Genomic DNA, 67,619 nt, shown 5'->3' on the forward strand with positions numbered 1-67,619 from the left:
CAGCTGTATTGTTGATAATGCGAATGTAGACACTAAGGTCGTATATCATCACTCTGCTTGTCTGGAACTATGGACAACTCGATATCCTGCGAAGGATCAGCTACTCCTGCTGCAAAGCTGCTCTATACGAGGTATGTCAAGGTATCTCTTATGCTACAGTAGGACTGAAGTTAGTAAACAACATTTGACATTTGACAAATATTGGGAAGTAACTCAAATTCATATTTGAATATATGTTTTAGGAATATGAGAATTGTCGACTGCTTGCTCAAGACAAATCAAGTATTCTTTTTTTCTAACCCTATAGCAAACAAGATGAGCGGGCGTTTGCAAATGTACAGAACACATTAGCAGTAAGATACAATTTTTTTTACCAAGGATGCGAATAGCTACAATGACCATTGCTATGTGTAGATTTGGGCTTGTCACCAGACCACATTACAACACAAAGACCAGGCGAAAAACAGTAAACAGAAGAAATTTATTTCATAAATAAATCGTAGCAAATGTAAAGAGTAAGTACTGTAAATACGCACTGAGGTACTATTGACTTATTGATTGTACATTATGTGATAGTAAACGAGTCCGACATAGCCATAATGCTCCGACATAGCCAGGTCATTAAGGCATATAGTTGGCTGGTACAATGGGATCGGCGTATGCACAGCGGGTCTCTATGGCCAAGTTGTAGGAGTTTCCTTGACCGCTCTTGAAGGCACTGGTCACGAGTTGAAACCAGCCACTCTCCCCCTGCAACAATGTTACATTTTACCTTGACATCATCATACTCAACAATTTATCTAACACAGTGAAATAGCCATATTATTAAGTTTCGGGGGAATAGGGAATTTTGGAAATTCACAATTGAATTCAATCATTTTAAAATTTAACTGCAGCCCAAAATAACCAAGTACCAAAGTTTGTATATTAGATTTTTGAAAACAGGACTCGATGGACGCTCGCATCAGCGTCCGAAACTGATTCTGCCCACTATGTACTCACCGCTGCTACCCATTTCCACATTGGACGATTTGAACATATGTATCTAGATACGAGTAAGTAAATGGCACATTCAGTTAAGTATCAGGAATCTGGAATAGCGGATCCAGATAGCATTTGTAGTAATTCGCTGTGAATATTCACGTTGTAACGAGTATCTGTATTGCTGATTTAATTACATGGTTAAAGGTTCATGATTTGTGCAGAGATGTACATAAAGAACGGCCTGACATCCTGGGAGACGCCATGACGTCACAGCTAGTGAAACCTAACACTGTCTAATGAATAGACGACGAAACAAGAGATATATTTTGTCAATCAAGGCGGGATGCATTATATGCTGTAGAAGGATCACTCGGGGAACATTATTATGCGTCCCGCGTTTTTGACATGTTTCAATTTAACATTGTAAAAGAATTAATACAAAATCAAAATTGATAGAAAACAGCTGTACGATTGACCCATAACAAATAATGTCAATTTCAATCATTAATCTCTGTAACAAACTAAATAACATCTATGATCAATGTGCAGTTTGATGGGGTTTTTTTAAAATGTAATTTTGATACATCCCGTTTGCAGATTATGGTTTACATCAAACTGCTCTATGAGGTCGAGTCATACTGCTCGTGCCCATTCGACACCACTCGCCCCTTTCCGTAATGTGTCGTGGAATGGGACGAATGTTGCCGATTGTGTCAGTACCCACCCAGGGCTGTCCCCAGGAGTTCCGGACGATCCAGTACTCGGTGCCAGTCGCGTTCACTCCCCACCCGACCACCGAGATGACGTGGTTGATCTGGAACACAAGGTGACTGATGAATGACATCACTGTATACAATGGCATGAGAATATATTAATACTGGGTGTAAACATATAGACATCATGTTTCTGACAGGTGAGGTGAAATGAGGTTTAACGTGGAGTTCAAGACTGTTGCACTTATATAGCGACGTACATGACTCCGAGACGACCAATCCTTGTTTTAGCATCTTAATGCTGAACGCCAGGCAAGGTAACAACAAGTTCCATCTTTTAAGTAAACCTTTTTTGGGTATGACGCGGCCGGGTATCGAACCTCAACCTTCCGCTCTCCGGGCAGAGGCTCTATCCACTAGACCACGGAGGCGGTCTGTTTCTGACAGTACGACAAGTGGTGACATAAGTGATCCCCTCATACGTTATCAAATACAGCAAGAAACAGACCCAGGGAGGTCAGTCGAGCGAGTGAATTGTCTGTTGTCGCTGTCGACAAGATCACCTTTCAGTCTGTAGGATAATGTAATGTAAAGTCTTCAATGCCAGTCAGTACTTTCGCGGTTCGATTCTAACAAGGTTAGCCTTTTCCGGTGTCGCCCCAGACGAAGGGGCCAAAAGGCCTCATCTTCCAACTTACCGATGGTGTAGCTTTATACTCTGCATACACCCCGCCACGGTACTTCTCCAGGCCTGGAGTTGCTTCTATACCACAACTGGCAGAACAAAGTACAAAGATACTGACGTAATTATAATGAATTAAAATATTATATGTATATGTGAATATACTGATTAGCTCACATGTTTACATCGTTATCAAATTACCATTTACTCAATATATCTCAAAATAACGTCAGAACAAAGTTCAAAGATACTAACGTAGTTATAAATGAATTATATATATGTGAATATACTGATAAACCTAGATGCTTCCACCGTTATCGAATTACCAGTTATACAAAAATCTCACGATGACGTCAGAACAAGAAAGTTATAAGTTGTCTTCATAATTTGTAATGGGACGGAAAACCATTACCTGTGTTTCAAATGATATACATGTTTTTGAGTAAATAACAAATTAAACATGTGGACAGCTGGATTGCGGAAAGGCAGAAAAATGTCACGAGAGAACGACTGGATGAACGAAATAATGACCGCAAAAAAGACCTGATTGGTCCGTTGGTGTATATCTCTGCCATCATGTCCTCCCTGCCCTTGACGTAGCCATAGTCCCCCACCTTCCACAGGGTGAAGTTGTTCAACTGCTTGCACTCGCCGAACGTTGTGCACGTGCCACACGAGTTGAAGGGGTCGCAATCTTTGGACAAAGTCAATACACTTAGCTTTAAGTTAAATATATGTAGCTCAAAGAAGTACCATGCTTCACATTCAGTTGACAATGTCCAGTGTCAGTCCATAAATTGTAATTATGACCGCGTGTTAAACTCACATTGTCGCTGTGTATAGAGAACAATTTAGACTTATACGCATGCATTTTTAGACATATCGTACATACTGTTTTAGACGTATCGGTCAATGTACATACTGTTTTAGTCGCATCGGTCAGTGTACATACTGTTTTAGACGTACTGGTCAATGTACATACTGCTTTAGACATATCGGTCATTGTACATACTGTTTTAGACGTACCGGTCATTGTACATATTGTTTTAGACGTATCGGTCAATGTACATATTATTATTATTTTTTGGACGTACCGGTTAATGTACATACTGCTTTAGACGTATCGGTCAATGTACATATTGTTTTAGACGTACCGGTCAAAGTAGCTATTGCTTTAGTTTGGTTGGTTTGTTGTTTTAAGCCCCACTCAGCAAAATTCCAGCTACATGACGGCGGTCTGTAAATAATCCAGTCTGGACCAGACAATCCAGTGATTGATATCATGAGCATCGATCCACGCCATTGGGACTGATGACATGCATCAACCAAGTCAGCGAGCCTGACCACCCAATCCCGTAAGTCGGCTTTTACAACAAGCATAGTCACCTTTTACGGAAAGCATGGGTTGCTGAAGACCTATTCTACCCCGAAATCTTCACGGGTCAGATATTGTATTAGACGTATCGGTCAATGTACATATTGTTTTAGACGTACCGGTCATTGTACATACTGTTTGAGATGTACCGGTCAATGTACATACTGTTTGAGACGTACTGGTCAATGCACATAGTGTTTTAGATGTATCGGTCAATGTACATACTGTTTTAGACGTACCGGGCAAGGTAGATATTGTATTAGACGTATCGGTCAATATACATACTGTTTTAGACGTATCGGTCAATGTACATACTGTTTTAGCCGTATCGGTCATTGTACATATTGTTTTAGATGTACCGGTCAATGTACATACTGTTTTAGACGTACCGGTCATTGTACACACTATTTTAGACGTACCGGTCAATGTACATACTGTTTTAGACGTAACCTGTAAGTACATATCCTGTGTAGAACAGTCTCCCTCTATTGTGGGAATCTCAGTTGCCGCAGTTGTATGAAACCAAGAACATACCACTTTATCTCGCTTTAATTAAGATACCAGCTTCTGATGAGTTAAGAGTGGGCGATTATTTTCCATGTAGCCCCCTCGTGTGGTCCACTGAGAAATCAATCGTAACACACCTTAGGTTACTTGCTTACCTCGCATAAGTATCGTTGCGCTGAAGTGAACTGATGCTTATCCGAATGCGGCATCAATGTTAACCATTGATATTTCATTTCGTTATCGATAAACAATAAGTAGTTCAATCTGTCGATCAACTATGAGTGATAATATAGCTGTCCTTATGTGCTCGAAACATGGACACCTCAACAACGTTTTGGGCAAGTTTCAAACCTTTTACTGTTGTGCACCTGTCCGCGATATCTGTTGCTAATCCAGTCAGTAGGGGCGATGGGATAGCCTAGTGGTTAAAGCTTTGAAGACCCGGGTTCGATTCACACATGAGTACAAAGTGTGAAGCCCATTTCTTGTGTCCCCGTCGCGATGTTGCTGGAATACTGCTAAAAGCGGCGTAAAACCATACTCACTCACTCATTGTCAGTCACCAGTTGGTAAACGGAAATGTAGACTCCGTCTACTTATGTATCGATGTGTCAAGGGATGAACGGATCTAGGTCACTCGATGATGGGTTTGTCCCAAAGGATGTCTTTTTTCACGTGATTATCGTATGGAGCTGAAAATACACTATTAACTCGTAATGATATTTATTTCGGTCTCATAGCCAAGTCACCTTCCCTTTCCATTTCATGGTGAATGAGCATATTGCAGGTTTGTTCTTCGTTATTTGTATGCTTTATCGTAAGAGGCGACTAGCAGGATCTGGTGATCAGGCTCGCTGACTTTGTTGTGATGTTTTTCACTGTGTAGATGCTCATGATGTCAATCACTGGAATGCCTGGTGCAGACTCGATTATTTACAGACCGCCGACATGTAGCTGGACTATTGCTGAGTGCGGCACAACAAACAAACAAATATGCAAGCTTTATTGTCATGATTGAGAATATGTAAATATAACCGACTGGGATGCAACTCCGAACATGCATCTCCCCTCTCACCACTTCTCTGACACGGGGTGATAATGAAAAGACGCATGGGAAACCAGAATGTTCTATGGAATGTGAATGTGAATAGTTCTTCAGCAACGCATGCTTGTCATAAGAGGCGACTAGCGGAATCGGGTGGTCAGGCTCGCTGACTTGGTTAATGTAGGCCATCGTATCCTAGTTATGCTGGTGCTAGTATGCTCATGGTGTCAATCACTGGATTGGCTGGTCCAACCTCGATTAGTAACAGACAGTCGTCATACAGCTGGAATATCGGAGTGCGGCGTTAAACAACACACAAACAAATGCATCGTATGGACACTTCGAAATGTAAAGTACAATACGTCCGTCCCATCTCATACTACACCCTACGTACCTTGGTTCTTGGCTTGGTAGTTGTTGCAGGTCTCATCAGGGATACCGTGGCTGTGGGCGTACTCGTATACTTTGTAGTCGCTTCCTCCTTGACAGCTGCCGGCGTTGCCGCAGTCGATGATATGCTGCACAGACAGGTATGCGGACGGCCACGCCCCTCCCCTCTTAATGTTTATCCGGTCTGCGATAGAGCTGGTTGCACCCATAGCCCAGCAGGACCCACAGTCTGTGACAGTAATATTTAGAACAATCACGCGTGCCGGTAGATTTCTGCTTCTGCTGGGCCGGGATGGTTAAATCGCCCAAATGTTTAATGGTTCTAAACATGAAACCAGAGTTTCCGAGAGCGACGAAGTCAGTGAGTATAGAATTATAAAGACAATCGGCTTTGTCGGTGGGATAGCCTAGTGCCTCGTTCGTCACAGATTAGGGTTCGACACCCCCCGCATAAATTCTTGTCTTACTATGACTTAAATAAAAGGGGCACAACTCTCACTCGCTCGACAGACGTGACTTAAATGCCAATCGAAAAGCCATTATTACAACTTGATGGAGGACTTCGAATAGAGGGGAATGAATGAATGGCATTTATCTTGTATTTAATGTATCATCCAGAATAGAAACCACACTGACAAGTGTAAATAATATTATTCAAAATGAAAAATCTAAAAAGATTTCTTGGTACCTCGACGAATTTCCTGAATTAAACCAACTGACCTGTGACAACCGCTAAGCATTCATAGGGAGTAAATATTTTCTGGTTACAGCTTTTAAACATGCACTCCTTTTCTCTGATAGGACAATTATATTTTTATCAAAACACAATATTTTCAGGTCAGCCCATATCCAGGTAACCATTATGAAAAATCGGAGGCAAAAATTTTCGATTCCAGTATTTACTGGAAGAAATGATATTGTCCCTGGCAACAGTTTACAATTGGCCACACTTACACTGCGGAATATGTTGGTTGCGAGTGGTACCACAGTAGTTAGTTCCGTTCACATTACGCCAATCCCACGATTTGGGCACTGCTGTCAAAGGCTGCTCAAAGGCTCTTGGGTAGGTTCTGAAATGATGTGCATTAATCATATCGCGCAACGAATGTGTGGAGCTACGAAGAAATTAGAATGATGTCGTTAAATAATAAGACTTAAAACACTAAAACTGACCAGTTGACAAACACACACACACACGCGCACGCACGCACGCACCAACACAAAATTACATGCACAATGAATATTCATAATGCAAAGTAAAGCCAAATTTTTCCATCGGGCAAAACGTAGATTGTTGATAGTCACGAATAAAAGAAAATATGTGAGAAATATTAGCTTGCAGAAGGTTCAAGACCAAATATTTTGGCCAGATATTGTAATTGATCACATGCTGTAGAGAACCAGGGGCCGGTCTCCAAGGAAACACGGAAGGCTAAGGAGGAGGTTCATGAACGCAGAACTTCATTGATATCTACATCCGTGCCACTGGAGGGGGACACGGGTGGCCAAGTCGTCTAAGGCGCCGCAATTCGCTGTGCAGAGTTGCGTCCCTTGGGCACGCCAGAAACCTATGATTGTGGGTTCGAATCCCGGTTCGCCCCGATTATGTTTCTAGGTTTGTCAGCACCATACCCGTGCTCGTGTGTTTCACCGAAGTGGTAAACGTCTGAGACCTGCATCTTTTCGGGCTTTCCTCCCACATTAAGTTGACACGCCGCGATATAACTGGAATACTGTTAAAAGCGGCGTTAAACCCAACTCACTCACTCACTCACCGTGCCACTGGATATGCGTGAAAAAATGTAAAACATTCTGAAATTCCGCAAATACATTCAGACGATTACATTATTCAGTGTTTGGTTCATGGGTGAACTATCTCAAGGACATAGGACCTTGTCCCGTAAACCATTCCAAACTATTCCAGATATATATTATTTAGCTGACTAAAGTGCTAGATGTTCCACTGAACGTATTGGTGTAGTCTCAATATGTCGCGTGATATGAACATGTGAAGTGTAGTCTAATAGTTGATTTTCGTCGGTGTTGTACTCACTTGACCTCTGGCCTCCCCTCTCCCTCGGGTTGGAAGCAGTATGGCTTCCCATTATACTTATTGTCTCTGCCGTAAGCAACGGCAACTAACAATGAAAAAAACACGGCTTTGAGCAACATGATTGCGGCTCGTTGTGTCGCGTTAGGAGAATATCAACTGCCTGTCACATGATATAGTTCATGTGACGTGGCTACAATCTGATATATCTGATAAACACCGCATGGTCATAGCACATGTGCGTGTATATATATCTAGGTCAGCTGATAGCCGTGTTATCCTGTCATGAGGGGCTCATAAGTGAATGTTATATTACGCCGTACTATTATTTCAAATAGTTCACGGCGGCCTGTAAATATTTGAGTCTGGACCAGGGCCACTAGTGACACAAAAAGATTGGGGATTGTTTTTGGAAAAAAGATTTCGCGACGGGGGTGCATTTAGCATGAAACATGCTAGATGAATGGAAACAAATTTGTTTTAGGAAGACGTGTTATTTTTGCTGCAAATATAACACAACGTATATATACGATATGGAGATATGCTTAACATGCTAACGTATAGATATACGTTAGCATGTTGAGTTTGTGTAGGTTACAGGGAGGGAGTGAGGACCCCTGCAGCACCCAACCCCCTTGGAACTAGGGATGACGTACCTACCGTAGCTGTGATACGCTACTATGTCTACGGTGGATTCGTCCAAAATGTTTTGGACCAGTGCCTCGAGCAATGCTTTAATACGTAGTCGATAACTAAATGACCGTCAGTACTGAGGCCAAATTCGTCTGTAAGGATAGATGAACGGATAGGAATTACATTGATATCCTTGTACATTCATCCCACATTGTGTTGTGTAAACAAATCATGATATATATAGGAAATAGTGGATGTAACTGGCCGATTATGTTCAAAGTGACATTATCTGTATTCATCTGTATAGTCGCTATTGTAAGAATAGCTTATCAGACATGACACACATCTATGCTTGACACACTACTCACTCTACCCCTTTGAAGATTCCGGTGCTGAATAGGTTCCCGCGATCACGTGTGTGTCACCAGCGTTGTTCTCTGAGCATCTATGATAACAATGTGGGATCTTGCTGATTGTGTGTCCATGTTCCTCGATGACGTTGATCGTTGCTCATGCTGTAAATCTCTGGTTCGCTTGGCCCAGATTCGAATCTTTCCAGGTCGCCTTGATAAAGCTGGGATAATGCTGATTGCAGATTAAAACTCAGCTTCTCACTCACTCACTCACTCTCTCACTCACTTACTCACTCACTCAGTCACTCACTCACTCACTCTAGTGCTTCCTGGTGCCTTGTATTGAAATGGAATATATGTGGATCTCGGCCAGGGCGTTTAAGAGTTTGTTTACAAGAGTTTGTTTACAAGAGTTAGTTTACAAGGGCTAGTTGTCAAGAGCCTGACATGTGCAGCACAGTCGGAGTCCTCGGCATCTCTACTGCAGACGATGTGACGGTAGGTCTCCAGTTTGTTCATTATTTAAACTGCTATGCATAGCCTGGGTTCTACTCTCGTAACTATAGTTACACAATCGAAAACGATAAGGGACTATCACATGGCGACAATATGTTTTCCTTATTATGCAAAGGCTTTCTGAAATTGTAGACAGAGCGTCTGCCCTGAAAGCAGGAGGTCGGTGATTCGAACACCTGGCCGCATGATACCAAACTAAGTTAAAACGTGGTACTTGTTGTTCGCCTGCCTTGGTGCTCGCATTAATAAGATAAAGGACTGGTCGGATCGCAGTTTTTCTGTGTCTAAGTGGGGTATCCATGTTAAACTGCAGGATGGTATCTGGCCAGCACTTTAAATCCGGCATTTGTCTGCACGTGTACAAATAGGGGTGGGGTGGCTGTGATTTTGTAGAGATTAGATATCTTTTCGGCTACAGCTGCAAAACCAGATATTTGTTTCATTAAAACTTTGAGTCTAGATATACTTTTTGAACGTCTTGCAGCAATTTATTTTTGGTGGCTGACAATATCTCTTTTTTAACAGTCTCAAGCATAATTATATTTTTCTAGCATTTTTCTGGGACAATTTATTTTATTCGATAAAATACCAGGACTCACCCAGATTATCCAAAGGTCGGTCCCTCATAAAGTTATGTCCGTTCTGGCTATGACTGTTGTGAAAAAGGAGGCCGGTTGAACTACACTGAGGGCCAAAAGAAACGTTACCGACATTAACTGATTTGCCAATTCGAAACAAAGATGCCAACCTGTTCAAAAACAGTAAAGAACACATCTCACGAATACAGCCTTCATGTTTTCTGTAGTTCTTTGCACGTGCTTTGCGGATTTTAGGAGATATTGGTGTTTTTCAGCAATTTTTTAAAACATTCTTTTCAAAATCATCGTGCAATTTGCGGATATAAATTACGCACGGATCTGTTCCCTTTCATTGGTTGCAATGATTAACATCAACGAACATGCCAAGACTGACCGATGTCCAGAGGGAGAGAGACATAGGTATGCTGCAGATGGGAGCGACACAGAGAGCGGTTGCCATTAACATGAACTGCTCCAAGATGACCATTACCAGACTGGTTGCACGTCTCCGACAGACAGGCAGAACCGCAGACAGACCACAGAGTGGCAGACCAAAGGTCACGACCCCGCAGGATGACCACTTTTTACGGGTACTTCATCTGAGGAACAGATTTCTTACTGTGACGCCATCAGCTGCCAAAAGCTTAGGGCATCCGGTCAGCAGACAAACAGTTACCAGACGACTACGACATTATGGTCTCCGGGCCCTTTTCCAGGGCATGACTTTGACCCGTCAACATCGACGTGCCAGACTGACGCGGTGCAGGCAAACTCAGCGATTGCAACAAAGGGAATGGCGTGCTGTTTAGTGACGAGAGCAGGTTCCGACTCTACAAACCTGATGTGCGGACGCGAGTTTATCGACGACGTGGTGAACGTACGGCTCCTTGTTGTGTCCAGGAGGTGGAACCTTACGGGGGCGGAAGTGTGATGGTCTGGGGCGGCATTTGCGGGGACGAGAAGACGGAACTTGTCAGCATCGAAGGTAATCTGACAGCACAACGCTACATTGACAATATCTTACGGCCAGTGGTTCTTCCTTTCATCCAGCGTCAACAACGGACGGTGTCCCAACAAGATAAACGCCACACCCCATAAAGCCCATATTACTAGAGACTTCCTCAACGCCAACAACGTGACTGTCCTCGGTCGCCAGATCTGTCACCCATAGAACATCTCTGGGACCAGCTGGGGCGTCGTCTTCGGAAACGTCAACATTCTCCCTTCACGAGACAAGCATTGATCGTTGCCCTCCGTGAGGTATGGAATCAGATACCTGCAGTCGATGTGAGGACGCTTGTCTACTCAGTTCGAAGCCGCATTCGAAGATGCATTGCCGCTCATGGAGGTCATATCCCGTATTGAACGGTCTGGTCCGTCGTCACCTTTAAGTTGTAACCAATGTTGTTGATCGAATACTGGACGAATGACCCCTTGTCAAGAAACTTACCCTGTTGGAGCTTTGTTGTTGAATTAGTAAATTTGCATTTTACTGTTCTTAATGATGAATTTCTACAATACAATTGTTATTACTGCTTCAAATTGTGTTGGTCATATTTTATCCTAGAAATATCGTTGGTAACGTTTCTTTTGTCCGTCAGTCTATATTTCCCTCAGTGTTTTCTATGGATGTCTAAGGACATGTTGCAATGCTCTCGTTCAATTCAATTAAATGGCTTAAAGCAATCATCGATAAATAGTTTTAATTCTGTCTAAGAGAATGACTTGTTTGTCTTCCAAGTAGTGATACGTTATGAAGTTGTTCAGGTCCATTAAAGAATGCAGTTTTTACCTTGTAACTGCACATAATAGTCCCGTTCACTGTCGCGCAGTTCCATGCTGTATCATGTAATATCAACTTGTTTTTTTAAGGTTTCAAGTATCTTTTTTTGTGGAATGATTTGTTCAATATGAAATATACTTCACCTTTGTCGTCTCCCTTAATAGTAATATTGGTCACGTGGCCTCAATAACAAAATATCTCTACATTTTCCCTTACTTACATAAGTGAGTGAGTGAATACGGTTTTACATCGCCATTGGCAAAATTCCAGCAATGTCACGGCACCAGAAATGGGCTTCACACAACGTACCGATGTCAGGAATCGAACCCGGGTCTTCGGCGTGACGAGCGAACGCTTTATCCACTAGTCCACCCAACCGCCCCTCTGACTACCATAAACATCTGCCTATAGACAATTAAAAACTAAATGTTTGTCATAATTATTTCTTGCTTATAACTACCCTGATAGCAATGCCGTCTTCGAATGTCAGCTTCGTATTCAATAGGGCGTAAAACACAGAAAAGTGATGAAAAGCCTTGAATTAAGGATGGATCACTGACAACCAGGTGTGAGCGAAAAGGGTAAGCATCCCCTGCTCTAGCAGTAGAACCAGCCACTCATACAATGTTCAGCTCCCACACATATTTGTCTTACTTTCACAGTTACCGATTCTTATTCACACCAGTTCTTCAATCCACATCTGACTTCCGACAATACACGTCCATCATGAAGATATTCCTTGGCCACGTCAGCGCATATCTGTTGTGGATGACACTGTCTGCTTCACTGGCATCAGAACGTGTAAGACATTACTTGCTTGCTTGGGCATGATGCAAGGGACCAATTTCACGTAGAGGTTCTAGAGCTAAGACGGTGGGAACACATACACTTTAATATAGACTGACAACATCGTAGGATGGTTTCGTGGAAAGGAGTTCGGGGCGTTGTACAAACACAGCATTAATACATGATGTTTGATTCTGGTTTATTTTGTTATTCTTGATAATTGTAAACAACTTATGTACAGAAATATGTTTTTAATGTGAAGTTTTACACGATATACAACTCTGGACATGAGGCCGGTCAAATGACGCGAAACTGACGTCAATAAGTGTATGCACGATTCATACGTTTTTTCACGAGACTGTATCCTTGAAATGACGTAACCACTGACGGACTTCACCTGGGAATTCCCCAGCACGAATGAAACGAAGTGTTGTTTCTGATCATTTAGACCCTTCAATCTTGAACTTCAGAGAGTTTGACTGAATGCCTGTTCTTCGCCACGACCCATCCTTGTGAACAAAACGAAGTATATCCAAACTATGGACTCGACAAGTGACAGTCTACAGCAATCCATAGGTTTCCTTTAGTATCTCTTGGCACATCTTTATAATCACCTTTCAAAGATCGACCAATTGATCAATGACGACTAACACTTTAATCGCCACATCAACAACTTCGGAAATCACTTACGTTTGTCTTGTCGGCCATTTTGACGTTCTTGTATTTGATGTAAATGTATGACTGACTTAGTGACGTTGTTCTTAAGAGACCTTCATCTAATGATGATATTACTTGGATCTATTTGTTATAACCAAACTACAATAGGTGTTCCCGTAGAGTATGTTTAGCAAACATACGCCTAGTCACCTCTCGTTTTGATGAACTGTTTCATTCCAAGATACAGCTGGTTGTTGTATGGCCCTCAGTATTGTGTTAGACATCCCTCGAATCTCAAGGTATAAATAGTGATATAAAAAATATAAGTTGACTTCATTGGAATATGAACCTTCATAGAGTGTGGGCCAGTTTAATTCTTAAATTTAGAAGGTCATTGCGAGAAAATAATCAGACTCAATTATCTGCAGAAACAGATTCCAAAAAGTATCAAAGGTAATATAGTGACTCCTCACTACAGAACGAAACAAAAGCAACTCGTTGCCAGCCTGTGTTGCTTGGGGACAAGCTGACGTCATGTCACGTGTCAACGGATCAACCAACTACGGTTGACGTTTCTGGACTTCTTCCACATGGAGTCATCTGTGCTTCCAAGTCCAAGTCCTGCTACGTCTGTCATAATGGGGAGCTTCTTCCAGCTGATTGTCGTCATGGTAACACAGAGTTTTATGTTGGAATCATGTAGAGGAGGGAGCATACATTACTGTGTTTCTTTCACAACAGTTGGTTGTCAAACGTTGTAATTAAATATAAATCTTGGACTGGACAATAACCGTGTACACGTTTTCCTTCAATCATGAAGTTTCAAATAGTGATCGGTGGCTGCTCCGTGTATTTCCACACATGCATTGTTGATTCGCCGATGTACAAAAATCACACTGATGGAATTTCATGTGATCCGAATGCATTCAAGTAGGACCTGTGAAGATCCGGGTTAGAATAGGTCTTCGGCAACCCATGCTTGCCGTGAAAAGAGACTATGCTTGTCGTAAGAGGCGACTAACGGGATCGGACTGTCCGCTTCACTGACTTGGCTGATGTATGCCACCGTATTCCAATTGCAATTGTTAAACAACAAACACACACACATTCATGCAGGATGGTGCAATCTTAAACCCTCGTGTAGTAGTTTTTCACGAATGACATGTATTTGCATATAGTCACTGTGTCATTTCTGAATCATTCTATACCTAGCGCTTGTTTATCTTTGCTTGTAGGGCGTCTACTAAAACGTTCAAAGCGCTTCTGGGGATCTATTGGTCGGAATATAGAAAAAGGCCTCAACAAGTTCGCAAAGGATGTACATCGAGGATGGCGGGAAACTGAGCGTGCCTTTCAAAAACTAGGTGAGTCTTTTTCGAGACGTTAGAAACTGCGGTTGAGTTCGATTGGTCTTGATTAGAAACTGTGATAGGTTTAGGATGGTCTTGATTAGAAACTGGGGTAGGGTTAGGAAGGTCTTGATTACAAACTGTGGTTGAGTTTGGTTGGTCTTGATTAGAAACTGTGTTAGGGTTAGGATGGTCTTGATTAAAAACTGGGGTAGGGTTAGGATGGTCTTGATTAGAAACTGTGTTAGGGTTAGGATGGTCTTGATTAAAAACTGGGGTAGGGTTAGGATGGTCTTGATAAGAAACTGGGTAGGATTAGGATGGTCTTGATTAGAAACTGGGGTAGAGTTAGGATGGTCTTGATTAGAAACTGGGGTAGGGTTAGGATGGTCTTAAATACAGACTGGGGTAGGGTTAGGCTGGTCTTGATTAGAAACTGGGGTAGGATTAGGGTGGTCTTGATTAGAGACTAAAGTAGGGTTGGGATGGTCTTGATTAGAAACTTAGGTAGGGTTAGGCTGGTCTTGATTAGAAACTGGGGTAGGATAAGAATGGTCTTGATTAGAGACTGGGGTAGGATTAGGATGGTCTTGACTTGACACTGGTGTAGGGTTAGGATTGTCTTAATAATTAGAAACTGGGGTAGGATTAGGATTGTCCTGATTAGAGACTGGGGTAAGATAAGGATTCTCTTGATTAGAAATTTGGGTAGGATTAGGATGGTCTTGTTCAGAGATTGGGGTCTGGTTAGGCTGGTCTGGATTTGAAACTGGGATAGGATTAGAATGGTCTTGGGTAGGATTAGTATGGTATACAAGCAAGAAAGGTCTTTGTAAGTATCCATAAGAGTTTGAAAGTTTTAGAAACCATTCCTCATCAATCTTTTTTTTATTAGGGACTGCAGAAAGATTATGATGACCTTGATTAGAAACTGAGGAAGGGTTAGGATGGTCTTGATTAGAAACTGGGGTAGGGTTAGGACTGTCTTGACTAGAGACAGGAGTAGGGGAAGGATTGTCTTAATTAGAAACTGGGGTAGGATTAGGATGGTCTTGTTTAGAGACTGGGGTAGGGTTAGGCTGGTCTGAATTAGAAACTGGGATAGGATTAGGATGGTCTTGATTAGAGACTGGGGTAGGGCTAGGATGGTCTTCAGTAGAGACTGGAGTAGTATTAGGGTGGTCTTGATTAGAAACTGGGGTAGGTTAAGGATGGTTTTGATTAGAAACTGGGGTAGGATTATGATGGTTTTGAGTAGAAACTGGGATAGGATTAAGGTGGACTTGATTAAAACTGGAGTAGTATTAGGGTTCTCTTGATTAGAAACTGAGGTAGGATTAGGATGGTCTTGATTAGAAACTGGGGTAGGGTTAGGGTCGTCTTGATTAGAGACTAGAGTAGGGTTGGTATGGTCTTGATTAGAAACTTGGGTAGTGTTAGGATGGTTTTGATTAGAAACTGCGGTAGGATTAGGCTGGGTCTTGATTAGAAACTGGAGTAGAGTTGGGATATTCTTGATTGAAAACTTTTCTAGGTTTAGGATGGTCTTGATTAGAAACTGGGGTAGGGGTAGAAAGTTCTTGATTAGAGACAGGATTAGGGTTAGGATGGTCTTGAGTAGAAACTAGGGTTGGGTTGGGCTGGTCTTGATTAGAAACTTGGGTAGGATTAATATGGTATACAAGCAAGAAAGGTCTTTGTAAGTATCCATAAGAGTTTGAAAGTTTTAGAAACCATTCCTCATCAATCTTTTTTTTTAAATATTTGATATAAAGATACTCCCCATTTTGTTGTATGGGGCAGAAGTCTGGGGTTTACAGCACTTTGATGCCATAGAAAGGATTCATTTATATGTTTGCAAAAAGTATTTAGGTGTTAAAATAAACACTTCCAACTTAGTGGTGTATGGAGAATGTGGAAGATTCCCTCTCTATGTATATTCAAATATAAAAGTTATTAAATACTGGCTGAGACTTATTGACATGCCCTCATATAGATTGCCAAAAAAGTGTTATAATATGATGATAGTTTATGATAATAATGGGAAAAGAAACTGGGTTAAAGGTGTTAGAGAATTACTTTTCAGTTGTGGCTTTGGTGATATTTGGCAAAACCAAAATGTGTATTCCAAACCAATGTTTATACTTTCATTAACCCAGAGATTAAAGGATATTTATTTACAATCTTGGACTGCATCATTGACTCTAACAAACAAATGCTTTTATTACAAAATGTTTAAATCAGAAATAATTATGGAAGATTATTTATCAAAAGTTAATGTTAAAAAAATTCGAACGGCTTTTTCACGTTTTAGATGTTCTTCTCACGACCTTTTAATAGAAACAGGGCTATATGTAAACATTCCTCGTGAAGAAAGAATCTGTAATCTATGTAGTTTAAACTCAGTAGAAGATGAATTTCATTTCTTACTTGTATGTCCAGTGTATTTACACCTTAGAGAAAAATACTTGCAAGCTTATTATTACAGGTACCCTAATATTATTAAATTTGTTACATTGCTGTCAAACACAAAAAGAAGTATCTTACAAAATGTGTCCATGTTCATATATTATGCCTTTTTATACCGACAGAGCCTTATGAAAGAATAATCTTAGCTGCTTGGTATTAGGAAACTATTGTGTATATACATTAAGTACATATTTATAGATATTTGCCATTTGAATAAACTACAAACAAAAGAGTTAGAAATGGTATTAAACTACTAGGCTGTCATATGATATTGTGGGACGTGATATTACAAATGGTTAAGTATAGTTATATGTATATGAAATGATATGATGTGACATGACATGATGTGATATGATATGAAGTGATGTGGTATGACATGATGCATGAGGGGATATGATGCAATATATTATGTGTATTATAGAAATTGTGTAAATACTGTTTTTTAGTGTACATATTATATGGCTTGCGGTCTTCCAGTGTTGAATAAATATTGATTGATTGATATGAAATAAATTGGCATGGAATGACATGGCATTATATGGTATGATATGATAAGATATGATGGGACAAGCTATGACATTGCTAATGTGTTGTGTGATATGACATGTTGAAATGTGATACAATATAACTTCTTTGATACAATATAGTTGTGATATATGGTACGATTGTATGTATAGTATGTTATGATAATGTTATATGAAATAATACTACATAGTATGATCTTATAATAATAATGATACAATATGATATGATGTTATAGAATATGTTGTATGATATAACAAGTTGTGATATTGTAATATAGAAATTATGAAATTACAGGGTATGGTATTGTACTGAATATGTGAAATTATGTGACTGCGTTGAAATGCGAGGTGGAATGACGTGAGGTGATCTTGTGAGATATGTACATAAATTGTATAAAACTGTATATTCTTCAACTTGTACTATAGGCCTGTGGCCTCTTCAGTATGTGAAATAAAGAAATAGTATGGTTTTGATTAGAAACTGGGGTAGAATTAGGATGTTTTTAATTAGAGACTGGAGTAAGATTAGGATGACCTTGTTTAGAAAGTGGGGTAGGATTTGGATGGTTTTGAGTAGAAACTTGGGTGGTATTAGGGTGGTCTTGATTGGGAAGGGTTAGGATGGTCTTGATTAGAAACTGGAGTAGTATTAGGATGATCTTGATTAGAAACTAGGGTAGGGTTAGGATGGTCTTGATTGGAGACTGGAGTAGGGTTGGGATGGTCTTGATTAGTAACTGGGGAAGGATTAGGATGGTCTTGATTAGAAACATGGGTAAGGCGAAGATAGTCTTGATTAGAAACTGGGGTAGGATTAGGATGGTCTTGAGTAGAAACTGGGATAGGATTGGGGTGGTCTTGATTAAAAACTGGGGTAGGGTTAGGATGGTCTTGATTAGAGAGTGGGGTAGGGTTAGGATGGTCTTGACTTGACACTGGAGTAGGGTTAGGATTGTCTTAATAATTAGAAACTGTGGTAGGATTAGGATTGTCCTGATTAGAGACGGGGGTAAGATAAGGATTCTCTTGATTAGAAATTTGGGTAGGATTAGGATGGTCTTGTTTAGAGACTGGGGTAGGGTTAGGCTGGTCTGGATTAGAAACTGGGATAGGATTAGGATGGTCTTGATTAGAGACTGGGGTAGGGCTAGGATGGTCTTGATTAAAGACTGGAGTAGTATTAGGGTGGTCTTGATTAGAAACTGGGGTAGGGGAAGGATATTTTTTATTAGAAACTGGGATAGGATTAGGATGGTTTTGAGTAGAAACTGGGATAGGATTATTGTGGTCTTGATTAGAAACTGGAGTAGTATAAGGGTTGTTTTGATTAGAAACTGGGGTAGGATTAGGATGGTCTTGATTAGAAACTGGGGTAGGGTAAGGGTCGTCTTGATTAGAGACTAGAGTAGGGTTGGGATGATCTTGATTAGAAACTTGAGTAGGGTAAGGATGGTTTTGATTAAACACTGGGGTAGGATTAGCGTGGTCTTGTTTAGAAACTTGAGAAGGGTTGGGATATTCTTGATTGAAAAAGTTTTGTAGGTTTAGGATGGTCTTGATTAGAAACTGGGGTAGGGTAGGAAGTTCTTGATTAGAGACAGGATTAGGGTTAGGATGGTCTTGAGTAGAAACTGGGGAAGGGTTAGGGTGATCTTGATTAGAAACTATGGTTGGGTTGGGCTGGTCTTGATTAGAGTGAGTGAGTGAGTGAGTTGGGTTTAACGCCGCTTTTAACAGTATTCCAGTTATATCACGGCGTGTCAGCTTAATGTGGGAGGAAAGCCCCAAGTGATGCAGGTCTCAGACGTTTACCACTTCGATGAAACCCACGAGCACGGGTATGGTGCTGACAAACCTAGAAACATAATCGGGGCGAACCGGGATTCGAACCCACGATCATTGGTTTCTGGCGTGCCCAAGGGAGGCAACTCTGCACAGCGAATTGCGGCGCCTTAGACGACTGGGCCACCCGTGCCCCCGTCTTGATTAGAAACTTGGGTAGGATTAGGATAGTTTTGTTTAAAAACTGGGGTAGAATTAGGATGTTTTTAATTAGAGACTGGAGTAAGATTAGGATGACCTTGTTTGGAAACTTGGGTAGGATTTGGATGGTTTTGAGTAGAAACTTGGGTAGTATTAGGGTGGTCTTGATTAGAAACTGGGGAAGGGCTAGGATGGTCTTGATTAGAAACTGCGGTAGGGTAAGGGCGGTCTTGATTAGAGAAAGGAGTAGGGGAAGGATTGTCTTAATTGGAAACTAGGGCAGGATAGGGATGGTCTTGATTAGAGACTGCGGTAGGGTTTGGTTGGTCTTGATTAGAAAGTGGGGTAGGATTAGGATTGTCTTGATTAGAGACGGGGGTAGGGCTAGGCTCATCTTGATTAGAGACTGGGGTAGGGCTAGGCTGGTCTTGATTAGAAACTTGGGTAGCATTAGGATGATCTTGATTAGAAACTTGGGTAGGGTTATGATGTTCTTGATTAGAAACTGGGGTAGGGTTCGGATGGTCTTGATTAGAAACTGGGGTAGGGGTGAGATGGTCTTGATTAGAGACTGGAGTAGGGTTCTGATGGTCTTGAGTAGAAACTAGGAGTGGGTTAGGGTGGTCTTCATTGGAAACTGGGGTAGGATTGGGGTGGTCTTGACTAGAAACTGGGGTAGAATTGGGATTGTTTTATTTGAGACTGATGTTTGGTAAGGCTGGTCTTGATTAGAAACTGGTAGGATTAGGATGGTCTTGATTACAAACTGAAGTAGTGTTGGGATGGTCTTGATTACAAACTGGGGTAGGATTAGAATGGTCTTGGTTAGAAACTGGGGTAGGATAAGGATTGTCTTGATAAAACAACTGGGGTAGGATTAGGATGGTTTTGATTTGAGACTGGTGTAGGGCTAGGATGGTCTTCATATGAAACTGGGGTATTATTAGGATGGTTTTGTTTAGAGACTGGGGTTGGGCTAGGATGGTCTTGATTAGATACTGGAGTAGTATTAGGGTGGTCTTGATTAGAAACTGGGGTAGGATTAGGATGGTCTTGATTAGAGACTAGAGTAGTGTTGGTATGGTCTTGATTAGAAACTTGGGTAGTGTTAGGATGGTTTTGATTAGAAACTGCGGTAGGATTAGGCTGGGTCTTGATTAGAAACTGGAGTAGAGTTGGGATATTCTTGATTGAAAACTTTTGTAGGTTTAGGATGGTCTTGATTAGAAACTGGGGTAGGGGTAGAAAGTTCTTGATTAGAGACAGGATTAGGGTTAGGATGGTCTTGAGTAGAAACTAGGGTTGGGTTGGGCTGGTCTTGATTAGAAACTTGGGTAGGATTAATATGGTATACAAGCAAGAAAGGTCTTTGTAAGTATCCATAAGAGTTTGAAAGTTTTAGAAACCATTCCTCATCAATCTTTTTTTTTAAATATTTGATATAAAGATACTCCCCATTTTGTTGTATGGGGCAGAAGTCTGGGGTTTACAGCACTTTGATGCCATAGAAAGGATTCATTTATATGTTTGCAAAAAGTATTTAGGTGTTAAAATAAACACTTCCAACTTAGTGGTGTATGGAGAATGTGGAAGATTCCCTCTCTATGTATATTCAAATATAAAAGTTATTAAATACTGGCTGAGACTTATTGACATGCCCTCATATAGATTGCCAAAAAAGTGTTATAATATGATGATAGTTTATGATAATAATGGGAAAAGAAACTGGGTTAAAGGTGTTAGAGAATTACTTTTCAGTTGTGGCTTTGGTGATATTTGGCAAAACCAAAATGTGTATTCCAAACCAATGTTTATACTTTCATTAACCCAGAGATTAAAGGATATTTATTTACAATCTTGGACTGCATCATTGACTCTAACAAACAAATGCTTTTATTACAAAATGTTTAAATCAGAAATAATTATGGAAGATTATTTATCAAAAGTTAATGTTAAAAAAATTCGAACGGCTTTTTCACGTTTTAGATGTTCTTCTCACGACCTTTTAATAGAAACAGGGCTATATGTAAACATTCCTCGTGAAGAAAGAATCTGTAATCTATGTAGTTTAAACTCAGTAGAAGATGAATTTCATTTCTTACTTGTATGTCCAGTGTATTTACACCTTAGAGAAAAATACTTGCAAGCTTATTATTACAGGTACCCTAATATTATTAAATTTGTTACATTGCTGTCAAACACAAAAAGAAGTATCTTACAAAATGTGTCCATGTTCATATATTATGCCTTTTTATACCGACAGAGCCTTATGAAAGAATAATCTTAGCTGCTTGGTATTAGGAAACTATTGTGTATATACATTAAGTACATATTTATAGATATTTGCCATTTGAATAAACTACAAACAAAAGAGTTAGAAATGGTATTAAACTACTAGGCTGTCATATGATATTGTGGGACGTGATATTACAAATGGTCAAGTATAGTTATATGTATATGAAATGATATGATGTGACATGACATGATGTGATATGATATGAAGTGATGTGGTATGACATGATGCATGAGGGGATATGATGCAATATATTATGTGTATTATAGAAATTGTGTAAATACTGTTTTTTAGTGTACATATTATATGGCTTGCGGTCTTCCAGTGTTGAATAAATATTGATTGATTGATATGAAATAAATTGGCATGGAATGACATGGCATTATATGGTATGATATGATAAGATATGATGGGACAAGCTATGACATTGCTAATGTGTTGTGTGATATGACATGTTGAAATGTGATACAATATAACTTCTTTGATACAATATAGTTGTGATATATGGTACGATTGTATGTATAGTATGTTATGATAATGTTATATGAAATAATACTACATAGTATGATCTTATAATAATAATGATACAATATGATATGATGTTATAGAATATGTTGTATGATATAACAAGTTGTGATATTGTAATATAGAAATTATGAAATTACAGGGTATGGTATTGTACTGAATATGTGAAATTATGTGACTGCGTTGAAATGCGAGGTGGAATGACGTGAGGTGATCTTGTGAGATATGTACATAAATTGTATAAAACTGTATATTCTTCAACTTGTACTATAGGCCTGTGGCCTCTTCAGTATGTGAAATAAAGAAATAGTATGGTTTTGATTAGAAACTGGGGTAGAATTAGGATGTTTTTAATTAGAGACTGGAGTAAGATTAGGATGACCTTGTTTAGAAAGTGGGGTAGGATTTGGATGGTTTTGAGTAGAAACTTGGGTGGTATTAGGGTGGTCTTGATTGGGAAGGGTTAGGATGGTCTTGATTAGAAACTGGAGTAGTATTAGGATGATCTTGATTAGAAACTAGGGTAGGGTTAGGATGGTCTTGATTGGAGACTGGAGTAGGGTTGGGATGGTCTTGATTAGTAACTGGGGAAGGATTAGGATGGTCTTGATTAGAAACATGGGTAAGGCGAAGATAGTCTTGATTAGAAACTGGGGTAGGATTAGGATGGTCTTGAGTAGAAACTGGGATAGGATTGGGGTGGTCTTGATTAAAAACTGGGGTAGGGTTAGGATGGTCTTGATTAGAGAGTGGGGTAGGGTTAGGATGGTCTTGACTTGACACTGGAGTAGGGTTAGGATTGTCTTAATAATTAGAAACTGTGGTAGGATTAGGATTGTCCTGATTAGAGACGGGGGTAAGATAAGGATTCTCTTGATTAGAAATTTGGGTAGGATTAGGATGGTCTTGTTTAGAGACTGGGGTAGGGTTAGGCTGGTCTGGATTAGAAACTGGGATAGGATTAGGATGGTCTTGATTAGAGACTGGGGTAGGGCTAGGATGGTCTTGATTAAAGACTGGAGTAGTATTAGGGTGGTCTTGATTAGAAACTGGGGTAGGGGAAGGATATTTTTTATTAGAAACTGGGATAGGATTAGGATGGTTTTGAGTAGAAACTGGGATAGGATTATTGTGGTCTTGATTAGAAACTGGAGTAGTATAAGGGTTGTTTTGATTAGAAACTGGGGTAGGATTAGGATGGTCTTGATTAGAAACTGGGGTAGGGTAAGGGTCGTCTTGATTAGAGACTAGAGTAGGGTTGGGATGGTCTTGATTAGAAACTTGAGTAGGGTAAGGATGGTTTTGATTAAACACTGGGGTAGGATTAGCGTGGTCTTGTTTAGAAACTTGAGAAGGGTTGGGATATTCTTGATTGAAAAAGTTTTGTAGGTTTAGGATGGTCTTGATTAGAAACTGGGGTAGGGTAGGAAGTTCTTGATTAGAGACAGGATTAGGGTTAGGATGGTCTTGAGTAGAAACTGGGGAAGGGTTAGGGTGATCTTGATTAGAAACTATGGTTGGGTTGGGCTGGTCTTGATTAGAGTGAGTGAGTGAGTGAGTTGGGTTTAACGCCGCTTTTAACAGTATTCCAGTTATATCACGGCGTGTCAGCTTAATGTGGGAGGAAAGCCCAAAGTGATGCAGGTCTCAGACGTTTACCACTTCGATGAAACCCACGAGCACGGGTATGGTGCTGACAAACCTAGAAACATAATCGGGGCGAACCGGGATTCGAACCCACGATCATTGGTTTCTGGCGTGCCCAAGGGAGGCAACTCTGCACAGCGAATTGCGGCGCCTTAGACGACTGGGCCACCCGTGCCCCCGTCTTGATTAGAAACTTGGGTAGGATTAGGATAGTTTTGTTTAAAAACTGGGGTAGAATTAGGATGTTTTTAATTAGAGACGAGTAAGATTAGGATGACCTTGTTTGGAAACTTGGGTAGGATTTGGATGGTTTTGAGTAGAAACTTGGGTAGTATTAGGGTGGTCTTGATTAGAAACTGGGGAAGGGCTAGGATGGTCTTGATTAGAAACTGCGGTAGGGTAAGGGCGGTCTTGATTAGAGAAAGGAGTAGGGGAAGGATTGTCTTAATTGGAAACTAGGGCAGGATAGGGATGGTCTTGATTAGAGACTGCGGTAGGGTTTGGTTGGTCTTGATTAGAAAGTGGGGTAGGATTAGGATTGTCTTGATTAGAGACGGGGGTAGGGCTAGGCTCATCTTGATTAGAGACTGGGGTAGGGCTAGGCTGGTCTTGATTAGAAACTTGGGTAGCATTAGGATGATCTTGATTAGAAACTTGGGTAGGGTTATGATGTTCTTGATTAGAAACTGGGGTAGGGTTCGGATGGTCTTGATTAGAAACTGGGGTAGGGGTGAGATGGTCTTGATTAGAGACTGGAGTAGGGTTCTGATGGTCTTGAGTAGAAACTAGGAGTGGGTTAGGGTGGTCTTCATTGGAAACTGGGGTAGGATTGGGGTGGTCTTGACTAGAAACTGGGGTAGAATTGGGATTGTTTTATTTGAGACTGATGTTTGGTAAGGCTGGTCTTGATTAGAAACTGGTAGGATTAGGATGGTCTTGATTACAAACTGAAGTAGTGTTGGGATGGTCTTGATTACAAACTGGGGTAGGATTAGAATGGTCTTGGTTAGAAACTGGGGTAGGATAAGGATTGTCTTGATAAAACAACTGGGGTAGGATTAGGATGGTTTTGATTTGAGACTGGTGTAGGGCTAGGATGGTCTTCATATGAAACTGGGGTATTATTAGGATGGTTTTGTTTAGAGACTGGGGTTGGGCTAGGATGGTCTTGATTAGATACTGGAGTAGTATTAGGGTGGTCTTGATTAGAAACTGGGGTAGGATTAGGATGGTCTTGATTAGAGACTAGAGTAGTGTTGGTATGGTCTTGATTGGAAACTGGGGTATGGTTAGGATGGTCTTGATTAGAAACTGGGGTAGGATGAGGGTTGTCTTGATTAGAAACTTGGATTGGGTTAGGCTGTTCTTGATTAGAAACTGGGATAGGATTAGAATGGTCTTGATCAGAAACTTGGGTAGGATAAAGATTGTCTTGATAAAAAAAAACTGGGGTACGATTAGGATGGTCTTGATTTGAGACTGGTGTAGGCCTAGGATGGTCTTGATTTGAAACTGGGGTATGATTTGGATGGTCTTGATTAGAGACCGGGGTTGGGCTAGGATGGTCTTGATTAGAAACTGGAGTAGTATTAGGGTGGTCTTGATTGGAAAATGGAGTAGGGTTAGGATGGTGCTGATTATAAACTGGGGTAGGGTTAGGGTGGTCTTTATCAGAGACTAGAGTAGGGTTGGGATGTTCTTGATTAGAAACTTGGGTATGGTTAGGATGGTCTTGATTAGACACTGGGGATAGGATTAGGGTTGTCTTCTTTAGAAACTGGGGTAGGTTTAGTCTGTTCTTGATTAGAAACTGGGGTAGGGTTAGGATAGTCTTGATTAGAAACTGGGGTAGGCGTAGGATGGTCTTGATTAGAGACTGGAGTAGGGTTTGGCTGGTCTTGATTAGAAATTGGGGTAGGATTAGGATTGTCTTGATTAGAGACTGGGGTAGGGCTAGGCTCATCTTGATTAGAAACTTGGGTAGCATTAGGATGATCTTGATTAGAAACTTGGGTAGGGTTATGATGTTCTTGATTAGAAACTGGGGTAGGGTTCGGATGGTCTTGATTAGAAACTGGGGTAGGGGTGAGATGGTCTTGATTAGAGACTGGAGTAGGGTTCTGATGGTCTTGAGTAGAAACTTGGAGTGGGTTAGGGTGGTCTTCATTGGAAACTGGGGTTGGGTTGCTCTTGTCTTGATAAGAAACTGGGGTAGGATTTGGATGGTCTTGATTAGAGACGGGGTTAGGATTAGGATGGTTTTGAATAAAAACTGGGGTAGCATTAGGGTGGTCTTGATTAGAAACTTGGGGAGGGTTAGGATGTTCTTGAGTAGAAACTGGGGTAGAATTGGGATTGTTTGATTTGAGACTGATGTTTTGTAAGGCTGGTCTTGATTACAAACTGTGGTAGGATTAAGATGGTCTTGATTACAAACTGAAGTAGTGTTGGGATGGTCTCGATTAAAAACTGGTGTAGGATTAGAATGGTCTTGATTAGAAACTGGGGTAGGATAAGGATTGTCTTGATAAAACAACTGGGGTAGGATTAGGATGGTTTTGATTTGAGACTGGTGTAGGGCTAGGATGGTCTTCATATGATACTGGGGTATTATTAGGATGGTTTTGATTAGAGACTGGGGTTGGGCTAGGATGGTCTTGATTAGAAACTGGAGTACTATTAGGGTGGTCTTGATTAGAAACTGGGGTAGGATTAGGATGGTCTTGATTAGAGACTAGAGTAGGGTTGGGATGGTCTTGATTAGAGACTAGAGTAGGGTTGGGATGGTCTTGATTAGAAACTTGGGTATGGTTAGGATGGTCTTGATTAGAAACTGGGGTAGAATTAGGGTGGTCTTGATTAGAACTGGGTAGGGTTAGGCTGTTCTTGATTAGAAACTGGGGTAGGTGTAGGATGGTCTTGATTAGAGACTGGAGTAGTGTTGGGATGGTCTTGAGTAGAAACTGGGGAAGGGTTAGGCTGGTCTTAATTAGAAACTGGGGTTGGGTTGGGCTGGTCTATATTAGAAACTGGGGTAGGATTAGGGTGGTTTTGAGTAGAAACTGGGATAGTAGTAGAGTGGTCTTGATTAGAAACCTGGGAAGGGTTAGGGTGGTCTTGATTAGAAACTTGGGACGGGTTAGGATGTTCTTGATTAGAAACTGGGGTTGGATTAGGATGGTCTTCAGTAGAAACCGGTGTAGGATAGGGATGGTCTTGAGTAGAAACTGGGTTAGTATTGAGGTGGTTAAAATCGGGGGTTAAAATCGGGGGTAGGGTTAGGATGGTCTTGATTAGAGACTGTGGTAGGGTTAGGCAGGTCTTGATTAGAAACTGGGTCAGGATTAGGATGGTCTTGATTAAAAACTGGGGTAGGGCTAGGATGGTCTTGATTAGAGGCTGGGGTAGTATTAGGATAGTCTTGAGTAGAAACTGGAGTAGTGTTAGGATTGTCTTAATTAGAAACTGGGGTAGGAGTTGGATGGTCTTGATTAGAGACTGCGATAGGGATAGGCTGGTCTAGAATAGAGACTGTGGTAGGATTAGGTTGGTCTTGATTATAAACTGGGGTAGGATTATAATTTTCTTGATTAGATACTGTGGTAGGGTTGGGATGGTCTTGATTAGAAACTGCAGTAGGGTTAGGATGGTATTGATTTGAGACTGGTGTAGAGCTAGGATGGTCTTGATTTGAATCTGGGGTAGGGTTAGGATGGTCTTGATTAGAAACTGGCGAAGGGATTGGACGGTCTTGAGTAGAAACTTGGGTAGGGTTAGTGTGGTTTTGATTAGAAACTGTGGTAGGGTTAGTTGCGTCTCTATTAGAAACTTGGGAAGGGTTAGATACATGTACGTCTCTATTAGACACTGAGGAAGGGTTAGATGCGTCGCTATTAGAAACTGGGGAAGGGTAGGATGCGTCTCTATTATAAACTGGGGTAGGGTTAGGATGGTCTCGATTAGAAACTGGGGTAGGGTTAGGTGGCTCTCTATTAGAAATTAGGTGTAGGGCTAGGTGGGCCTCAATTAGAAACTGGGGTAGGGTTAGGATGGTCTTGATTAGAAACTGGGGTAGGGCTAGATGCGTCTCTATTAGAAACTGGGGAAGGGTTAGATGCGTCTTTATTAGAAACTGGGGTAAGGTTAGGATGGTCACGATTAGAAACTGGGGTAGGGTTAGATCAAGATCGGAAAGATAGCGTTTCTCTTAAACATGGCCTAAGAAACCTTTATTTGTTTGAGATGTGATGAAGGATGTGGTAAAGTTCTTATAGCAGTAGCTGCAATGATTGCACGCTAAACAGCACGAGAAATCTGAAGCTTTTTGTGGGGACGTTGTTATAATTGTGAAATCAGTATGCAAACCCTCAGTGAAAATGTTCTAAACGGCTTCTGAGATTATCAACTACTTGTGATTACATTGTGAGAGTAGCGGCACGTTACAATACACATGCACGTTTAGTACATTTGCCAATTACAACATGAGACAACGTTGTTATTTCTTGTTCACATGGATAAGTAAGGCGATTTTCAAACAGTATTGTTTCCGATGCATTTTGACTGACATTTCAATGGTCAACTCTACCGAGCAGTTACTGCGCATCCCCATGGAAACTAACACCCAAACGATCATGAAATACACATTCTTTTATGTCGGGAACACATTAATTTGCTGATAAAAAAACAAAACAGTGTGACATTGACCCATGCTTAACCTTAAATATCTGCATGTCAAATATAACAAATTCGTGAAATATGTCAGAGGTCAGGATATGGGTAAAACACGGTTAGCAATACTTTTCATCACTTACTCAGCGCCATCGTGAAATGAACAATGTTATCTATCAACAATATATGGAGGCTGTGTTTACTTCTGAGGTCATCGAAAACCCCTTTCCTTTTGAAAGAGTGAGTGAGTGAGTTAGGTGGTTTTACGCCGCTTTTAGCAATATTCCAGCAATATCACCAGAAATGGGCTTCACACATTGTAATATGTCGGGAATCGAACCCGGGTCTTCGGCGTGGCGTGCGAACGCTTTAACCACTAGGCTACCCGATCGCGACCGCCCCCCTTTGGAAAGGATCATTAAGGCCCCTGGAATATCCTTATAAAATGTTTACTCTGTTACTCGGTTTTTATCAATTGGTCTTTTAAATAGTGCCCCAAAGTTATCGTTGTTAAACAGGTCAACTTCTATATTATGAGGAACACAACGATTCGGAATTTTTACCTACTCCTTCCACCAGGTGAATAAATTCCATGAGGCAGAGAACATACATATTTGTATCTGTAAGAATAATAAAAGTAATAAGATAACAAAGGTAGAAACTTAACAAGGGAAGCCAACAGTTACTTGGCGCTGATAGGTAGTTACCAATGGACAAATAGAAGCCAACAGTTACTTGGCGCTGATAGGTAGTTACCAATGGACAAATAGAAGCCAACAGTTACTTGGCGCTGATAGGTAGTTACCAATGGACAAATAGAAGCCAACAGTTACTTGGCGCTGATAGGTAGTTACCAATGGACAAATAGAAGCCAACAGTTACTTGGCGCTGATAGGTAGTTACCAATGGACAAATAGAAGCCAACAGTTACTTGGCGCTGATAGGTAGTTACCAATGGACAAATAGAAGCCAACAGTTACTTGGCGCTGATAGGTAGTTACCAATGGACAAATAGAAGCCAACAGTTACTTGGCGCTGATAGGTAGTTACCAATGGACAAATAGAAGCCAACACGTCACAGTTAATTAGCGCTGATAGGTGATAGCGCTTGGCAACTAGAAGCCAGGACTTAAATTATCACTGATTGGTAATAGGTAATGGGCAACGTGCAAACGGGAGGCCGGGGGCAATAAGCACTGATAGGTCATAGAATGGAAATTTAGGTTAGATCATTAAGGCTGTGTCTAATTTTAATGGCTTGCTAAGAGTCCTCGGTCCTCCAAACAAAATTCAGAAAAAATGACTTCCCTGTACATGCTTCCTTGTAACTGTAGTCAAGTAGTTGATATGGACCCGCATACAATACCGTGGTACGGAAAGAGGAACAGCTTGTTGACAAACGTATAAAAGCTGTACATCCGAGATGTCATATCCTCTATGTGGCAAGTGTAAGCCATGTGTAGGAATGGAATGACAAACCCCCGGATCATGTAATGTTTATAAAAATACTAAAATATACGTACTGTATACTTGTGTTACATGAAGGACACATCTCTCTCTCTCTCTCTCTCTCTCTCTCTCTCTCTCTCTCTCTCTCTCTCTCTCTTTCTCTCTCTCTCTCTCTCTCTCTCTCTCTCGCACACACACACAGATATTTGTGCTTGTCAAAACTCTTTTCGCAGCTCTTCAGGTGTTCAACGATATTGTGTGTACAAAGGAGTTTTTACAAGCACAAATATCTTTTGTATATTTGCAGACTATATGCTTGTCATTTGTGTGACTTTTTTATTGATAAATGAAAGTTTACAAATATGATTTTGCTCATCGTGTACATCAATTTTTTAATTCAGGAAACAGAGCTCCGACGCTGTATTGCCCACATGTGGACAGCGAATACGTGGCTCCACGAGGCTCCACGTCTGTCAGAGTCGTGTGGGGCAAATTCAGAATAAGAGACAATGCAGGCGATACCAGCGAGTACATGGATATTCTATATTTTATTAGTTAACATACAGATCCAAAATTAGTAACTAAAAAAAAGCATTGATGGATCCGTTCACTATAAATTTATCAATCTTATTAAGCACCATTTCATTTCAACTCTATTTACTCGATATTACCGACAGTTTTAAACATTTTATATTTCATTTAATTCTTTAGCATGGAAACCGACCCGTGAAGATCCGGGGTAGAAAAGGTCTTCAGCAACCCATGCTTGCCGTAAAAGGCGACTATGCTTGTCGTAAGAGGCGACTAACGGGATCGGGTAGACAGGCTTTAGCGATGGTCATGATGTCAATCACTGGATTGCCTTGTTCACACTGGATTATTGTTCAGACCGCCGTCATATAACTGGAATATTGCTGAGTGCGGTGTTAAACAACAAACAAACAAACAAACAAAGCATGAAAACAACATCGGTTATAGATGATATCATTGTATTTCCAGTCAAATTTGATGCTGAGTTCAAAGTCGTGCCAGGATACGCTGATAATGGGTTCGCCCGAATATGATCCTTGGTTGGCATCATGCGTCTACGACTAGTGTATAACTGGGTTAGTGCGGCGTTTGATTGATGTACGAATGTACCATGGTGATGATTGCACATTGTTAATATTCAGCTTAACGCGTCTGACACCGAAGGGTCCCGGCAGCTACTTTGGGAAAGGCCCACACAGAGTTGTATACAAGGTGACAGATAGTTTTGGATTGTCTGACACATGCACGATCCGGTTCAGAGTGAAAGGTAACTGAAGATACCGCCATGACATTGTTTAACAACACTTATGATGTTACAATGCACTGATGATTGGAAACATGACACAGTGTTTTTTACATTTTCAATTCATTTTATTTCCAATACATATAGGCCACAGGCCTTTGCGCACAAAAGTTGAGTACAGACAGGTTTTAAGCTTTCAGTTTCGCATTTCTTACTTCATTTGCATAGTATAGATATTTTGCTAGATTTGTAATTACTATATATGTATCTGGTGATGACAGACGCATATTAAATTTATGAACTTTAGGGTGACAATAGAACTTTGCTTTGAGATATAGTTGTCGTAGCTTGACATACGATGGACAAATATGCAGGAAGTGGTACTCGGTTTCAACAGTCTAATTTACAAAGTTTGCATTTTCTTAAATTTCTTGGGATTTTATAATGACGCCCATTCTCAATTTCCAACGCCCGGACACACGTTTGACAATGACACTGTATATGTAACTCTCATTACACTGATGATACGATACATATCACGATATTTACCTCACGATACACGAGGAAACTGTACACGTGACGATATTTACCTCACATAACCTCCATAACGGCACAGTACATATATGACAATATTTACATCAATACACGACAATACGATACATACGACGATAGTTCCTTTACGATACACAACTTTACGATAATGTGACGCTATTTACCTCACGATATACGACGATACGATACTAGTGACGCTATGTACCTCACGACACGAGACGATTCGATAATGTGACGCTATTTACCTCACGACACGAGACGATCCGATACTTGACACGATACATATCTCATGATATGATACATGTCTCGCTGTTTTTTATTTTGTTTTTGCGAAATACGACGAAACGTGCCACGATATTTACCTTACGATACGTTAAGTTAACGTTAATCAAACCTTTCAGTCACCTGACCTCCTAAGTCAAATATGTATTAAACAGAATCTAATTCAGCGTAAACTTGATGACTTAGACTTGTAGGATTAGATGAGAATTTACAAATTCGCCGAATCTCTATCGAGAAAAGAAATATCGTATTTCGTTTCATCATCGCACAGTTGACCCAAGTATGGCTATATATTAACACTGCTATTACCCGTCACACCCAAGATCACGCAATGGTAGCATTCAGTTCCGTTTGATTTTATTATGTACGATCATTCATAAATTCATGTTTGTAATTTTACAAACACGTACATGTATTGGATGCCTTTGTTCGACAGTGAGGGAATGCGAGGAGTTGTACATCTACCATGGCACAGCCGACTGCACTGGGAACCACTACGGTGCCAGCTGCAGCTTCTCGTGCGACGAAGGCTACACACGCCAAGGGTCACGCGTCTCCGAATGTGGATATTATGGAACGTACAGCCCCTCGCCACCAACCTGTGACAGTACGTATCCAGTGTACAGCGTAACTAAACTGAGGGGCAAAAGAAAGTATACCGAGTTTGTTTTTAATGTAATTGGAGAACTGTTGTTAAATTTGAATATATCTATTTAAGCATCATTCACTCCAGCAATATTTTTTTAAAGTAATCTTTGGGTGGGTAATTAATTTTGTAAAAATGAATTTGTTCAATGAGGACTGGGGTACGAAATGAGTTTGCAACCACATGGCCCTTGTAAAGTTGTGAATTTGTGTCGAAAAAACACACCAAATTTATTGATCTTAAAAGATAATATGCTAAGATAACCATCAACATTTTAAAAAAAGGTTTAAATCAAATTATATGTTTTAAAAAATAAACTATGTAATAGTACTCTTTGAGTGCTGACTAAACGCTAAGACATTTATTTGATAGAATATCGTTAACTTAAGATATTCTAAAGTGAAAATAAAACAGAGGCATAGTTTCTTGTGCTCCTCAGTTTATAATCAAACAGTGCTTTGTAACCCTTTCGTTGTGTAGATATTCGATTATAGAAAATAAACAGTCGTCACAGTTTTAGGTAGTCTTGTTTCATATGTAGGATGTTACGCTTCATTTGGCAATATTCCAGCAATATCAAGGCGCGGGATACATAGAATATGCTTTACATATCCCACACAGTGATGTAAAGAATCGAACCTGGGTCTTCAGCGTGATGAACCCACATGTTTGTTGCTCTCGTCTCTCATGTAAAAGACGACCGGTTACACCTCTTTTGGGATATAGAAAGACACTTTGTCGACGTCACAATTGTGTGAAGATAAATTTAAGACGATGTTACTTTATGGTACCGGCAGTTTCCTTTTCATCACTATGATATAATATCCAGACATCGCCAGAATTGAATTACGGATAACTGGAAATATTTTAGATGGCCCCGATGTCGTCGAGATATCACTGGAGTCACTGATGCTCAAAGGCTTCGCGTCTGTTTCTCCAAACTTCTCAAGCATTGATTCCCTTCTCTGTATCGGTATTGCCAGGGGTATAATGTTCTCGACCATACAACATTTATTCCCTTCTCTGTATCGGTATTGCCAGGGGTACAATGTTCTCGACCATACGACATTGATTCCCTTCTCTGTATCGGTATTGCCAGGGGTACAATGTTCTCGACCATACGACATTGATTCCTTTCTCTGTATCGGTATTGCCAGGGGTACAATGTTCTCGACCATACGACATTGATTCCCTTCTCTGTATCGGTATTGCCAGGGATACAATGTTCTCGACCATACGACATTGATTCCCTTCTCTGTATCGGTATTGCCAGGGATACAATGTTCTCGACCATACGACATTGATTCCTTTCTCTGTATTGGTATTGCCAGGGGTACAATGTTCTCGACCATACGACATTGATTCCCTTCTCTGTATCGGTATTGCCAGGGGTACGATGTTCTCGACCATACGACATTGATTCCTTTCTCTGTATCGGTATTGCCAGGGGTACAATGTTCTCGACCATACAATATTGGTTATCTTCTCTGTATCGGTATTGCCAGGGGTACGATGTTCTCGACCATACAGCATTGATCATGGCTACGTGTACTGCTCCGGAAGTTACTACGGCTCAAGGTGCTCGTTCAGCTGCGAGGATGGGTATCAACTTCAGGGATATAGCAGTTCCCGATGTGAAGGGGACGGAACGTTCAGTTCGCCACTGCCCACATGTAAAAGTAAGATTAAACTATTCAGTTAAAGAGGGTGATTTTGTGAGATAGAGGAGCATGAAATTGAACAAGAGAGAGAGAGAGAGAGAGAGAGAGAGAGAGAGAGAGAGAGAGAGAGAGAGAGAAAAAAGAGGCGGGGAGGGAGACGAGCGGGTGCGGCGGGGTGGGGGTAGAGCATGTGAGGGAATGAAATAGTGAGTACATGAGAGCGAGGTCAATGTTAACGAGAATAAAAGACTGAGAGCGGTCATGTGAGAGTAATAGAAAGCGTGTATAAGAGAGTGAATGAGAGGGGTGTGCGAGGAAGTAGTGAGAGACGTTAGTGATCTTGTAGGAGTGAATGAGTGAGTGAATATGGTTTCACGCCGCTTTTAGCGATATTCCAGCAATATCACGACGGGGGACACCAGAAATGAGCTTCACTCATTGTACCCATGTCGGGAATCGAACCCGGGTCTTCGGCGTGACGAGCAAACGCTTTAACCACTAGGCGACCCGACCGCCCCTCTTGTCGGAAACAGTTTTTTCACATTGATATGTTTATAAATAAGAACACATTCCGACTCTTCTCTCCCAGTCACTGTTTAGGTTGAAGCATGGTGATATCGTCTTCGACTTCTGAATGATAAACTAAAAGCCCTCTGTTGATTGTTTTATTATGTTGAAGTCATTACCTGTGACGAAATGATGACCCCACGCAACGCGAAGTCGAAAGTCTGCACTAATGGCAATGTATATGAGAGCAAGTGTCACCCGGTGTGTAAGATGGGCTATGAAACGGATTCCTCAGCCACATGTACTGAGGGAGGATGGTTATACGCCTCATGGCAATGTGAAGGTTGGTGTTAATGTTCTGATACATACTCAAAGTACTAAACTAGGTGTACAGTGTTCATCATTGCGAGTCTCTTTTTCTTTGTAAAATATAAGTACTTTTGTTTAATTATGCTCAAGAAGAACCCAACCTAAACAAATTAAACATCCTAATTATCTTCAGTTTTGCACAAGTAACAGTGAAAAAGTTTGCAGCCATATCATCTTCAGCCTTGTCTTCTGTATACCGATGAGGTTTCTATGCTTTTTCTGGGCAACCGGAAGTGGTTGTTGGTAGAGTTCCTCTGATCTGAACATTGACACATGTACGAGGATGCTAATTCCTCCCGCTGCACCGCCTGCTTCAGACAGAACTGATCCTACCTTCACCAGCTGCCCTAACAAGACCGTGCACACCTTGGACACCAACTACTACTGGCGGACACCCATCGCCACAGACACCGCAGGTGACGTCACTGTCAAGCAGGTCTACGGTCAGATCCCGGGTTCCACGTTTGACTATGGAAGTCATCTGATTCAGTATGAGGCCGAAGACGCGTCTGGGAACAGTGACACATGTGCCTTCCTGTTCAACGTGCAGAGTAAGTAAAGCTTTCATCAAGAACTCATCAGCATCAGCAATATTAATCAATTCAAAGGTTTTTGCAAACATGTTAGAATAAAAGGTTAAGATAAGTCCTTGACTATCAGGGAATAATAATGGTCATGTGAGATTATTTTTGCAACTTTGTAATTTCTACACCTTGTGTCATCAGTGTTGTGGGTGCAATGAATTGTGTTCAGGGATATAAGTTTACCCGGTGAAAGTCCCCGCAAGTTTATGGTTTATTTGTCTCTCAGTGTCGTGAAATCTCATGACGTATTCATCTGAACGTTGGCGCCATAATTTCCACCAATTATGACTCAGAGGTTTGGTAAAATGGTTCTAATCCGTCTGTAAGTTGAAGCATGGTATGTGTGTTCTTGTTAATGGTGACACCAATATTTGCGTTTCGTTTATTTACCAGAAATGGAATGTCCCAAGCCTTTGGTTAATGACACGGATATGAAGTTTACCTGCAATGGGTTGACAGTTCAGTCGGTGTGTCGCCTGTCTTGTCAGTCTGGTACCTTCGTCCAGGGAAGCAAATACATCACATGTGTTCGCTCAGACAATACATCCTTCTGGGAGCCCCTGGATGGAGAAGCCCCCTCATGCTACAGTAAGGTTTTCTGGTTTGGTATACACCGTGCCTGATGTAGTAGATTGCTCAGTCGACTCAGTGTGGAGTGATATACGTAACGAGACACAATGTGACTGATGTACATTGCATGTACAGTCAGATCTGACTTAAGTAACCTCTGTAACGAGACACAATGTGACTGGTGTACATTGCATATAGAGTCAGATCTGACTTAAGTAACCTCTGTAACGAGACACATTGTGACTGATGTACATTGTATATAGAGTCAGATCTGACTTAAGTAACCTCTGTAACGAGACACAATGTGACTGATGCACATTGCATATAGAGTCAGATCTGACTTAAGTAACCTCTGTAACGAGACACATTGTGACTGATGTACATTGCATATAGATCTGACTTAAGTAACCTCTGTAACGAGACACAATGTGACTGATGCACATTGCATATAGAGTCAGATCTGACTTAAGTAACCTCTGTAACGAGACACATTGTGACTGAGGTACATTGCATATAGAGTCAGATCTGACTTAAGTAACCTCTGTAACGAGACACAATGTGACTGATGTACATTGCATATAGAGTCAGATCTGACTTAAGTAACCTCTGTAACGAGACACATTGTGACTGATGTACATTGCATATAGAGTCAGATATGACTTAAGTAACCTCTGTAACGGAACACACTGAAGCACGTTTCTAGATATACGGACTGTGTTGTAGGGAGGACCTGCCCCGAGCTCTCTCCCCCCCTGAATGGCGCTCTGGTGTGTGATAAACAACTTGGAGGAACACTGTGCCAAGTACACTGCAATGAAGGGTTTCATGTTGGTTTGGGAATAGAAATCGCAGGAACGTATGTTTGTGGTACCAAAAGCGCCACTTGGTCTCCTAGCAACGCTGTACCGGACTGTTCGGGTATGCCATATTCTAAGGTCTTTGTGAATTTAATTACCCTATTCCACTAAGCGGCGCTCTGTGGCGCTCCTTCAAATCGCCATAGATCGCCATATGGAGCGTTAAGATCTCCAAAAGCGTTAATGGATCGCTATCTGATCTCTAACTGATCTCCATGATCGTCACGGTCGCCGCCTGTCGACTCCCCTGCACAAAGATCCGTGGCGCTCTGGCCAGAATGACGTCAGATCGCTACTTGATTGCCATCCGAGCGCTACTTAATCAGAGCGCTATTGTATCAGCTTAAAGCGCCGCCGATCGCCACGAAAGACTAGGACCTACCCCTCTGCTAGCAAGCGTATAACTGATGAGCGCCGCAGAACGCTATGGGTTTTTAAAGGATCGGACCCAAAATTCGGCGTTGGTGTCGCAATAGGATCCATAGAGCGCTAATTGAGTGTTAATGGATCTCCACAGGTCGCCTAGATTGCTATCGGATCGGTGTAGAGCGCATTAGATCGCAATGATCGCCATCGGAGCGCAAATTGAGCGCCATTGACTCGCATCCTGATCGCCTTGAATTGCAAAAGAAGCTGGAACGGATCGTGCAAGATCGACACATTTTGAGTTGTTTCGTAGCAAGGGTCTTCAAGTCGCTATCGGATCGCATAGATCGCTATTGGATCGCAACAGGAGCGCTGTCTGATCGTTATCAGTTGAGGAGGAGACACATGGCGTTCCCTCAGAGCGCAGAAGAGCGCCGCCTCGTGGAATGGAGATATACCTGTGGATTCAGTTTATTTGTACACAATTATAATTCATCCGCGTCCTCGTACATACTCTTTTCAGTTGGATATTGGTCACAATCATACCCCAAAGCAAGATTAATACATAATTAAAACACAAACTTAAACAGCTCCGTTTCGGTTTTAGTGCCGGAATTGCCAGATGAGTATGCAATGCCAACCGAGTTCTACTATTTTGGTGAGTGCGTCAATGAAGACACTCTACTGGGTATCAAAGAACAGTTTCTGAACAACCTTCAAGGGCTACCATGCTACCATGCAGAATGTTCCATCCAAGACGTGCAGGTATCATGCGGAGAGGTTGACAATGACAGCGAGGAGGAATTTCTTGACAGTTGGGATTTCAAACGTAGACGACGAGATGTGTCTTCCAGGAGACGTCTCGAAATCCGAGTTATCTTTCATTTGAAAAACACAAACAGGTGTGAATATAACAGTAACTTGTATTTGTAACTCACTCGTTAGAATATGCCAACCCTTACCAAGACATTAGCCACGGTGAAGCTGAACCACACACTCACTGATGAAATCATGTTCAGTTTCAAACGATAGCTATCTTAAAGCGTAATGCTAAATATTTACAAGACGAATTTAAGGAATTATGTTCGAAAACACTTGCTGTCCATAAACACGTGAGGCCCATAAACACAACTATGATCCGACAACATCAAACAGTATATATGTAAGTGTTGGATTTATTGAAGGTAATTTGATATTTATGAAAAGTAAATTAATTTCCTGACATTTTGAAGAACTACATCCATGACGGCTGCGAAAATGCTGTTAGAGAGATTTGCTGCGATGTCTCTTTCGTTTTTGGATGTGAATCTACTGCCAAGGTGAGTTCCCATGAAAGTGCCAAAAGTATTTGTAAAATGGGCTAGTGCAATAGTACCATTCTGCCATACGGAATTAAGAAATAATATACGTTGCCATTGTTTAGAAATATAACCTGATCGGTACCAACGAAAATGTGTTGTTTTTGTGTGTTTAGTTTCACGTTTTGTTAGTATGGCTAATTCTTCATTCAAATAGGGACAAAGTTCAGACAGAGTGGCAGACTCAGCAGATTTGAGTCCAAGCCGTTCAAACACCACTCCGTCTGTCAACACAATGTATTGTGAATATCAGTCTAACAAGTGACGGTTACTGTGCTTCTAATTACCACATCTGGACACACAGAAGAAATGGCCTTCACAGTGTGGAGGAGATGGTCTCATTAAGGCATATTTTTAAGAACATGACATATAATGCGGGATTCCACAACTAGTTCTAGCACTTCCTTATGTCACTGTGTCATACCTGTTTCGCGCCCCACATTAATTAATGTTTAGATTACCTAAAACTAAATTCATGAATGCCATGGTTCGATGCGTTTCAAATTATTTTATTAAATGTAAATGATAAAAACTTGACGTTGGCAAATTGCAATCTGTAAGGCAGTGGTTTCCTCTGAACTGTATGTGGGATGATACAAAATTAATCATTTTGGCAATTTCCTTTCTTTTCTTAAATTTTATTTTCTGCTATAAATTGACACCATGTTTTAGTATGGATTCCCCATCAATGCCTACAACTCTGAAGTCTAAGGCGGCGTCTCCCACGTTATTGTCTGATGCCGACTTCAACGGCTACGACGGTTCCGGTGCTGTTGATGATGTAGACCCCACTATGTCCACTGGAATGTTCGAGTCGGTCAGTGGCGACCTGACCATGTCCTGTCCACCAGGAGAGGTTTTGCTCAGCAAACAGTCTGGACTCTGTGGTAAGGTCAGATAGTTACTAGCGGTGTATCCTTGAAAGTAATATATACGATTTAATTAATAATTTTATGTAATATGTAATTATCCTCAACAGTACCTTGCGCCAAGGGAAGTTATGCTGAAAAGAATGACGTTGTTTGCACTCCGTGTCCCATGCACCATTACCAGGAGAAGATGGCGGCCACCTCGTGTAAACCCTGTCCAAAACTGCACATCACACTATTTCCGGGGGCGGACACATGTATTGGTAAGGGTAACCTCCTCACATCATTGTACAGGAGAGAGAGAGAGAGAGAGAGAGAGAGAGAGAGAGAGAGAGAGAGAGAGAGAGAGAGAGAGAGAGAGAGAGAGATAGAGAGAGCGTAGATTGGAAATGTGTAAAAATAAGAAAAAATAATTGATAAGAGGTCTTATAACGGCCCAATTTTGCGCGTAGCGTCTCTCTCCTTGTCCCCCTCACCGCCTAATTCAAGAATGTGTGTATGTTACATCTGACATCTGTAGTGAGATGGGTCGTGACCCTCACTTTGACTCGTTACAATGTAGAAAATGTAAAACGTTTATTTTATTTCCATGGCCAAAATCTGAACAAATGCCTTCGGGAAGGGATAGTTATTCAGAAAGTGTTTTATGCCAACTCATTAATGGCTCAGGCACAACATAACAAGAAAACATTATGGCTCATGCAGATCAGTGTTGGGTGAATATTTTTATCCGTCGTTGTATTGTGATCCAGCTCTCTGCAACAAGGGTTTCTTCTCCATGACGGGAGCAGAGCCCTGCTTTCCCTGTCCAGCAGGGTGGTACCAGTATCAGCGGGGAGCCACTACCTGTCAGAAGTGTGCGGATGAGTATCAGCACCCGACTGCGGAGAAACAACCAGAATGTGACTCAGAAGTGTCAAGGAATGAAACAGCTTTGACTCCTGACCAACAAGTCTCTGAATTCCTTCTGACCTGCCAGGCTGAGGATTGTTTGTCCTTCGGAGAAGATGCCAATGTGGAACTGGTGTAAGATTGCTGCCAGTAATCAGCCAACCCAAGCATGTTTTACTCTTCATTTTGCTTCCCGGTTTTAGTGTTCTATATTTGTAGCTTGTGCCTTGATGATACACATTTTACATATACGTTGAACTTGCTATACGTTCTATGCCAGTGTTGGACAAAAGTTAGTCTAATCAAAGATTTATACATTAGGCTAGATGAGTAATTTTATCTTCTATAAACAGGTTTTGATGATGACGATGACGTATTTCAGCGTAAAACAAATATTCGAAACGTATACTGAGTATGCACAAGTACCCGCATCAGCTTATGAACATACTTCGGACATGTATTTGTAGTAGTGGTGGGAATGGAAGGGGTAGTAGTGGTAGTTGTACTTTAGTTTTAGTAGTATTTGCACAAATATGAAAAGATAGGTAACGAATATAAATAGAAACTAGTTTTAAAGTCCCAATTACTCCACCGTTTGCTCAAAAGTTGACGGTAACGGTAGAAAAAGATTACTTTAGGATTGCCGGGCAAAAGAAAGTTTACTTCTATGTTTAATGGAGGCTAAAGTGAAGCAAACAAATAATGGTTATTCGATGATGACATATTCGATACGTATATATCGTATCATATATATCTTTAGGACCTTAGTTTCCAGTGTTTCGGTGAATGTTTTGATAAGGTTTGCAATGTTTTGGTCAAATCAATGTATGCTTTCTTTTGCCCGTCAGTGTAGTCAATACTGTCTAATATACCAAGTACATGTCTGTGTATTTGGACAACTGGTAGTGACCAAAATAGACAACACACCTTGCTTAGCATTTTTCAATAGTAGTAGTAGTAGTAGTAGTAGTAGTAGTAGTAGTAGTAGTAGTAGTAGTAGTAGAAGTAGTAGTAATTGAATTTAGTGTGAAACTAGGACGAGATCTAGAATAAGCAAATTTGTGCACAGCGGCTGGATATAGAGTGTCCCGGAGTTGTGCCCCTTGAATGTAGAGGGTTGTTGATATAGCTGGACAGTCAATAACATCGACATGTATTATAACTAGCCTTATATAGGAACGTCTATCACATTCCGACATGACAGTACGAAATAAGCTGGACATTATAATTCTTATGTCTGACGATCAACACATTCAGTTTTATATATTCAATGAAAAGGCCTGCAACCATCACACTGTTATTCCAGTTACAAGTGAGCTTAACTTTACACGTTGCCGCACTGCCAATAGAAGCTAGGACTGTCTCCATTTGTCACATTTTTATGGTATTCATTTACATGTACACCTGCATGACCTCTATACAGAATGTTTAGTTTGCATATCAAAGCAGAATGGTTTGTATATCAATAAAAAGTATACATCCAACAGAAATGTGTTTGTTTGGCTGTGAAGGAAAGCGTATATGCATGACCATGCACATGCTACCGGAGTCTTGAGTTTTAAAATTGACGACTATGTTTCTTCTAAAACAATAATTGATGTAATTATTCAATGTAAAACCCAACTCTATTTGAAACCAGCTCCCAGCACAACGCATTGAACAACCTCGATAGTGCAGTGGATAGAGCGGCTGCCCTGAGATCGATGGACGGTGGTTCGATCCAGACAATAAAGTGATTGACATCATGAGCATCAATCTACGCATATGGGATACGTGGACATACATCAACCAAGTCAGCGAGCCTGACCACCCGATCCCGTTAGTCGTCACTTACGACAAGTATGGGTTGCTGAAGAATCATTCTCTACCCGGATATTCATGGGTCCAAATGATGTCAAAAGAAGGTACATGTACTTGTAATCCCGTCTGTCGCTCGGACAAAAGGACTGACAGGCTGGGAGTCAGTAAAATGTGTCTGAGTTGGGTATCCATGTTAAATGCACGTTGCATTAAATCTGCATTGAACTTGAACGCGTATTTTAACCCCACATCACCTTCACCTCACATCACCAACACATATATGGGAACACACATGTCGGAAAGAATAAACTCGTATATTAAATCAATAAAAGCGGCAAATCCCTTTCCATATTCACAAAGCATCTCTGCCAAACGTACAGTAAATTGTACGATTCCGACCATTTCATAAGCATGTGTTTATGTATCACTATTAAATAGTGATGATACACATGTACCAGGTGTTCGCGAAAAGGTGAGCGTATCCTGCCCTTCCAGCCACAAACACATGCAAAGGCAAGGGTTTCAAGGAAAACTGTACCCTACATACATCTGTGTCATGTCTACCATTACTAAGTGTTTGTGTTGACGAGACCTCTCACCCCGTCCGTTGACCTGTTGGACTTTGTCAGCTTACGTCACAAGCGTTCATAGGTACTGTTATCACTATCGTAGTATTCTCCGCTGACACAAAAATGAATGCTAACAGATGATTTCAAGTAACTTGAAAACACCAGATTTGTCCAACTGTTCAGAATGACTTTGCGTAATATACAGTTATACATATTGATGAAATGTGAGCGAGTTGTATACCTTCAACTGGTCGTCTACGTATCTCGTTGAGGTGACCTGTCGCCTGTCGCTTGTCACCCCAATCTCCATGTGACTCATAAACATTTGACCGGCAACAGGGTACAGCTGAAAACAAGCAGTCTTCATTAAGTTTCCAGTTTAAACCTAAAATAGATTTCACTCATGGTTGTAGAATACCTTCAGTAAAATATGTCAATAATAGGTACGACATGGACATGTGACATAGGGACTGCCCTTCACAAATCGTTTAAATGAACATGATCAGTTCCACTTGAACATATATATAATGGTATAATCACAGAAGATGCAGCGCTTCAGTTAAGTTGATTCTATCAGCTTGTGTCGCAAAAACCAAGAGTTCACAGGGCAATCCTGGAAGTCTGGTTTAATCCTGTCTTTAGAGTGATATTACTTTACGAACATTACCAACTGAGGAAACTGACAAGTGATTATCAATATGCAGTTATACTAAACTGGTTATGTAATCATGCCATTCGGGGGACCACAGTCTGAATGCAGTTGTAGCATATTGATTTACCACAGACCGATAAGATATTGATGCAAAGACATCGTGAAAAATGTATTTGATCAATAATTAAAACAATAAAGCACAAGATAAGAAATCAAGTAAAATCAATCATACATTACACTGTGCTAAATACTTGATAAAATTTAGAAACCTTTTATTCTCTAGCAAGAAAATATCCCTGTGTCCCTCTCTGTTGATTTTATCTTTTTCAATCGGAAATATCTGAAGTTAGAGACACTATATCCAGTAAATGAACTGTACCAGCGATAAGGTAGCACTCAAAGAATATTTCCACTTGGCTTTTTTTTAAACAAATCCAATAATTTAATTTAAAACTTTTCAAATTAAACAAAAAACAATTCGCATAATACACAATAGCCGAAAGGTATCTTAGACATGTTATCTAAGCTAATATGACCGCGGACTAAAGGGGATTCCCCGATTAGAGTTTATTTTCGAACTTTCAATCACTGGAATAACGTGTCTGGAGACTTGTCACGTGTCTGATTTAGGAATGAGGACTGAATTGTTCATTGTACAGGCTTAGATGCAAGACGGACAAGCAGTCATAGTGAACACAGAACACAGTGCGGTGCTTGGGAAGTGCAAACATCACTCGGCATGTTGATAAATTTACCAATGTTTTTGTGCTACTTTTCCTAAATTTGTGAATATTTATTGACACTCTGCACAATTCGGTGTACACATATTTCCAAGATCAGAGTAGGTGGAACATTTTTCTCAGGAAGTTAGAATCGGGCGTAATGATTCGTCAACCGTTATTTGATTTCGAGTTGTGCATTTCATTATGGCACGTATGAACGAGGCAGCGACCGTCACCTGTAAGCTCAAGCCTGTGGTGTGATAGCCCGAACACCAGTGTTTTTGGTTTGACGCTCTGGGAACTGTGAGTACTCTCATGCCATATGCATCTTCATTTACTATCACCCCAGTGCATATTTCTAAGTGAAGTAACGATGTGAAATCCAACATGCTTTGTGTGGTGCCACCAAAGTGTTCAAAGTGGACTCAGTGGTTTGTGATACGTTTCTGTTTCGATCTCACCTACAAACTTACGCTTGTTTGTTTCTTTGCTGTTGTTGCTGCACACAGCAATATTCCAACTTTATCATGGTGACCTGTAAATAATCGAATGTGAACCAGATAATTCAGTGATGGATATTGTGAGCAACGATCCACGCCGTAGGGTACGATGACACACAATCGACCAGCCTGTCCACCCGATACATGTGGTCGCCTCTTACAACAAACATAGATTCAAACCTGGAATCCACGGTGTACTAAGATATTTAGCACGCTCAGGTGAAGTTTCCATATCTTCTTTTCAAACCAACCTGATATGTGTTAACTCCGAATCGGACATTATAGATTTCCCGCAGAAAGTATTTTGAGGAGCCTGTCTGTACTGCCAATCATAAAATTCTAATGTATTAGCTCGTAATCCGACCCATCAGCCTTTTCTACATTCATTACGAATTTTCATAACTGTTTACAAAGTTTAAGGTCCGGACCAGCTTCTACTTGCCTGATATCATTCTGCCCATGCAGGAGTCTTGTGATGTTTTTTATGTTACACTACTGTTTACGTTCTCATTTCTTGCAATGAAATCTGCAATTTCGAATTCGTCAAAGTAGGTTGGCGTAACAGGTATTTCAACCCTTCAAAGTCACCATACGAAACCAGTCATCTTTGAAGAGGTCATTGAGATAAAACATACTTTATTAATTGTCAAAAAGATTTGGTGGGGGTAACATCGACGTAAGCAGTCTCCAGAATTTGTTGCTTTCGATAGCGAGGTAATCTCTATTGGAACCATCATGCAGTTTAATGTTGTACATGCTGTATGTTCCTGAAGGTTGAACAACCGATATCACCGTCCCCTCTGCAGCTGATCAATTTTGACACTCTCCTTTAATAGTACCAGCAAGTAACAAGGAAACTTAGATGCGAAGCATCAACGGGGCGACAATCACGTTTTTCCTCAAATAAAATTGACAGTAAAACAATTTTCCCCAAATGTTTAATCAACACAGGCATGTGAAAAACAACATAGACAATACTGGTTCCAAATTTATTCATTCCCTGTTTTACATCTTACACCATGTTTTTGAATACAAAGAGATTACCTCCCTTACATACTGAATTAGATAAACAATGTCTTTCCACAGCGTATTCAGGTCAGAACTGGCACATAGGCACTGTCTCCATCTGATGATTGCGATAAACCGTGGCCGACGTGGAATATATTCCTCTATACCGCGTATATCGTACGTTATTCTCTACATGTATCTAATCACCGCTTGAAGTGAGTGAGTTTGCTTGGTTTAGCTTCGTTTTGTACATTATTCCAGTTTTCCACGTCGTGTCAGCTTAATGTGGGAGGAAAGTCCGAAGTAATGCAGGTCTCAGACATTTACCACTTTCTTGAAATCCAAGAGCACGAATATAGCGGTGACGAAACTAGCAACATAATCGGGGCGGACCGGGATTCAAACCGACAAGCATAGGTTTCTGCCGTGCCCCCGTTAGAAGTGTTGTTTGTGTTCTTTTCTTAATTTATCATTGTCTTGCCACGGTCATGCCTGATATATAGGTTTATTTAAACTAGCTTGTTTAAAGAGGCTATCATAAAGTATTATTGTGTTAAAACATTTGAGTCAAATTTGCAATGTTTATCGAAATCACTGTGTATGACATTGGTAAAAAACCGAATTGATCAGTATCACTCTAAAATATCTTGCTTTTGGTTTTAAATATGTACTTTAAATAGCAGTTTTGGATGGAATGCACGTAATGTAATGTTTAGCAAAGCTGTTTTACAAAGTTTTGTAAAGATGATGCAAAGATGGCAAATAATCGGCTTACATTCCACAGAGTTGACAGTAAAAGCGGTCAGACGTCTGACTGACTGACTGACTGACTGATATAGAAGATTTAACGTGCGCTTTCCGACTATAGCATATTTTGCACACGGGCCTGGCCAGACCATTTAGGGTATTCCGAAAAGGGTGAAAGTGGTGTGTGCAAAAAAGAGGGGGCTTTAAGGGGTTGCTTAATTATATGGAATTTTTGGAATTTTTAAATTTGGAATAAATGCCGAGGTGGGTGGAGGAGGGAACTAAGGGAGCCGGGTAAGGTGGGTGTTTGTATGTTTATTGGATTTTGGATTGGTAGATTAATTAGTTTTTAGATGCGCTTAATTAGGTCTGTTTTGATTGGGAATACGCCTAGGGCCTTGAAGTTTTCTAGTTTATTTTGAGGGTTTAGTATTTCATCTAGAGTAGGAACCTTATTTAGATTGAGGGTGGTTTGTAGTGTGGTTCTGTGTGTTTTGTAGTGGGTGCAGTGGATGAGTGCGTGTTCTGTGGTTTCGGGTTGTTTGCAGTGGGGGCAGTTGCCTGTGGTGTGCCTTTTAAGTTTTTTTAGGTGGTTATTTAGGTTCGTTTGTCCTGTTTGGAGTTTTGTAATTAATCTGTCAATTTTTTTGGAGGGGTGTAGGATTTGCGGTTTGGCTAGTGGTTTTCTGAGCACTTTTTTGATTTGGCTATTTGAGTTTTGATATTGATTATGCCATTTTTTGGTTATTTTTTGTTTGTTTACACTTTTAATTTCTGATTTTGAGATGGCTAGGTTTAGGCTTATTTCTGGTATTTTGAGAGATAATTTAGCTGCTTTATCGGCGCTTTCGTTTCCGTAAATTCCTAGGTGGGCGGGGATCCACAAGAAGGTTATTTGTTTGCCTGCTTTTGTTAGGTCGTTGGAGCTTTTAAGTATTTGGTTTATTAATTTAGGTCGTTTTTTGGTATTTTTGTTTTGGAGGGCTTGTAGTCCACTAAGGGAGTCGGTGAGAATTAGGATTTTATTGTTGTTTTTAGATTGTTGGTTATGCAGGGCTGAGGCCATGCACATAAGTTCGGCATTGAATATAGATTGGTTGTTAGGGAGTCGGTAAGATTGTGTGGATATAACTGGTTGTGTGGTATGGACTACGAAGCCTGTGTGTTTGGAGATCGGGTCTGAAGATCCGTCAGTGTATATGTGACACCAATTTGGCCAATTTTCGTGTATGTATGCGAGTGTGGTGGTTTTAGCTATGTTTGGGTCGGTTTGTTTATTTATTTGGTTTGCTAGCGTTGTGTCTATTTTGGGTATTTTGAGTTTAGGGGTGAAGATGTTTGATTTTTTGCAGTTTTGTTTAAGATTTTGAGTTTGGTGTTCATTGAGGTAGTTAGTTATTTTGGGGGATATTGAGGTGAGTAAGGGGTGTTTGCGAGCTAGAGCTTGGTTTCTTGGGCTAATGTTTTGGTTAATTAAGTTTTGGATGAGAGGGTTTGTTTGGGACGCGGCCCAGACATTAAGGCTTAGATGTTCCCTGCGAATTTCCCCTGTAAGTGCCTGAAGTGAAGTGTAGGAGGTGCCATGTTGGGTGCGTGTAATTAGTTTAAGGGCTTGGTATTGTATTGAGTCAAGTTTTTTTAGATAGAGAGTTGTTTAGGGTATTGTATATGGCGCAGCCGTAGTCTAGTTTGGATCTAATTAGTACTGTATAGAGAGAGGAGGGTATCTTTGGAGGCTCCCCAGTTAGAGCCTGTGAGACATCTTAGGGTGTAAAGGTCTTTGCTGCATCTAGTGTTTAGGTTTTGGACGTGAGCCTCCCAGGTGAGGTGTTGATCGAAAATGAGTTCTAAGAATTTGGTTTGTTTTTGGAATTTGATTGTTTGGTTGTTTAGCTGGAGGATTGGGAAGGCAGGTTTCATGTTTTTATGTTTGAATACTACTCCTGTTGTTTGATCTGAGTTAAGGGAGAAGCCCCATTTGTCTGCCCATTGTTGTATTTTATTTAGAGATTTTTGGATTAAGTTTTCTGCCATTTTAATGCTTTTAGTGCGGATCCATAGGACTCCGTCATCCGCGAATTTTGAAGTGTTTAGTTTAGGGGATAAGTCCTCGAATAGATCGTTTATCATTATATTGAAGAGGGCTGGGCTGAGGATGCAACTTGGTCGCTATTATATACACAGTAATCAGCTAATGGGTGAGAAAACATGCTGAAACCAAAGTCCTTCCAGGGTCATTTGACCTCACAGCATGACGACCGATCACTGTTTGGATTAGTACGATGATAGCCCCGTCTTGAAGCGCGAATGGCTACCCAATCGACGGCTGTGCACCAGAACATTAAGGAACCGCCTGAGAGCAGAAGAAATTGCGTCCAGGAGAGTCACCAAATGCCTCCTACTGGCAGATCACCCTTAGTGGTTCCTTTTTGGCATGGTGTTTAGCTCCATGGGGTTTAAATCTGAGAGCCTGGTCGGAATAAAGGCAGGTTCCTGCCTCATTTCCATCATGAGTCCAGATCTGAATCTGCTGGAGCACATGTTGGACATTCTTGGTCGTCGTAGGCAGGCACTGGAACCTCTAGTGCAGAATCTGCTTGAATTGGAGGCTGCACTGCATCGTCGGTTGGATGGAGGCAAGAGGGATGTGACGTCCTCCGATACTCAACCTTTGACCAACGGGGTCATCTCGGGAGTCAAAAGTCACTTGAGAATCGTCACGTGAACTCTGCCGCGCAATACTTAAAAGGAATATTGTTTTGGGGTGAAAACATCCCCGATGGTTGTGCAATAAATATCGTGAATAAACTGTCACCTCAGCTTTCAGTAAGGTGGTTTCGTATTGTCAGGGTGTCATTTTTAAGATCACCTTGGTTTATCTTGGCTCATTTTATTTTAATTTCATTCGAGCACTTGTTTCATTAATCATTAAAAACATTGTCATAGCGACTGATTTATGACTAACGTTGTCTGAAGTACAATTGACTCCAAGAGCAAATTACCCTGTAGCCATGTCTCCATAACTTAATTGTCATTACGTTTTAGGCACTAATCCCCGTTGTTAATCCTCACCAACATTTCATTGTCTATTGACTGACAGCCAAACTGGATGTCCGCTCATCCAGCGTTCCGGAACAGTGATGTCGATTTTCTCCTTTATTCCCCCAAGAGCTAACTCCCCGTCAACATGCGCGTTGACAACATTATGGAGGGCCTTAAGCGTTATCCATGTGTATAGTTTCCACTAATATTCTATGTATATATGTGTGATACCGTACATGTAATTGTTTTGTAATGCAAGGGGTGACAATATATCTTTAACAAGAAAGCACATATAGCTTCGATAAATTCGTTTATTTGTCTTTGGCACTGGATACAATTGTAAATTAAATCTGGTAACACGCCACATTTCGAGAACAATTGCATCCACAAACTGAAGGGGAATCTCTCCCGAAAACATTTACATTGTCACTTAAAATCAGCTCATGACTCGAATTCCCCGTTAAAAGAACACTTTCGAGAGCCATAATTGGCATTTTTAAACGGTTTGTCATTCACAATGCACACTAACCATTAATTGTGTTTCTTATGCTAAGGTGCATGGATATGTTTATTTTGTTTCACTGATATGATGAAACGTATGATCTGAAGCAATTTCTTTGAGGAAATAGCTGTTGTTTTCTTTTTCATTTTTTCTGACAGAGACATTTCTTAGCCTTTTCACACGGATTTGTTAAAACCAAATGCAGTCTACCTTCGCCAACAAACGAACATGAGTGCTTGTTGGAATTGACGCCAATCCATATTCCATTTGCTGAAAGAGACCGAAAGAGACCCACAGGAACCACTGAAGAAAAGAAACAACAAATTGATTACAAAATGAATACCTTAATCTTGTAACATTCCTCTCACCAGCGACTGATGCATATTACAGTGCATATATTTCTTCATACCTTTTTATATGTTTCACAAACTATCTTTAACAAAGTAAAATCCTTATATCTGCAGGTAACTAGGCAGAGTATAGCTCGTTTACACAGACACTAGTTAGCAAGCGCATTCATGCGAACATTAAATTACGTATTCCTCGATAACGCATGGTGCAGATATGTCGACTCGACCTTTCTTCTCTTGGTCAAGCATCGATAAGTACATGTGTATGACGACACGACCTTTCTTCTCTTGGTCAAGCATCGATAAGTACATATGTATGTCGAAACGACCTTTCTTCTCTTGGTCAAGCATCGGTAAATATTCCATTCCCAACAAGCGCATGTTTAACGGTCTTCCAAAGTGTGATTAAAATCAATTTTGTTCGGCAATTTACAGAAGTTACCATCTTACCAGCCTCTTCACCTGTCCAGAATACCATGGACAAGATTTAAATGTTTACCCTATTCCCTTGGCAACAGACATGATGTTTAACACACTCATTTGACTCTTCCGAGACTCGTTCCTTACTCCAAACTACGCGTTGTAAACCCTATCGGCACTGGGCAGATACCATTGTGTCCAACCCACAACATCAGAGAAATGGTTAACGTTATACTGAGTATTGCGGGATATATAACTTCTTGGATTATTAGTCTGGGGCACATTCACTTGAATAGATCCAAGAAACGCTTTCCTCTCTTGTTTCAAGGCAAACTCCCAATAGTTAATTCCCCATATCGAGGCCTGATAGAAACGTGATCACTAAAAACAAGGCTGTCTTGGTTTTATAATGTGAAACATCAAAACAATTAGATATATTATATTTGTCACAAAGTGAGTGAGTACTGTTTACGCCGCTGTTAGCAATATTACTATTCCAGCAATATCACGGCGGAGTGAGTGAGTGAGTGAGTGAGTTGGGTTTAACGCCGCTTTTAACAGTATTCCATTTATATCACGGCGTGTCAGCTTAATGTGGGAGGAAAGCCCCAAGTGATGCAGGTCTCAGACGTTTACCACTTCGGTGAAACCCACGAGCACGGGTATGGTGCTGACAAACCTAGAAACATAATCGGGGCGAACCGGGATTCGAACCCACAATCATAGGTTTCTGGCGTGCCCAAGGGACGCAACTGCACAGCAAATCGCGGCGCCTTAGACGACTGGGCCACCCGTGCCCCCCTATCACGGCGGAAATGGGCTTCAGTATAATACAGTATATACCCGGTCCTTCGCCGTTACAAGTAAACGCTTTACCCACTAGGCTACCACACCGAAAGTGAAATGACAACACTCATGACGCAATAAAACGATACAGCTTTTTACATTACAGTTTTCTAAACAAGATTAATAACAATGTGGGTTCTGCTTGCTTGATTACCATTTTTCAACAGCCACTTTGCAATTAATTGTTGTTCCAAATGGGCGAGGTCACCCCCTGTGGATTTACAGAATCTTCTGCACTTGAACCATGAATTGTGGGAAGGCTCATATAGTAAACACAGTCGTAGTGGTGCGTCGAATTTATATCCGACCCGATGTTCTTCGTTGTCAAGACACCGTTCTATATGTGGAAGGGAAAGATGCAATCAGTATTTCTTTCTGGTAACTTCGTGTGTATTGTGGTAACTTAAATACACAGTCATATAGATGAATTATTTTTCAATTCTTTAAAGAGAAGAAACATGCCATGTTCAGTCACAGCAGACACGCTAAGCAGCTTAATAAATATCAACAGTTGATAATATGTGTCGTTTGAAGCATCTAACTGGGTCACGTTTTAGTGACTTTAAAAGTCGAAATCGAGTTTCACGAGACCAGGACATCCGAAATGTCCAATAATAAGAGTTTGCGCTCCGGCTTGTTTTTATTCTTTGTTTCAGGGCAACGTATTTCATCTTAGGTTACCCTGATATAAGGTTGTCAAGCTAAAGATACCAGTGGCAGTACGGGGACCCTGATATAAGGTTATCAAGCTAAATAAACAGCGGGGAGTACGGGGGCCCTGATATAAGGTTGCCAAGCTAAATATACCACGGGGAGTACGGGGGCCCTGATATAAAATTGTCTAGCTAAATAAAGAGCGGGGAGTACGGGGACCCTGATATAAGGTTGTCAAGCTAAACAAACAGCGGGCAGTACGAGGACCCTGATATAAGGTTGTCAAGCTAAATAAACAGCGGGGCATACGGGGGCCCTGATATAAGGTTGCCAAGCTAAATAAACAACGGGGAGTAAGGGGGCCCTGATATAAGTTTGCCAAGCTAAATAAACAACGGGGAGTAAGGGGGCCCTGATATAAGGTTGCCAAGCTAAATAAACAACGGGGAGTAAGGGGGCCCTGATATAAGGTTGCCAAGCTAAATATACCACGGGGAGTACGGGGGCCCTGATATAAAATTGTTTAGCTAAATAAAGAGCGGGGAGTACGGGGACCCTGATATAAGGTTGCCAAGCAAAACAAACAACGGGAAGTAAGGGGGCCCTGATATAAGGTTGTCAAAGCTTAGAATACAGCGGGTAGCACGGGGTCCTGTCGCAATTCGGAGTGCAGACTGGTGTACCATGGGCGTGCCAGAAAACTTAGATTGGTTTGAATCCTAGAAGACCCCTGATGATAGTTACTCTCGCTTGTTTTCACAATTACAGTTTTCATAGGTTTTCACCACTTTGGTTAAGATCTGAGACCTGCAACACTTCGGACTCAACCCACATCAAGCGGACACGAACATGATATTGTAAGAGTTGCTGGAATACTGTAACACAGCGTGTTATAAGGTTAAAAATGCATCTAAAAAACATTAGGAAATGGTAACCGTTAAAGCTGCAATGAGGAGCTGCATTAGATATAGTTTGTGACAGAACTTTTAGTTTGAAAGGAATCAGTAGATAAAAGACATTTCACATTTATCACAAGTGTATTCTGGACATTTCATAATTATCATTGGATTGGTTCCTGGCTATCGTCCATTAGTTAATGAAACAAATAGCGAGTTTCAAGGTATATTTCATTTGGAGCTTACGGGTGCGTGTCACAAAATCAATAGAGAGATGAGCTAATATGGCACGTAGGCTTCTGTATTTTTCCGATTACGACACACATGAGTTCATGGTCAGATCTAACTTTTAACGAATCAAGATGAGGTATTGTGACATGTGACAAGGACAGGCCAGGCACGAACACTATAAAATGATACCTTCAACATTAGGAGAGGAGGGCGCGGTTTGCAATCGATCGAGTCGAATCTCGATCGTTCTAAGTTTTCCTCATTTAGTGACGTGTCTGGCCGGTCTTATCCTGTTCTGTATTGATAGATGGGCTGAGAGTAAGTGAAACTATGTGAGTATAAACTGGTGTTGCGTTTCTTTATTATGCGTGTGTGAATGCTGATAGGGACAACTTGGAGTAAGTGTCGTTAGACCAATCACTCCTTGACGGAGCCGAGCCACGGCGGACAAGGCGAGTGGCCATGTCTTGGCGTAACTGACCACGAGGACCAGAGACGGCAATACATTTAGTAACTGTATTGGGGTCGCTCTGGACGCCCGAAAGCAGTTAGGACAAGAGTAAAACGCCTCACTGCACACACTCACAATCTTTCGGCACATTGTTTGCGGGTGAAGGTACATCGCAGAGTAGTAATTAAAATGATAAAATCATTAGTTTTGCAAGTCGTAAGTCAAAACCCTCTATAATGTTACCTCTAGTCATGTATTGCGGCTTTGCGTGATTTTCCGTCAGCCCTTGGATGGAACGTCCCACTGGTCGTTTCGCTTTCAAGTGCATTACGTTCCTCTGCAACCCCCTTTTAGCCAACTGCTGCCTTTTCGCTTCCGCCAACCGTTTTCGATTTTGAATATTTATGAGTTCCCGGTTTCTTTGTTTTCTTTTGGCTCTTGCCATGTCCAGTTTTCTAAGCTTACTTGTATCAGATGTTCCATCTACATTTTTCTTTTCCCGTTTGGTCTGTTTATTGTTGCCATTTCCTTGTCGAGTGTTTGTCTCCTGATTGAGCGGGGTTGTTGAAACATTGTGAGTTTTAGGTAATCCAAATGCCATTCTCTGAAACGGAGAATATGGTTTGCAATATTAGATAATTACAAAATCAACATCCAACAGCTGAAACACGTCTTATTATGGAGTGAAGAATTTATCCTCCGGGAAGGAGTTAAAATCAGAGAGACACTTGGTCATGGCACGCGAAGAGTAAGGCTGTTCCTATACATTAGCATAAATGAAACATATTGTCAGTAACTTGGAACTTCTTCTTTGAAAACTGGGCGTGTATCATCCACACTTAATGAGCGATTTAGCACATAGACAGAATGGCGTAACCAATCCTCGTCTTGCGAAGCGTGTTGATCGAGTTAAAATATATACAAACTTCCATCTTTTTATCGCCAATATCATTAAGATAAAGTTTCAGTCGAGTGGGTCTAAATAAAAATATATACTGAACCGCAAAAGAAACGTCACCATGGATAGATATTTGAGAAATCTTATTTGTCCAACAGTAAACATACTTTGAGACATATCTAAAAGATGGAACTTGGCAAAACTGATCATCAAGGTTGAAATTAAAGTGTCAAGTGTTCTTAAAGTGAAACTCAACCTAGACTGTGAGAAAATGCCATCGCAAGACAGTATCTCGTGTGTCCGCCATGTGCATTGATGACTGCCATGCAAACGTCGATACGTGGAATGGATCAGGCTGTTGATGAAGGCCAAAGGCACTTGAGCCCACACTCTGAGGAACGCCTGACGCAGTTCAGCTGCAGTTGTCGGCCTTGGTCGGGCGTCCTTTAGCCGTCTTTGAATCTCGTCCACTGGTGCTCAATGGGATTTAAATCGGGATTGAGGGCAGGCCACTGCATGGTTCTGATGCTCTCGCGGTGTGGGCAGTGTGGGCACGGGCGTTATCATGCTGAAACTCGTGGTTGCGGCAACGTGCCAAATGAGGTATTGCGTGTGGTCTCAAGATTTGATCAATGAACCGAGTTGCTGTGACACCATTGTCTCTCCCTGGACCGATGTTCTGGAAGACCACAGGGCCGGCCCTCTGTGCAAAACCAATTCCACCCCACACCATGATGCTCGTACCACCCCACGAGTCTCTTTCAACAACACAAGCATCCGAATAACGTTCTCCACGGCGTCGCCAGACTCTTTCTCTCTGCCATCTGCTGTTGAAATACAGTAACGGCTCTCGTCTGAGAAGAGGACTCTTCTCCACTGCTGTAGGCGCCAATACCGGTGCTGTGTTGCCCACTGAAGACGGTCCCGGCGATGACGTGGTGTCAGAATGGGTCCTCGGTGTGGCCTGTGACAGTGGAGGTGTCTGCTCGTCAATCGTCGACGCACGGCGTCCGCACTAATGTGTCGCTGGTGTGTTCCCATGGTCTGTCGAGCAGTTTCCGCAGCAGTAACAAAGCGATCTTGAAGATGATGTCGCACAATATGACAATCCTGACGTCGGGTTGTGATCCTTGGTCTTCCTCTACGTGGTCGGTCATCTGTAGCGTTGGTATTCTGGTACCGTTGCTGGAGCCTGTATATGGTCCTTACGTGGACTTGAAATGCATTGGTTACTTGCCGGGCGGTTTGTCCAGCTTGCAATCGTCCAAGGGCTTGGTGTCGCTGATTTCTTGTTAATCTTGGTAGCAATTCAATAACGAATGAATGTTATCCGATTTGGGTGGATTTTTATAGGGCAAGAAATGGGATAACGCATGTGGATTTCAATTTGCACGGAACCCACGTGCATCGGGTTACCATGGCCGTTGCCGTGATGGGTTTGGCGATCGGTTTTATTGTCATCTGCCTTTTTATCATCGAATTATATTAGGGAATGTTAAATTGCAAAAATTACCCAGATATTTAAATGACAACTTTTCATGCAATGTTACTTGGGGTGACATTTCTTTTGTGGTTCAGTATATATTTTGTTGTAAAAAATTATTAAATATGTTTCTTGTCAAAACAACATGTTTTCGCCTGGCATGTATATTTTCTGTGAAGACATAAGGCTTAATTGCAGAACCCTTTCCATATACAGAAGAAATCAATTGTACGATTCATTCTTTATCATATTTTTCAAGGTCCAAGACACTGCAAATTCCAATTATATTAATAATTGAATGTGATTCCAATTTACCTTTGCAGTAAATACTCTCTAAACATTTGACCCTTTTATGACAGCTATTGTTTGTACAGTATTCATATAACATTTGATATAGGATTCCTGATAACTTTTGTTCTTTGCAAAATAAGCTAAATGGGAAGTTATTTACGTAAAATAATAACGTGAACAGATTCAATTTGTCTACAGTTTTCAAAACCCCAGATTTCACAACTATAAAACTGGTTTTACCAAATCATCGAAAAGAAATAGTTGTCATTTTATTATAAATTAAATTTCCTATCAATCTCAACTGAAAACTGAGTAAACAAGAGAGATTAATTATCTTTGCTTTAAAGTCACATCACGAGCCCGCTAATTTGGACTGTTTTCTTTCTTGCTATGTATAATAACTAAGTGTATCTATATTTCATTTCTTGATAATTTTGTTCCTCTTTTGTTTTGTTAGTATCAACTGTTAGATTCTATGGTGTATTAGACCATTAAATCTGATCGCCAACTCGCCAGCAAATATGATCATGTCTTTTCCGTTAGCCAATATCAAAGACAATGGAGAAATTTGGACGATTTCTCGGAGATGGAGAAGGCAACGTTTGGCAATATGTTCATCTTTTCTACGAGAAAGATTAATATGTGTGTAAGAAAGAAGCAGAGTTGATGGGACTATCATGTTTTGAAAACATTGGATGAGAATCAATGGCTTGAAAGTTTTAGGATGTCTCTTTTTTCATGTCATCTGCCCATAATTGGAGCCACATTTGCGCAGTTCATCAGATGTTAGAGAAGCCACTTGTACTTCTTGTACAGTGGAGTATCGAACTATCGGTAACTAGACTGGAATAGCCAGGTCAGGAGTGTTTATCTGCGTCCATGATGTCTGCGAAGCCATATATGACAGGATGTTCAATGAATTTGTCAGATTTCCACGTGGTGAAGCCTTGATGGATATAAAGACATGCCGACCTTTCCGAACTATGCAGGAGCGACAGATGCTACACATGGCTGCACTGGCTGGCCTGGCCGAGTGCATGAGGCAAGAGTGTTTGCTAACTCAACTTTGAAGACTATGGCCGACAATGGAAGTCTCCTGCCAACGTCACCAGTTGGTAACATAAACTGGGCTGGACAATGCTCTTATGGCGACCCAGCCTCTCTATTGTCTTCCTGGCTGCCGAAACCACTCACATTTAAAGGACAGCTTACAGCAGAAAAGGTGTATTTTAACTATCATCTGAGGAGTTGCCGTACGAGATTGAGAACACATTCGGATGGGGACGGAGGCGCATCCTCTCGAGACTTGAGGTTTATGTCAAGTTCGCGTCAACCCTTGGGGCAGCAGCTGTCTCACTACACAACCTCTTAGAAAACAGAGATCAGTCCTACCCACCAGACTGGCATACTGCAGTCCAGGATGTACACACAGTCCAACCAGGAACCACAGACGACGTGGTTATCCTACATGCAAGTGGTACCAACATCAGAGGTGTATTTATCATTCAGTCTTGCATGGACCGCAATTAGACAATTAGATTTAAATATAATCTGAAATGACATGTTGTAATTTGACAACAACTATGTTACCATGAATAAATCCAATGTTGCTGTATCTGTTTATACAGCTCCAGGTAGTTTATCTGCACATAAAACCCCTCTAGGGTAAACTTACCAGGGGATACATGGATGCATGTAAACAGGGCTCAACATTTTACAAATGATATATATTGACTTGGAAACTGCATGTTTAATGTTCACAACGTCAATATGACAACATTAACATAGTGTACAACATTGATGCTTGATATTCTCATCCATATTGAGCTGACGTTCATTATCATACCGTCATTTCGATCTCAGTCGTGTCCTTCAGATCTGAAAACTCATTTCAACCCACTCACATCACTAATGGGAACATGATAAGATGAAAAAGATTGTCTGTGCTTACCATTTTGAAGGTTATCTTGATATCCAACCATGGATAAATGGTCATGATAAATAATTGAGCAAACTAAAGTTTAATCATGCAAAGGTTTTAGTTTAGGGGAAGTAAAAGTATTAAAAAGTCAACAGAAGCGCGATTGACGACAGACTGCGGCACCTGGCCATATATAACGATTATCGGACAGTTCGGCTGGACACAAACTGATGTCTCCCTTGTAGCACACTATGTGTCAGACAAGGACTTCGACCACTCTGTGCAGATGCATATCAATACATAAAGAACATTGGGTAGATGATTCAATAATGTCACGCAAGTCAAAGTTGGGTTTCACTGTATTTAGAAACAGACGATGGATCCTAAACTTTTTAACAATAATTATGATTAATTTAAACTTTGCCAGACCAATATTTTGGCAGATTTGCATGTTATTGTTAATCTTTATTAAGTTAATTTTCAAAAAAGATAGGATAAATTATAAAAATATGATAATGATTTTAGTCCTGAATATTGCCATGAATATTTGAATTCAGATCAGAACAAACAGGGAGGGTCACCCAAAAATGTGAGAGTCTCTAGGGGAGGCTTATGACAAAATGGACAATAAAATATCAAGTGCTTTGCATTTTCTTTCAGGGATGGTAGTGTCAAAAATGAATGAGAACATACCTGTAATACATGACCGGCCCCTTTAATGTAATATACCGGGTAAATAGATTTTAGTTAATTGTTTAGGTTGTGCTTTCAGTTGAATTTCTTATCACTGTCTATGTTGGACTACCAATTAACGGTAGATATTAAACATCCATAATAACTTAGATAAATACTTTTTCAGTCTCATCCTAATTTGTCAAAATTTTTATTTCAATATAGCTTCCAATAATGAATTTGGTGAGAATATCTATTGTCTGAAATCCCAGTGTACTTTCTTTTGTATTTGGTGTGCTATTGTAGCTTAGTGGGTAAAACGTTCTCTGAAACCCGGGTTTGATTCACCACATGGGTACAATGTGTGAAGCCCATGGCTGAAATATTGCTAACAAGCTGCATGAAACTCACTCGCTCATTATGTTGAGATCACTTACATGACCTGTGTGATTGAAAGTTTTGATTATTATGAATAGTTCTGTTTTATGTATAAGAACCTCTTGTCTTGTTTACCCTTCCTTATATTTTGATGTAATGCAAACATTCAAGCAAAATTCAGGTGAACCTTGTGGTATTGTTTGTATTGTATTGTATTAGAAGACCGGATACATTTTTGTATTTTCTGAACACTTTTTTTGTTTGTAATGGCTTATTTACAAGTTAAAAGAGGTACCTGGATTTCACAATCTGACACCAGCTATATTTAAGAAGATCTTGCCGACACAATTCAGACAAGGGACTCGCCGAATAGATTCACCTCAGAAAGTGAAGATTCTGAATGAATAATGCAACATCAGTGTGACTGTAGGTGGTTTTATTATGACACTAATCAAGTTTGAATGAATTTATGCCACAGCACTGTGACTATTGCCAGGTTGTGTACACCGACGCTGACTATGCAAATCTGAATGACTTTTGTGGTTAACTGCAGAAACATAATTGACTTTAGATATTCTTCTTCCATGAAATGGAGATTTGACTAATTTGTTTATTTAGAAAATGGCATTGAAGCGTCTGTTCTGTAAGGTCTTGCAAACACCACTGGTTACTTTATGCTAGTTCCTCTTCTTGCTTGATCAAATTTCAATTTGTGATATGTACCAATGAAATGTCATATAATCAATAAATATGATTTTGTTCAAAAAACATTATTTGTTTTGCTTCATTAGCATAAAGAAATATAATACTGAACAAATATAAAACATACTAATGCCCTGAATGTTTTCCTACTATAAATACAGCTCACTTAACAAAAGTTGTAGTTCCACGTTAGTAGACAAATGACATTGATATTTTTTTCTGTACATTATTTAGGTGTTTTCTATGGATGCCATTAGTCTTATGCACCAATTTGGGACAATTGTATTCTGTTTCATATTCCCATGAAACTACACTGTCCAGATATAACAAGTACTGATACCGTTCCAAACTAAATCTTTTAATCTCACCAGGGCCAAATGCCAAAGCACATAGCCAATGACTTTCCATTTTTGGAGTGAGAATGCTGTTTTGCCACTTTTAGCAATATTGCAACAATATCATGGTGGGTGACACCAGCAATAAGCTTCACACATTTGTACCCATGTCGCGAATCGAACTTGTGAACAATGTATGCCCACAGATCAAAGTTTTGGGAGGATATTTACAACTACTATCTGATATGCACAGGCTAACATTAATAACCAGAAACATGTCATGAAGAAAATTTGCATCCGGATGCTTTCCGGAAACCTTCCAGATACCTTCAGCAACTTTAAATTTCTTGGTATTTTCCAGATAATTTTTTTATGTGTTTCACACTTAAGTCAACAAAATGCAACCCCCAAATTTTGACATTTATTTTGGAAGGTTCCCGGAAGGTTTCCGGAAGGTTTCCGGAAAGTATCCGGGCCGGATCCAAAATGGGAAGGTATCCGGAAGGTTTCCGGAAGACGGAAACCTACACATTGTTTGCTGTGTTAAATACCATGCATGTCCAAAACTTATGCCAAGAATTGCAAACAGGATGTTAGTCATTAAAAGTTAGTTACAAACATTAATTGTTATTTTAATTATTCGCAATTTTAAGATCAAAGGTCGTTTCACATACTCAACGACATATGCAATATTATTTATGAAGTATTAATAGAAACGGCCACAGCTTTAAGTTTGCCCTTGATTGGTGATGCGGCTGACCGCTTCTTGACCTATTCTTATAGCTCCTACGTGAGGTGAGGTGAAATGGGGTTTAACGTCGCGTCCAAGATTATTGCGCTTGTATAGGGACTTGCATGCACGTGTGTGTGTGTGTGTGTGTGTGTGTGTATGTGGCTGCTTGTACTAGTTCAGAAAGATGCCGATTTATAGTGCAAGCCCACTGAGATACCATGCCGCAGTGTAACTTGAATACCCCACTCAGACACAATATACTGACTCCGAGCAGACCAGTCATTGTTCTAGCCCCTTAATTTCGATCATCAGGCATTGTAACAACAAGTACCATCTTTTAACGTCTTAGGTCGGGGATAGAACACCGCTCTACCACTAGACCACCGAGAGGGCCCATAGCTGCTACGTACCAGCAAGATACATTATATAGTAGATAAACACTGCAACTAAGTCTACATATCAGCCAACGATAAACATTTGTCGGGAACCGTTGCGCCGGTAGTGTTAGGCCTCTCCCCCAAATAGGATTGTTTTGGAAGCCGATTACGAAGATTTAAACTTCTACAAACAATATGATTTTTTTCTCTTTGATTGATCGGTATAAATTTCTTTCGCTATTCTTGTCCCTTACGGTAAAATTGGACGCGCAACACGACTCGCTGTTAAGAAAGATCCAATTTGTGCGACATCTCAAACGGTGCAAAATTGTCAGAAAGGTGAGCTTACCGATGGCCACAGGTCGACTGTTGTGACGACGTATCCTGTTCCAGGTGTGTCGGCATGCTCCTCATCAGTAAGGCTTCCTAAGAAGATGCAATGTTGACTTTGGAGGCCAAAATAAACTCTCTTGCAATATTTGTGGATCTTACAACTGTGTACACACTCTATTAAATCGAGATTGGTAAAGTCAACGGAAATACCCGAAATATTCAAAGATATTTGAGGAAACTGTCTGTATTGGCAAGCATTACCATGTGTTGCCACAATACAGGTGAGTGCAGAAATGAAAGCAAGCAATGTTTGGCCCATCTCCAGTGATTAACGGTTAAGTTTCCAAACACCTGGCAGTTACAAGTCCAGTTTCAATGCTGGCTCAATACATCTAAGCTAAAGCCTCAACTGTATCAGGCCTGTTATTTATGTGACCTTTGAGAAAGCTTAATGTATTATGTATGTTAATGATTGGCAGCATATAGATACTCCAGCAAAGGAAACCATAAAATAGTATATTTTAGTTTTGAAGTGTTGTGGGGGTGGAATGTGGGTTGTTGTATTGTAATATGAAAGTTGTATGACATACAGAAGTCAGTATCACAGGGTGAGAGTTTGTCACTCATCTTGTTTTGTTCCAGTTTAACGCTAGCAGTCGAAGAAAGGGGGACACCTTTCACGGGTGGTAACTCTGGATGAAACTAGTTCCGTCATCCCAGGACAATGAAAAAAACTGTTTTCTATTTTTACTCCAGTGAAAATACTGGTTTTAATATTTATTACAGTGAAATATGACTTTTGATGAAAGTAGGCTAAAAGACTTTTGTTCTATAATTCCAACTGAAACTTGTTTTCAGACAGTGGCCTAACTACCATATAGGGCAAAAGACAATTGCCTTCACATAGTGTCGAGGCATCACGTTTTTCAGGATCTGCCTTGTCTGTACAATGTTATTTCGTTCCGAAATATAGTCAGATGTCCCACACCGAGACAGTGATACAAAGCAATGTATGAATGCAGTTTGCAGGACACCTTCCTCCAGTTTGGTAAGTAATGTGCACGAACTTCTTCCTCAGTAATGTTTTTTTACGTTTTTCAGTCGCCCTCTAAATAAAGTAAACTGTCTCATATTCGGGAAAAGACCCGCAGTGGGAACTATTTCCCAAAAAATACTCGTATAATGTCTTTGCAAATCTAGAATGTTTCCTGAACACTTCCAAAAGACCTCAGCTATCACATGACTTTCGGTATCTGACTATTATTTTGACAATGATGACAGAAACCTGAGAGAAAGACTGGTGTATCGTATAGATATAATATTGCATGCATATATTTGTTTATTTTGTTACGGATTTAGCGTGTGTCTGTGTGCGTGTGCGTGCGTACATTTACATCAGCAGAATTACTCAGGCAATCAAAGCAGAAACGTTTACTTTCGACAATAGGGGCAACACTTTATATTCTTGGTTTCCTGCACAAAGCTTAAAATATCATAAAATGAACACAATTATGCATAAAATGTTCATTTTACTGACTGAAAACTATTGTCATGAATGTTTCTAGACTGAAGAACGTGGTGTGTATTAAACGTTGAAAAAACATATACTGATAAATCTATAATCAATCTACTCATTTATTAAATGCGGTAAAGTGTGCTCTATTGTGTTCCTGTGCACAACTATATTGTTCATCTAAAAGATGGTATAAGTTAGGCAGTTTTGATAAGACAAGATAAAATATTACTCCATATTTTATTGCTGAATTTGAATCCTTACAATTGCTCGTAAAAAGAATTACACATTATGAAAAAAGATAAAAAGTGACCCGCGCAGTAATCATAGAATGGGATCAATTATTATGTTTAAAAACGTATACATATGGAATATGGAATATATATACTATGTATCATTTTATACACATGTGAATGTATATGGTAGTGATGCCACCAAAGGGTTGACTATAGTATCCATGCAGGAAATGATGGGGGTTATAAAATGCATGACCATATCGGACCATATTGGAAACCCTTGCACAAATCCAAACGGGGCCTCGAAGGGCTACCCATTTAGGACCCACATTAAGCTCAGTCGGGGCCTTGTGTAAAGGTAGGCGGGGATGTTGCTGATTACTTGTGATGATGAATATATCAGTGTTTACTATTGATGATATATACTGAGTCAAATTAAAAACTTCACATTTTTAAAAGTAATCCCATATATGATATACAACGGACAAATGTATCAGCGAAGGTAAGTTTTAATCATTTCTGTCCAAAGAAGGATTTTAATTAACGGTGGTAACCATAATTTGTTCAAAGCACCTACGGTATTCGGTAATAACATCAATAGTTTAAATCATATGTCCCAAGCACGAGAATCTGATGGCACACAAGTTCAGTAGCGTGTATGGCCATCATGTGCGTTGACAGCAGCCACTCAACGCCTCCGCATGGACCTTGTGATGCTTGTGAACACATGATTGGGAAGACGACGCCATTGTTTCTGCAAAATGGTGCCAAGATCTTGCAAATTCTTTGGTTGGTTCTGGAGAGTGCGCAGACTTCTGCCAAGAGCATCCCAGACGTGTTCGATGGGATTGAGGTCGGGAGACCTTGACGGCCAGTCCACGACGTTGACTCCCGCATTCTGAAGGAAATTCCTTGTCAAAATTGCTTCTGGCATTGTCGTGTTGGAAGATCAAACCGGGTCCATGTGCTTCCATAAGAGGCAGAAGTTCTGGTGCCAGTACCTGGTCGCAGTAAGCAGCAGCGTTGAGGTTGCCACGGATGACAAGAAGCTTGGAACGTGCTTTGCCACAGAAAGCACCCCACTCCATGACACTTCCGCCTCGAAATCTGTCAGCTTCCTGTACACAACACTGGGCGTAACGTTCATGACGGCGCCTCCACACCCTCGCCCTACCATCAGCAAATCGAAGATTAAATTGGGATTCATCACTGAAGACGACTTGATTCCAATTCCTCTGAGTCCATCGTAAGTGTCGCTATGCCCACTATTGACGTTGACGTCTGTGTAATTGACTCAGAATCGGCCAGCAGTATGGCCGTCGTGCTTGAAGGAGAGCAGCTCTAAGGCGGTTCCGAAAAGTTTGCGCACTCAGTCACCCCTAAACTGTTCATTTCTGATTAATGTAGCCGTCAAAAATCGGTTACGGAGGTGACGTAAGACAATCTGACGATCCTCTGCATGTGACGTCACACGTGGTTGACCTGGCCGAGGGAGATCAGCGGTGGTACCCGTTTGATGTAGACGCGTCTGTAAATCATAAACAGTCCGTCGACTACAACCCATCGTCCTTGCGACTTCAGCTACGGACGTTCCCGTCTGCAAAATGCCGATGGCACGTTCACGTTGCACATTTGAAAGACGTGGCATGACAAATGGCCGTAAAGACTTTTGTTTTCTTGTGTTTTTCTTTTTTTGTATATGACTGCTAACAAGTATGGCCAGTGACCAGTTGCACGTGAAAAAACACTTTTGCAACTATAGTGCTGTGCACATGATTTTGATGGATTCACCTGCACAAAAACGGGTGTTATCTGAAGACAATACGTGGCCATTACGGTTTAAATACACAATGATAACTGGTCAAATGTTAAAATTTTAGGATTGTGAAGTTTTTAATTTGGTTCAGTTTATATTATACACACACGCGCGCGCACGTACACATACAAACACACACAGAGAGACACACCCACACAAATATATACATGGCCCACAATTTATTACCACAATATCTAGTGCGCACTTGATTCATGTTCTTACCAAGATGTCGTTTTACTTCCACTATCTATTCATGCTAAAGTAGCATATATTTTCAGCTTGCTTCGTAAATGTCAAGGATATCACTGAAATATAATACTCGAGATAACAAATGTGAAAGCTTAAGAAGTGTGAGCATGCTCGTGGAGAGATGTAAGCTATCACTTACTATTGATTGGTGAGTGTACTTGGTTGACTTTGTTTCTTTTAAGTATCTAAAATGTTAGATGAATTTTCCAGGAACGTAGACAATATCGTTAATGTTGGACGGACGCGACATTGTCGACGTAAACCATGATAATCATACCACACACGACATTGTCGACGTACCTGGACAATCATAACACATGATCTCTCGTAAACGTGCTCGGCGTGACGATCTATCGCTGTAACTACTGGGCTACCGCCCCGGCCTTAGAGAAACCATGCTAATTAGCGGAGCTTTACCAAAACTAAAAAGCAAAAAAGAAGCCGGTTCAGCAATATTTATATCAGGTCGATCAGCCAAGTCGGTACACTTTACGGTTTGTGGCTGACCACGGTGTCTGCTACATATGACGGTGGAAGTCGCCCAGAAGTTACAAACGTATCATAGTGGCACTATTGGAATTGGTTCTGTCTTGTTTGTCCCGCTTTCTGTTGTGTCTGATGTAGCCCTCGAGGGCACAGAGAGAAACTGCTATCACACTGCAAACACCAGCAGTCACATAAAACAACAGGTCGTAGTCACCTGTCAGATCTCTGAAGGAACCTGTAAAGGGACAATACACATCTTTCTAACAACAGACGTACATTGCCAGTTTGTAATAAAACATAATTTAACATAATTTCTGCCTACACCTTTGTATGTCATTTTACATATTTATGTTCCATTTGTAAAAACATGGACTAGGACAGAAATCTCTGTCCCTGTACGGTGAAAATGGTCAATAAAAGTTGTGTTTGAGACATTTATAGTTATTGCATGCATACGACATAAATGTAATGCGTAGCTATATATGACATTATGTGTTGTGCTTACTCACCTCCTATTGGTCCACACACAATGTCAGCGATTCCACCTATTCCGAATGCATACGCCAATGCCGCAGAGTAGGAAGCTCGGCCAGTAATCTCAAGGACAGTCACGGGGAGTGCCACTGGTAAAATACCAAAGAAAATTCCCAGGAATGTTGCCAGTGTTACCATATAAGGATAGTCATTTACGTACACCAGTGCCAAGCTGAAACTACCACAAAACACAGCTGATACGGCTGTTGCTATGCACCCAGGTATGTGTGAAAATGAAATGATAAATCCCGCAATAAGATTCCCAGCAACATTTGCAATACTCATAGCAGAGAGTATGAATGATGAGCTCTGTAGGCTGTGGCCTCTAGATGTTCCAATGTCTACAATCAGAATATTTTCCCCTAAAATGAAAACCCAAAGGGGGAATGTACACATTAGATATAAGACGAAAGCTAGGTTCTTGAACAGATGAAGATGCAACGATTGAACAAAGGACACGTCGATCGTTTTTGCTGATGTGTGGAAGATTTTGTCAGAGAAAGATCTGATGATAAATCCAAGGACACA

The 67,619-nt window shown here is 40.8% G+C and overlaps 3 protein-coding genes across 4 annotated transcripts in view; 1 reads left to right on the plus strand and 2 right to left on the minus strand.

The window, feature by feature from the left end:
- Positions 1-462: 462 nt before the first annotated feature.
- On the minus strand, positions 463-7,904 carry LOC139450708 (cathepsin Z-like). Its single transcript, XM_071232510.1, has 7 exons — positions 7,750-7,904; positions 6,651-6,766; positions 5,701-5,925; positions 2,923-3,073; positions 2,396-2,471; positions 1,709-1,798; positions 463-750 (listed from the first exon to the last, which is right to left on the minus strand). Exons 1-7 carry the CDS (start codon positions 7,866-7,868, stop codon positions 622-624), a joined length of 906 nt encoding a protein of 301 aa, XP_071088611.1. The 5' UTR covers positions 7,869-7,904; the 3' UTR covers positions 463-621.
- A 1,297-nt stretch (positions 7,905-9,201) lies between these two features.
- Positions 9,202-42,234, plus strand: LOC139450707 (sushi, von Willebrand factor type A, EGF and pentraxin domain-containing protein 1-like). Of its 2 annotated transcripts, none has more exons than XM_071232509.1 (17): positions 9,202-9,230; positions 12,272-12,410; positions 13,531-13,723; positions 14,288-14,416; positions 30,361-30,487; positions 31,132-31,256; positions 32,503-32,673; positions 34,218-34,391; positions 35,053-35,223; positions 35,567-35,800; positions 36,227-36,421; positions 37,127-37,321; positions 38,234-38,528; positions 38,859-38,945; positions 39,657-39,871; positions 39,964-40,116; positions 40,606-42,234. In XM_071232509.1, the coding sequence occupies exons 2-17, from the start codon at positions 12,336-12,338 to the stop codon at positions 40,881-40,883; spliced, it is 2,817 nt and encodes a 938-aa protein (XP_071088610.1). In that variant the 5' UTR covers positions 9,202-9,230; positions 12,272-12,335; the 3' UTR covers positions 40,884-42,234. The 2 variants fall into 2 exon arrangements, with proteins under 2 accessions (XP_071088610.1, XP_071088609.1); XM_071232508.1 differs by having other exon boundaries at positions 9,204-9,230; positions 12,295-12,410.
- A 24,385-nt stretch (positions 42,235-66,619) lies between these two features.
- The window catches only part of LOC139449972 (monocarboxylate transporter 12-like), a 4,214-nt gene continuing 3,214 nt past the window's right edge, over positions 66,620-67,619 (minus strand). Inside the window, exons 4-5 of the mRNA XM_071231586.1 lie at positions 67,067-67,619; positions 66,620-66,792 (exon numbers count right to left, since the gene is read on the minus strand). The exon at positions 67,067-67,619 is cut by the window's right edge and continues 203 nt beyond it. Of these exons, the coding sequence (XP_071087687.1) occupies positions 66,620-66,792; positions 67,067-67,619 (726 nt within the window). The remainder of the gene's footprint in view (positions 66,793-67,066) is intronic.

This window comes from Haliotis cracherodii, unplaced genomic scaffold (assembly GCF_022045235.1).
Source record: "Haliotis cracherodii isolate W230 unplaced genomic scaffold, xgHalCrac1.p SCAF_8, whole genome shotgun sequence".
In the NCBI taxonomy this organism is placed as follows: Eukaryota; Metazoa; Mollusca; class Gastropoda; order Lepetellida; family Haliotidae; genus Haliotis; species Haliotis cracherodii.

What these genes read in the sequence shown, in the direction of transcription:
- LOC139450708 (XM_071232510.1), bottom strand. Translation starts at nt 7,868, where the DNA reads ATGTTGCTCAAAGCCGTGTTTTTTTCATTGTTAGTTGCCGTTGCTTAC. An exon ending in TACACCAACGGACCAATCAG is followed by an intron (nt 2,472 to 2,922) that starts GTCTTTTTTGCG and finishes TTGTTCTGCCAG; the next exon opens with TTGTGGTATAGAAGCAACTC. An exon ending in AGTATAAAGCTACACCATCG is followed by an intron (nt 1,799 to 2,395) that starts GTAAGTTGGAAG and finishes CTTGTGTTCCAG; the next exon opens with ATCAACCACGTCATCTCGGT.
- LOC139450707 (XM_071232509.1), top strand. Translation starts at nt 12,336, where the DNA reads ATGAAGATATTCCTTGGCCACGTCAGCGCATATCTGTTGTGGATGACA. An exon ending in TCCAGCTGATTGTCGTCATG is followed by an intron (nt 13,724 to 14,287) that starts GTAACACAGAGT and finishes CTTTGCTTGTAG; the next exon opens with GGCGTCTACTAAAACGTTCA. An exon ending in GATGTGAATCTACTGCCAAG is followed by an intron (nt 38,946 to 39,656) that starts GTGAGTTCCCAT and finishes ACCATGTTTTAG; the next exon opens with TATGGATTCCCCATCAATGC.